This window comes from Lutra lutra, chromosome 1 (assembly GCF_902655055.1).
Source record: "Lutra lutra chromosome 1, mLutLut1.2, whole genome shotgun sequence".
NCBI lineage: Eukaryota > Metazoa > Chordata > Mammalia > Carnivora > Mustelidae > Lutra > Lutra lutra.
In genome coordinates, this window is record NC_062278.1 from 221,447,200 (window position 1) to 221,507,118 (window position 59,919).

General features: G+C 49.1%; 1 protein-coding gene and 1 long non-coding RNA gene across 3 annotated transcripts; one reads left to right on the forward strand and one right to left on the reverse strand.

Annotated features, from left to right (window-relative positions):
* Nucleotides 1-6,920: 6,920 nt before the first annotated feature.
* LOC125086937 (zinc finger protein 77-like) lies at nt 6,921-30,495 on the reverse strand. 2 transcript variants are annotated; one of them, XR_007123315.1, is made up of 5 exons: nt 30,424-30,495; nt 20,254-20,380; nt 14,001-14,181; nt 10,716-13,588; nt 6,921-6,932 (listed from the first exon to the last, which is right to left on the reverse strand). XR_007123315.1 is itself a non-coding variant. In XM_047706640.1 (4 exons), the coding sequence occupies exons 1-4, from the start codon at nt 30,424-30,426 to the stop codon at nt 11,524-11,526; spliced, it is 2,376 nt and encodes a 791-aa protein (XP_047562596.1). In that variant the 5' UTR covers nt 30,427-30,495; the 3' UTR covers nt 10,661-11,523. The 2 variants fall into 2 exon arrangements, 1 of the variants encoding a protein (XP_047562596.1); XM_047706640.1 differs by lacking the exon at nt 6,921-6,932 and having other exon boundaries at nt 10,661-13,588.
* Nucleotides 30,496-30,866: 371 nt separating this feature from the next.
* LOC125087123 (uncharacterized) lies at nt 30,867-35,098 on the forward strand. The gene is made up of 4 exons (XR_007123361.1): nt 30,867-31,048; nt 31,367-31,496; nt 32,191-32,415; nt 32,929-35,098. It is a non-coding gene; the product is annotated as an uncharacterized LOC125087123 (long non-coding RNA).
* Nucleotides 35,099-59,919: the final 24,821 nt, after the last annotated feature.

Below are 59,919 nucleotides of genomic sequence, written 5' to 3' on the forward strand. Positions count from 1 at the left end.
ATCGGCTGCCCCCATTCACATTCCCACCAGCCATGCGCAGGGGGTCCCAATTCCCCACATCCTCGTTGAGACTTGTTTTCTGAATTCTGGATCCTAGCTCTCCCAGTGAGTGGGAAGTGGTATCCCCTCATGGTTTTGACTTGTGTTTCCCTTGATGGGGAGGGCGCTTTCCCGTGTTTATGGGCCAGCGGTACAACGTCTTAAAGGAAATGTGTTGGCAAGTTTTGCTTCAGTGCTTCACTGCATTGAGGTGTTTTTTTTTTTTTTTTAAAGCTTTTATTTATTTATTTATTTGTACAGGCAGAGATCACAAGTAGGCAGAGAGGCAGGCAGAGAGAGGGGGAAGCAGGCTCCCCGCTGAGCAGAGAGCCCGATGTGGGGCTCGATTCCAGGACCCTGGGATCATGACCTGAGCTGAAGGCAGAGGCTTTAACCCACTGAGCCACCCAGGAGCCCCTGCATTGAGGTTCTGTATGTACATAGGAATTCTTTGTGTATTCTCGATACTAAAATCCTACGTATGTGATTTGTGGATCTGTTCTCCCATTATTGGGGTGTCCTTTCAATCTCTTGATAGCGACCTTTGATGCCCCAAATATTTTAATCTTGCAGAAACCTAATTTACTACTTTTCCTTGTGTTGCTTGTGGTTTTCCTTTCCCATTTAAGACCTTACTGAATGCAAATTCATGAAGATTTCTCCCTGTGTTTCTTTCACTCTTGGGTTTCCCAGGACAGCTTCTTTAGGGCTGGGGATACTGTGCAGAGCTGTCTAAGGCCTGGAACTGAGATGCATTTGATAACACATATATCCCTAGATAATTGTTCATCATGAAAGGCCATGAACTTAAAGGTAAAGGACTTTCTATTTTAACTGATGACCTTTGATTTCTATGTGAATATACTTCTACGTTCCCACCCTTTCATCATTATCTTACAACATGGAGAGTGTTTAATGCTTGATCATATTAGGGTAAGTCCCTTCACTTCATTATTCAAAAAGAATGGCTATTTTCTCACATTTGTTCTTATTTATAAAATTATGAAATGGGATTTATGAAGTTCCAGGGGAAAAATTGGTTATAATATTGGTGGAATTCTATTAAAATGATTCAGCCGTCTGGTAATTATACACATCATGGCAACACTGATTAATCATTTCTTAGAATATGCACCAGATTTGGATTAGTTTAGGTCTTTTTCGATGTCAGTGAACATAACTGCACAATGTTGACATTAGGTTCTCTCCCTTCATAAGATTTACTTCGATACGTGAATATTTTAACTTTTATACATGTCATCCTTTAAATACTATCTTTTTGATAGTGATTAGAATTGGAAGGACATCCTGAGCACATCCTGGAAACCTGTTAATTATCTTTTCTCTTTGATGACTGTGAAAGCTTGAGGTTCTATGTACACATTGGCTTTGGCTATGAAACAGGGTAAGGTCCTTTCCTCCACTGTAATTTTATACCCACATGTCCTGGTTTGGCTGGGAGATCTACGATCCTGCTGAAGGGGACCAGAGTGGTGGGTATTCATGATGTACATATAATTCTACTAAGCAAGTGACTCTAAGCACATTTACGTATGCATTCTTGCATAAACTGCATTTTGGAGATGCCCTTCAAGAGGACTGGAGAGTTCTCATGCATTCCTAAATTAGTAAATGTATTTGTCATAGTATGAACACTGAATACTATCAGACACTTTTCTCCTACCTACTAAGATAATTTTAGGTAGATTATTTGAAGTGTGGCATTGGGGAGCACCTGGATGGCTCAGTCAGGTAAGTGTCCAACTCTTGATTTCGGCTCAGGTCACAATCTCAGGTCTCTGAGACTGAGCCCGGTGTTGGGTTCCAAGATCCTTGTGGAGTCTTTTAGAGATTCTCTCTCTTTCTCTCTCATTCTGCCCCTCCCCCCATAATAAATAACTTTTAAACATACATCAAAACTACAAAAGTAATATAAAATGGGGCATGGAGGTAAGTTAGATTCATTCATCCCATAATATGCTCCTATAAACTTGACACACAGGGAAATCCACGAAATGTACATCTGACAGAAATATAACAAAAGAAACATCCATGACATCACAACACGAACAAGAACGAGGCAGCGACACCCCCATCCTACGTGGGCTGATGTCCTGTCAGAAGACATGCCCTGCCCCCTGCAGACTCCAGTAACTCAGCTACAAACACGTCCTTTCCCTTTGGTACCTTATTTTCATCACCTGTGTGCACACTGGTTCTGTTCCCTACTGCATGTAAAAAGGAGTCAAAAGGTTCATATCACTTTCACCATCTGAGCCACCCAGGCACCCTTCCTATCATTTTGTATCAAAACTCCTTTATTCAAATACGCTTGGTCTTCCCGCCCTTACCCTCCACTCATTTGTAGAAGGAATGTTTCTAGTAAGTTACTTCTCGAATTAGTTTTGAATTGGAGTGAAATCAATTAGCGTTGTGAAGAGCTTATCCTCTCCTTTGATGTGCACTATCTCGTTGCCATCTCAGCGGGCTTCAAGGTGCTCTCCTGCTACTCCACCGAAACCTTCTCAATGTGTGAAGACCTCCATCTCAGCTGACGCCTCTCCATCGTGGCAGTTTTTCTCCAACAAAATAATGGGGTCTCCCTTGACTCTCTCTCTCTCTCTCTCTCAGCCCCACCTCCAAGCAAGGAAATTCTGATGGCTCTAACTTCAAATTATACCTGGGGTCCAACCTCCACATCAACGTGACTCCTAACAACCCAGTCTGATCCACCACTGTGGCCAACATCACCATCCTAGTGCTGTTGTCACGGTAACAGAGGGATCCCGTGAGGCTGCCTTCTCAGCTCATCTTGAGGGTCCAGGCCGCCCACCACCAAAGTAAGTCTTCTTGGCCTCTGCTGGTTCCCCTCCCCCTCTCACTGTGCTCCCGCTGTCCTTCGGATATCCAAGGCACCTTCCCTACTTGAGAACCCCATTCATCTCCTGGAGGGTGCCATAACCAAGTGCCACATACTGGGTGGCAGAAATGACAGATGCTTGTTGTTTCGCAACTGAGGAAGCTGCAAGCCGGAGATCAAGTTGTCTGCAAGGCTGGTTCCTGCTGGAGGCTCTGTCCCAGCTTCTAGTGGTTGCCAACAATCCTTTGCACTCTCAGGCAGGTGGACGCATCATGCCCCTCCCTGCTTCTGTCTCACGTGGTCTGACCCTGTCTTCAGTGCAGATCTCTGTGTCTAAATTTCCCACTTTTATAAGGATACCCGGCACTGGCTCTAGACCTACCCTAATCCCATATGGTCTCATCTGCATTACCTGTGTGTTCCCTTTATTTCTAGGTAAGGGTGTATTCTGAGGTTCCACTGGACACGAAATGTGGGGGGTACAATACTGAACCCAGAGCACGTGTACGCCTGTACTTCATATGTCTTATCATCAATTTAGGTATCAAGTGGCAGTGTTAACTGAAATCATTCCTGTTTTGCTCTCCTGATCCTTCCAACCTCATCTGCATGTGTGTCTCTGACATATACACACATATTTTGGACTAAATACACATGTGTATTTCTGAAACAGATATGTTATCTCATAGTACATTTTCCTTTCATCTCTTCATTGGACTCCATATTTTCATGCGACCTTGAAAGGTCAACGATAATTACAGTTCTGCTGAATTGTGCTATTTCATGCTCGGTAAGGCCCGCGGGCGTATTTCCCAGAATTCCCATCTTGATGATTCTAGGTTGACCATTCACCGGTGGCCTAACTTGCATGAGTATTTAAAGTACAGCGACGATGCCCTAGACTCCGGTTGGGGTCGCCATCCAGATGGACTGATCCACGGGAGCTGGCTGGGCAAGAGTGTAGTCCACTGTTCTGATGAACAGCCTGTCAATCAGGCTTGTACCCGAACCAGACGCCAACCTTTTCCCTTCTGTCTTCTTTGCTGTCCTGCCTTCCACTTCCATCTCCAAAATCTCCCCATCGAGGATGGGATTCGAGAGTCTATCATCAGCAATCCACAGTTCTGGGTTCCCAACTGCCGCCCCAATGTGGCCACCAACCAGGCCACCAATTTAGGCTGTCATGCTTGTGGATTTCCTCTGGGAACCCAACTGCCTCAATGTTAATACTCTGCCAAGAACAAGAGGCAAGCTTGGCTTAACATTAGTCCAACCTCCCGGATCCCATAGGTCTGCTTTAACATACAAAAATTCCTCAGGAAACGTCCTTTATCTCTACCCTCCCCCGCCCTAAGATACATGTGAACAATCAACCTCCAAGCGAATGGCCCACAGATACACACCTGAAGTGTCTCTTAACTAAGGTTTAACGAGACGGTAATGAATGACCTTTTCCTAACCACAGCTAGCCCCTCAAGGACCTGGGAAACTTGGTAAACTTGGTAACAAATTCCTTAGACAGATGTGCTATCCCTAAGTTCCTCCCAACTTGAAAGTCTGTCATCAGTCAGTCCTCACAACCCTAGGGCAGCTCTTTCGGCCCACAGGTCCTGTCACCATGCTTTATAAAACCACTCTCTGCACCGAAGACATCTCAAGAATTCTCTCTCGACCACTAGCTTCCAGATCCTAACAGTTCACATCTTTCTGGCACTGAAATATGGGGCTTGATTCTTCTCACCTGGACTCCAAGCCTCAGTGCAAACTTGGTAATTCCTTCCCTTCCTTTACTTCCATTTCGGCGACTTTTCCAGGAGTTGGTCCCCCGGGAAAACAGTCACGTCCATCGCTCAGGCTGCAATCCTGTAGCCCATGGCTACTGCTGGGGCGGGGAAAGCCTGCCTCTTGGCTAGAAGTTAGTGCCAGGGCTGGAATGGTTTGATGCCCTCTCTTTATTCCTGTCCTTACACAAAGTCGCCTGTCTTGGGCACCGGACAGCCAAGTAAGTCACCATGACAGTTGCCGATCTTAAGACTCCCGTGTGAGGTTTCCTCCTCGTTGCTCTAATGTGATCCCTTCACATCCTTGGTCTAGCTGCTTTTGGCCGTGAGACCTTTGCTCAGAACTGGCCAAAACCAGTAACTGATTGAATTAAAACCCAATCAGGAGGTTTCCTAGGGAAGTTTGCTGTAAAGACTACCTGTGTTGAAAGGTCACTTAGAACATCCTGGATTCGTGTCTTTTGTTTTTTGGCAACATTCCCTACTGCTACCCGAGCAACACATGATTGTTTGAACAGCTGGAAATTGGAATGGGTCACCCCAAAAATCGTGTAACTCAAGGAACACCATGACCTATTCTGTGTGGATGAGATGGTAAAATCACTCCTGAAGCCAGGGGGTGCCCCGCTCCACACAGCTGACTGAGGACTGACTGACCTAATGGGTGGCCTCACTACGCTTATGATGGGACTGGCTGATGCACTTGGGGATGCCCTATGTCTGGGACAAGTCTTCTCCCACTTCCCAGTGACTCCTCCTTATTAGGATATTGTTAAGGCTAGACCTCAAACAAAGAGGGTTTCTTGATGGTTTTAACCCTTAGCCATGATTTGCCCCAGGAACTGCCTCTAGTGATAGAAAATGGCAAGTAGAGCCTTTAGCCAAGCTGACAGCAGCCACGTTAAGCAAACCCAGGTACACACTAGATGGAATACACCGATCTGGGATTAATAGCTATGGCTTACCCCACAATGGGACTGTTAAGCCAAAAGGCAATTCTACGGTGGGGAAAAAAGGAAACAGTGACAACACGTGAACCAACAGCAAACAGCAGTTACAGAGGCTACCATCAGAAGTTTGCTCACAAGTCAGTGTTCTCTAGGCCACGGATGGGTTCGCTACTGACCGGACAAGGAGGCCCAGAATTACATGGCTGGCTCCTAAGAGAGCCCAATGGCTGTGTGGCTCTAACCTTAGCCATGGCTTCCCCCAGGCTGGATGGACCATTGCGCTCTGGGTTTTGCGTGGATGGACAGACCCAGTATTAAAACCATTATCAACCCAGACAACCTTCCACGTTGAAAACAATGGTAGACACGTTCTGTGTTTCACTGGTATGACCACCTAGCGTCCACCTTTACTTATCTTTAGGATGAAGGGTTTTGTTTGCACAAGGAAGCTCTTCATAAGCAGTCAAAGCCCTCAATGACACTCAAAAAGCATTTCCCTATTAAATACTGAAGTAACACAACTGTGCAGAGCACGTGTGCAACACAGAAAGCCGGAGATGTTTTAGCTGTTGCACAAGGTGGATCTTGTGCTGTGACAGAAACAGAATGCTGTGTACACATGCCGGCTTGTCACAGTAGTGTTTCTGGGTTCCCCCATGACCCGAATATTCAACTAGGCCCTTGAACGATCCCTCTCTTTCCTTTAGTGATGGCTGAACTTGTGACTATAAGATTTTTGGTCACCGATGAAACCACTCTTATTTGGGCTTCTGCCTCTTCTTCGTTTTGTTACAATAAGTACGCTTTGCTCTTTTCTGCCACGTCGCTCCACCTGGTGCCAAGACCCCTTCAGCGCCGTTAGGTCAAGCCAGCAGATGATCCTCTCCACTACGGCAGATCCGTTCTTGTGGTCTCCCTCCCATGCAGCTGCCACTGCCTTCTTAACTGCTCTCTCTATATGTGACTCTGGCCAACTGAATGGGGTCCACAGGTGGGGACATCTCTACAACCCCACGGAGCGGGAAAAGTGACAGAAGACCTTCCGTCGTCGGCAACTATAAGATTTAAGGGTAACGACTGCTCAGGGGGAAGTGATGTGGAGAATTAATGCAAAAGGAAAATCCAATTTCCTTGCAACCTACAAACAAGTCCTTGAGATGGCCAGAGTGACATTCCTCTAGGAACTCACTGCCTCGATGTTGCTACTTCGCTAAGGGCAAAAGGCAACCTTAGCTCAATGTAGCCCTACTTCCATGATCCTGTTAACCTCCTTGAAGATACAAATATTCCTCAGGAAACTCCCTTCAACTCTACCCCCCAAGACGTATATTAACAATCATCCTCCAAGCGTAAGGCTCACTGATACACAAAGGTCTAAAGACTAAGCTTTTACTACACAGCAATAAATGCCTTTTGCTAATAACAGCCAGTCCCTCAAGGTCCTTAAAACGTTGATACCAAATTTCTTAGAGACTGATGCTATCTGTAAGTGCCCCTCAACTTGAAAATATATAACTGGCCACTCCTCCCAACCCCAGGGCAGATTGCCCCGTCCCTGGCTCCAGTCCCCGTGCTTTGATAAAACTACCCTCTTTGCACCAAAGACGATTCCAAGTTCATTCTTGACCATCAGCCTCCAGACCCCATCTCTCTGGACCTGAGCTGGCCTTCAGACCAACTCCTTTTGAAACTGACCTGTTCCTGTTGAAATTCCTGTTAGGAATTTCTTTTTGTTCTAAAGAAAAAGCTTAGTAATGGGATCCCAGACATCAAAATGCTTTGAGGGTAACCCTCTGTCCCCATCTTGTGGCATCCTCTGGTGTTATATTTAAAAACTACTACTCCTCACATGCGCTTCTAACTAAATGGACTAACTTCACAAGAACTTAGAACATCAATGGTCCTTATGGGGAACTTTTGATCTCCCCCAATTGACCCTTATCAACATTCAATTTAACAGCTATGACTACAGCTGTCAAAACCAGATCCAATGCCTGCTTCAATGGCTATTTTGGAGATTTCCAAATGCTATCAGGACCTAATGGTGCTTCTCTGCAAAACACCATTTCTGAATTCACAGAGACGAGCCACTGAAAGGCATCAAAATGGCTTTTGATCCTCTTGTCCCTCCCCCATCTTCTTTGTCTCCAGAGCTGCCACCACCTGGTGTTCAGTGGCCTCCAGTGGCCTCCTCCTCTTTTCCCTCTACCCAATCCCCATCTCCTGTGAACTCACCCCCCACTTCTTTCCCTGAAGGTCCCTTTTCCTCAGATTCTCTCCCCAAACCCTCCTGTGCTGAACCTGTTAAAACAGGCCCATTTGGGGTTCCAAGTAACCTCAATTCCCTGCATTCGAGACTGAACTATGAGCCACAGTTAGCATTTCCCAATGTGGCTGCGGATCCCCAGAGATGTGGTGAACAGTTATTCAAATTTATTTCCAGGAATTAGTTCACATACTTGTTGGTGAGCACCAGGCCAAACACTGGGTGACTCTGGCCCGACAGGAACATCTTAAGAAGTATTAAGGGAACAGCAAGTTGTCTGCAGGGACACTAGAACACTTGCTAGAAATACTACAGAGCAATTCTACTATCTTCCCTCAAGCCTGCTGAGTGGAACAAAATTCAGACTTGACAACAAACACCTGATGGGCCTTTTTAGGATAATTAAAACTGACTCCAAATTGTTTTTAAAGAAAATTAAAAAAAAAAAAGTATTTGACAGAGAGAGATCACAAGTAGGCAGAAAGGGAGGAGAAAGCAGGCTCCCTGCAGAGCAGAGAGCCCGATGTGGGAGTTGACCCCAGGACCCTGAGATCATGACCTGAGCCAAAGGCAGAGAAAGGCCCAACCCACTGAGCCACCCAGGCGCCCTTTTCTTTTTTTCCCCTCAATTTTCAGGTGCGACATGTGAAACAGTTTTGAAACCAGTACTTTCTGCAATTACTACAGAGAGCCAGGATACTGGAGAAAGCCTGTTACACACATAAGGGCTACAGGCACCTGTAGCCTTCCAGCTGGCCATTCCAACCTTCTCTGCATTCCCAAACCAGGGCTCTGAGGAACTATGGGGGCTGTTCCCAGGGGTCCCTTTTAACCAACTGGTGGAACCATCTGCACATTGGGAATGAGTCTCTGCCCTTGACACCAGAACTACCCTCCTGGGGGCCAACTCCCTCACACAAAAGCCCCGCCTACAAGGACTGAAACAGCTCCAACAGTGGGCCCTCTTAAAAACATCTCCGCAGGTCTCTTCCTGCCTCTCAGCCTCTTCTTTTCTGGGCCCTTGGAGAGATACTCACCTTCTTCCCCGCTGTTGCTTCTCCTCTACTCATGTGTGCACCTGACATTCCTTAGAAAAATAAATGCCAGAATCTGGTTCCCTCAAAATGGGCCCATAATTCCAGAACTGGGCAGCAGTGAGCAGAACATCAACCAGGAGAAGTGAACGACCTCCTGGCCTCTTCTGCACGTTCCGTCTCTGATGGCGCCATGGGGTCTGTTCCTACTGGATCCGCTACCTTGCTCTTTACGGGCAACGCGTTCGGCTGAGATTGGCAGAACCCACAGTATGCCTCATAAAGATAAAACTGTATTTCTCAAAGTCTCTTGGGAGAATGAGACAAGACAATAGTCTATAAAGATGCACTGCAGGGCATCAAGCCCATGATAGAAGATGAAAAGCGTGAGTGTCTCATGATCCCCCAGCTCTACTCAATGTAACACTGTCTTCCTGGTGAGAGAAAACCCAATGGTTGGCAACGGACATCTATCCAGGACCTCTCAGCAATAAGTAACACTTTCGTGCCTCCACACTGTTATTTCTAACCCCAAAGGCCACGGACATCCGTTGCCACCAGAGGAAATTTTTCATCCTAACTCAGCTATGCACTGGATTTGGGATTCCAGCTGGTAAGTGTAGTGAGTTTTTGCCTTCACTTGGATAATACCCACAGACAGTCATGCCGCAGGAACCGCAGAGTCTTCTGTACTTTCCATGGACCCCTAAGGCAGCTCTGGATGGCGGACAATCTTCTGCGTCTCTACTTTGTCACACTATGGAGACAATTTCATTCTCTGCCTTTCAATGGAAGGCATCATCTACTTGTTGAAACTTTTAGTTTTAAAGGGACATAACATCTCAAAAAATTAAGGTTTGCTCAAACTCAAGATAAACACGTATGGTATCTGATCTTGGAACCAGACCACACTGGGATCCAGACAAAACCCCTCATCCTTAATGCAGACACATCATGTTTTGAGTCCTGGTGACATTATATGTCACTTTTCTAAGGAAGAAAGATTGTTTTCATAGTTTACTGGTGGGTATTTTAAAAACCATGAACGTAGTAAACATTATCTTGGGTGGGCTTCTGAGAATCCTTTCTCTTTTTAAGATGTTATTTGATGATTACTTATTTTACATGATCTCTACACAGAATGTGGGGCTCAAACCCACAATGCCAATACTAAGAGTTCCATTATCTACTGACCTAGTCGTCCAAGCACCCTGCAAATTCTTTTGAAGGTCTGAGACAGCAGTGCTATCCCATTTGATGTCCAACCCAACAGGGTGAGTTACACTCTCTCCTTTTGCCAAGGGTAAAACCACAAACACTAGTCCAATTGGTATGCTACTGGGGTACCTCAGGACTGTGGAATATTATGGAAACCATGAAATGTTGTTACATCCAATGTCAGTAAAACTGAAGAGCCTCCCATGCCTAAAATTTATGATATACTGTATTTTGGCAGGAGTTCTGGCTGCTGTTACTGGCACTGGGCACACCAGACTTTGGCTCCTGGGAGCCAGAAGAAAGCAACTCACTGATATTTCCACCACCATCACTGACCGCAAGAAAAGCAAAGCAAAGCAAAACAAAACAAAACAAGCAATCCTGAGCAATGGTCAAAAGCACATTCTTCCAAGTCATATTTGGAACAAAATCATCCAAAGACACCAAAAATAACTCTCAGAAGAGATAAAAACAACATAAAAATTTAACAACTGCTCAATAAAGGAAAGAGGTTATGTGAAAACATGTATTGCAATAATGAAGATAGAAAATATAGAGGCGATTCACAGTCAAGAATTATTAGCAACAGAGAACAGAAAAGAACTTTCAACAATCAAAAAGTCTCATGTGATGATCACAGATTGGGAAATTTTTGGAATATGAACTTCAAGTTTTTTTCTTTTCCTTTTTTCTAAAATTATATAAAGTTGTACACACACACCCCTCCCATACACATGTTCTTATCAACGTGAGTTTAAAAGACACTGTAATGGAAAAGAAACATGTTTTATATAACCAGGTGATTACTTCAAATCTGAGACAACAAAGTGTATGTCCTACAGATGTAGAGGACAAAGGACACTTAGCACCATGAGTGTTCGTATCAGCAACACGAACTAGAAATTAAGACACTTCGCATCTCTACCATGGAAGAGGCACTTGCAAAAACAAAGCCATGTTTGTAACAATAAAATGATTTCTGTCCTGCCACAATTGTCATGAACAAAATACATGAAATTCTATACGGGAAGTGTTCCCCAAATTGTGTCCATTTGGGTTAGTCTCCAGTATATTGGCTCTCATTTACAAAACAATTTTAGGGCGATTATATGCTTTCCCACAGTGTCTGCGCTCCCAGATTGAGGAAATACTGGAAGGCTTTTCCATGGTTCTTAACTTCTCAGGGTTTCACATCACTGTGCTCTCACAAGCATCCCCGAAGATTAGAGGGAACCTGAAGGCTTTCCCACAGTGTGGACATTCACACAATTCTCGTCTAATGAGTGTAATCACAGATACTTGCAGTTCTATGTGATATTAGAAGGTCTTACCAGAGTCTGTAGATTCACAAAAGGTTACCGTCCACTGTGATTCCTCACGTGTTCCTGAAGGGAGTAGTGACCGGTGAAGTTCTCTCCCCACTGTGTTTCTTCATATGCCCTCGAAGGGATGAGGGAAACTTGTATGCTTTCCCACACTCCTTGCATTCATAGGATTTAACTGTGTTGTGCGTTTTCAAATGATCTTGAAAACACTGAGGCTGACTGAAAGCTTTCCCACACTCTGTACACTTAAAAGGTCTCTCCCCAGTGTGTGTCCGTGTGTGTGCTTCCAGGTGCGATGGACTCCTGAAGGCTTTGCCACAGTGGTAACATTCATACGGTCTCTTCCTAGTGTGTATCCTCATATGTACCTGCAAGGACGCAGCACGGGTGAAGGCTTTCCCACACTGCTGGCATTTACAGGGTCTTTCCCCACTGTGTGTCCTCATATGAGCTCGTAGGTTTCCAGGAGAGGTGAAGGCTTTCCCACACTGCTCACATTTACAAGGTCTTTCCCCAGTGTGTGTCCTCATATGTACTTGCAGGCGTCCAGGAGTCGAGAAGATTTTCCCACACTGCTGACACTTGCAGGGCCTTTCACCAGTGTGTGTCCTTGTATGTCCTCGAAGGTTTGCAGGAGACTTAAAGGCTTTTCCACAGAGCTCACATTTGAAGGGTCTTTCCCCAGTGTGTATCCTCGTATGTACCTGTAGGTCTCTGTGGCACCTGAAGGCTCTTCCACACTCCTTACATTCATAGGGTTTCAGGATACCGTGTGTGGCCATGTGACGTTCGAAAGGTCGATGCTTTCTGAAAGTTTCACCACACACCTTACATTCCAAGTGTCCACCCTTGGTGTGCCTTCTCACAGTATGTACTACAAGGGTGTGGTGACGAATGAAGGCTTTTCCACAGTGCTGACACTTATAGGGTCTCTCTCCAGTGTGCTTCCACATGTGTTCTCTCAGGCATGAGTTATACCTGAAGGTCTTCCCACACTGCTGACATTCATACGGTCTCTCCCCCGTGTGAGTTGTCGTATGTTCCCGCAGATTTCCAAGATATCTGAAGGTCTTCCCACACTGCTGACATTCATAGGGTCTTTCCCCAGTATGCGTCCTCATATGAATGCGCAGGTTTGTGTGATCCCGGAATGATCTGCCACACCGGTTACATTCATAGGGTTTCACAGTACTGTGGGTGGTCATGTGACGTTTAAAATGTTCAGACTTCCGGAAAGTTTTCCCACACTCCTTACATCTGTAGGGTCTATCCCCAGTATGTGTCCTCATATGGTCTCCAAGGGCTGTGTGATATCTGAAGAGTCTGCCACACTCCTTACACTCATAGGGTTTCATGACATTGTGAGTGGTCATGTGACGTTCAAAAGGGAGATGCTTCCTGAAACTTTGCCCGCACTCCTTACATTCCAAGGTTCTGTCCTTTTCGTGTCTTATCATGTGTGCTTCAAGGGAGTAGTCACCAGGAAAGGCTTTCCCACATTGCTGACATTTACAGGGTTTTTCCCGAGTGTGTGTCCTCACATGTCTTTGTAGACTTGAAACAGACCCAAAGGCTTCTCCACACTCCACACATTCATAGGGTCTCTCCCCAGTGTGAGTTCTCACGTGACGTGTAAGGTAGGATTGATACATGAAGGCTTTCCCACACACCTCACACGCATGGACTCTCTGTCCACAGTGATCCTTCACGTGACCCTGAAAGGATGACATGCAAGTGAAAGTTTTTCCACATTTCTTGCACTCTAAAGATTTTTTACTACCGTGACTCTTCAAGTCTCTCTTCGAAGCTCCCCCAGTGTCCTGAGGTTCATAAGGTTTCTCTACAAGGCCTGTATCCACGTGAGGGCTGGGGCTCGAGACACAGCTGCAGGCCGGCCCACATTCCTCACAAGGACTAGGTTTGTGTCCAGGGCGGGATCTTTGTGGATTCTCAGGGAAAGAACCATCTGTGAAGGCTTCTCTACTCTTGGCGCACTGACAGGACTTGTCTCCAGTAGGACGATCCGCACGCACGGTAAGACTTGTCATCTGCCTTCTGGTTTCTCCACATCGATTATCTTCTCTGCTTTCACAGACCCGCTCCACCAAACGACTTCTGTTCAAAATGGGAAGACACAGTTACGGAATAACGATTTTAACTGATCTCTTCATTAATTATCTACTGATCCGTATTAGTGGTTACTTGATACATAACGGCCGTCTTCAGTGAACGGCTGTGTTTCTCGCACTGTCTCCATGGAAACAAAGTGAAACAAGCTTAATGTACCGGCTGAAGACGGAAATACTGTCCGAACACTCTAGGTTTCTCAGATGTCGTTTTTCTCACCATTATTTCCAACTGAATTAGTTTTCAGACGTTCAGTATCTAGAATGCATTCATTAAAACTACTTCATGTGAAAGTTTGGATCATACAATTACTGAGGTCTGCTCTCAGCAATCCTTTGATCTCAAGTTAGTCTCACGGTCCGCCCTGAGCCCCTCCTTCTCCTGTATGAGTGTTACTCACCTCAAACGCCTTTCCTGGGTTTGGGTTTGATCTCCACCGTTAGGAAATTTCCAGTTTGCTCCAAAAACAGAGCACGAATCATTTCTTGCAAGTAAGACGGTCTTGCCTTCACTGGGGAGCTCATTCTGCAGAACATTCCGCTGAGTCCTTGATGCACCCCTTTTATCCTGACTTGTATCAACTGCAAAAATTAGGAGCAAAATTCAATTTCTTGGGAATGACCTGATGTTTGAAGGTAAGAAAACAGACCGTATGTCGATTTCTAGTCATATACTGATCCCGAAATGGAAATGAAGTTCATCAGGAAGAACAGACAGGTAACCAAAGAAAAATCCTCAGGACCCTAGTGATTTGGGACTTTGGCAATAAGAGGAAAAGTGTATGTAGGGCAGCCTGTTTACTCAGAAATACTTCAAAATCGATGGCGACTAATGTGGAGGGAAGTATTATCAGAAAAGCAAAGTAGAAAGGAACTGGGCAGGATACATACCTTCACACCCTACTTCCATAAAGGAACACAGAAAGGCTTGCCACGTGGGCTAGGATGGATGAAATGTCTGACAGGAGGCCAGGTGAGTGACAAAATCACCTTCTCAAAACAAGGACGGAGTCACGTTTCTAACGCACATGCGCAAATGCCATTCCCTTCTCCCTTCTCCGACTGAGGGCTGCTGGACCGTTCTGAAGGCACCGAGGCCACCGGGGGAGCCTGCACTGCCGCAGCTGCCACTGGAGGTGGGACGGTGGGTGTGGCTGCCCAGAGCTCCCCGAGAAGAGCCCAGCAGGGGGGAGAATTTGAAGGGCCACAAGCAGTCTGGAAGATGGGCTCTTTATTCTTCGAGTTCATTGATGATGGTTAAGTGTGGACTTTTTCTTCTTCTTCTTGCTGGAAGCATACTGACTGTTCATTTTATGGTCAGGTCCCAACACGGTGTTTCAACAATCATCCGCATTACAAAATGCTTGCCACAGTAACTATAATTAAAATCTGTCACTCTGGAAAACTAATGCAATATTATGACCATATTCCCTCTACTCTACTTTCCATTTCCACATTTAGTTTACTGTGTGTGTGTGTGTGTGTGTTCCAATATTCACTGTTTATACACCACACCCAGTGCCCCATGCAATACGTGTCCTCCTTCATTCACTCCCACGTTCAGTAAGTGCAGCTCTGGACCACTCAATCCCCTTCATCTACTTCTCCGGTCCCTCCGTACCCTCCAGTGGCACAAACACCAATTTCTTCTTGATAGTTTGAAGTTGTTTCTATTTCCTGTTATGTGTTCATTCACTTTGTTATTTAGATTCCACATGTAAGTAAAATATGGTGTTTGTCTTTCTGACTTATTTACTTAGAAGAAAACCCTCTAGTTCCATCCACGTATTCACAAATGGGAAGATGTCACCCTTTTTCCCTGGCTGGGTAATCGTCCTTTAGACGCGTTTTCCACACAGTTCATTATCCAATTCACCCGTCAACGGATGTGTGGGTTCCTTCCGTATCTTGAGTATTGCAAGTAACACTACGATGAACATTAATGTTTTCTCTATGGTTAAATACCCAGAAGCAGAATTATAGACAATATGGTCCTTCTGTGGTGTTCTGTAGAAACTCCGTATCACTTTCCAGGCGGGCTGCACCACTTTACCTTCCCACCAGCAAAGATGAGTTTCCTTTTCTCCACATTCTCACCAGCACTTATTATCCTGTTATCCTTGTCCTTCTGATACAGCCAACTTGGCTGCCTTGAGGTGGTATCTCACTGCTGATTCGATTTTGACTTTCCTGATGATTTCCTTTTGAAGATTTTATTTATCTATTTGACAGAGATCAAAAGCAGGCAGAGAGGCAGGCAAAGAGAAAGGGGGAAGCAGGCTCCCCGCCAAGCAGAGAGCCTGATGTGGGACTCGATCCCAGGACCCTGAGATCATGACCTGAGGTGAAGACAGAGGTTTAACCCACTGATCTCCCCAGGCACCCAGTCCACATCTCTCTTACCAGCTCCTGCTGCTTGGGACAAAGATGTTCCATCTTCCACTCACTGTTCTTTGGCTCCGGGTATTTTGTGATTCCTCCCTGACCTTCTCTGTTGACCCACTGGTGTTAGTAGCATGCTGTTCGGCCTCAACATATTTTTGCATATTTTTATGTATTTTTATTCTTTTGGTAAAGATTTTTTTAATTTATCTGTCAGAGTGAGTAGAGAGGGGGCACAAGTAGGGGAAGCCACAGGCAGAGGGAGAAGCAGGCTCCCCACTGAGCATGGGACCGTGACCCACGTGGGAGGCAGACCTTTGACCAACTGAGCCGACCAAGCATCCCAAGCTGCTTCCTGTTCTTATTACGGACTTGTAATTTCATGCTGCCATTCTTCGAAAGTGTGCCTCCTAAGATCGCAGTCTTCATAAATTTACTGAGACTCATTTCGTGGTCTAATATATGAACTATCCTGGAGAATGTTCTGTGTGCCCTTGAAAAGAACGTGAATTCTGCCATTTGGAATGGAGAGTTCACTATATCCGCCTGGCGCGATGTCACTGAAATCCACTCTTTACTGATTTTCAGTCTGGGCATTCTATGCAGGCACGTTAGTGGAGTGTTAAATCCTCCTATAATTATTTACTATTGTCACTTTCTGCCTCTATTTCTCCTAATATTTGCTTTCTACATTTAAGCGTTCCCATTGGGTACAGAGGTATATTCAATTGTTAAACTGCTCTTGTCAGACTAATCTATCATCATGTCATGGCAGTCTCTGTCTTGTCACAGTCTTCATTGTGACCCCTACTGTATCTCATGTAAGTATTTGAGCTCTACTTTTTACCCCACTTCTACTTGCGTGGACAATCTATTTTAGTCCACTTGACTTTCAGTCCATATTGTGTCTCCCTTTTAGGCAGATGACACGTGGGTTCTTTTTTTTATCATTCGGTCAATGTATGTCTTTTGATTGGCGCGTCTAGTCCGTCTACATTGAAAGTAATTACTGAGAAGCATGTACTTCTTCCTAATTTGTTAAATGCTTGTTTTTAAAATTTAAGATTTACTTATTTGAGAGAGAGTGAGAGAGTGAGAGCATGAGAGAGCAGGAGCTGGGTGAGGGACAGAGGGAAAAGGAGTTGACTACACTCTTAGCAGAGAGCCCGTATGTGGGGCTGGATCCCTGGACCCTGAAATCATGACCTGAACCAAAAGCAGATGCTTACCTGACTAAGCCACCCTGTGTCCCCACAGCCTTTCTTTTTTTTTTCAAAGAAATATGTAAGCCCAATGTGAGGCTCAGAATCATGACCCTGAGACCAAGAGGCCAACACTCTACCAGCTAAGCCAGCCAGGCTCCCCATATTTCACATCTGGTCCTCTGTATCTATGGATAAACCTCAAGATACAAATGATTTCACCACTTGAGTGTTTTAACCATCATAATAGCTTTCTAAGTGACTTGTCTACTAATCTTATGTTTCCAGCTACCAGCAAATTCTTACATCCTTTCATAATTTTCATGCTTTTACTTACTGCCTTTTCTTTTCCACTTAAAAAAAAAAAAGTTTCTTTCCCACTAAAAGCAGCACATCATTTCTTGTAAGGCAAATTTAGTGGGGGGACGTCGGGGTGGATCAGTGACTTGAGCGTGCAACTCTTGATTTTGGTTCAGATCACGATCTCAGGGTCTTGAGATCACGCCGCACATCGGGCCCCACACTTGGTGTAGAGCCCACTTAGATTCTCTCTCTTCCTCTCCCTCCGCCCGCCACCCTCCTTGTGCGTGTGCGCTCTCTCTCCTCATATAAATAAGTAAAAGATTTTTTTTTTTTTAAAGATGATTGCCTGGTGATGAAGTACTTTATTTATTGTTTGTTGGGAAACCCTTTTATCTCTTTCAATTCTGAGTGATGGATTTCCTGAGAATATCCTCGGTTGTCGGTTTTTTCCTTTCAGCACTCTGAATGTATGATGCCACTTCCCACGGGCCTGCCATTTTTCTCCTAAAAAATCAGCTAACAGCCTTATGGAGTTTCCCTTGTAATTTAGAGTTTCTCTAGCTGGTTTCAGATAATCTCTTCCTATTTCCTTTTTTCTCCATTTAATTATAAATGTGGGTGTGGACCTCCTTTTGTTCTCCCCATTTGGTCCTGCTGAACCTCTCAGACCTGAGTATCTGTTCCATGCCCAGATGTGAGAACTCCTCACCCACAGTTTCTTCAAAGAAGTTTCTGCTCTTTTCTCTGTTCTCCTCCGTGGACCCCCATGTTGCAAATGTTCTTATCACTGCTGTGCTCAACAGGTCCCTGAACTTAATACGTCAGTTACTCATCTCTCACCATTACCGTAATTCCGCTGTTCAGCTTTGTTGCTTCCTACGTTCCCGCACCTTCCAGATTACGGGAGCTGCTGGGCATCCTCCAATCACTTAGCTGTGACTAGTTCTTGTTTATATTTCCTATCTCCTTGTTGTACTTCTCACTGTGTCTAGCCACTCTTCTCTCAAGCCTGGGCAGTAGCTACATGACCACTACCTTGAATTCTTTTATCTGGTAGATGACTTACCTCTCTGTGATTTAGGTCATTTTCAGTGCTTTTATCCTGTTATTTTCTTTGCAACAAATTCCTCTGTCTTCTCCCTGTGCTGGCACGTATTAAGTCAGTCAGCTACATCTCCCGGTCCTCAAAGTAGTGGCCTTTCCAGAAGACATGCTACGGTGCCCTCCACCACAGCATACCCCGGCCACCAGGACCAGGTGCTCCAGGAGTGTTCTGCTGTGGGCCGCGTGGGGCCGCCTGTCACGGCTGAGACCCAGCTGCTACATGCACACTGTGTGGGGCTCCCATGGCTGGCTGAGAAGTCCCACTGTAGCCTTGCTGGGGCACTGATGAATGGGGGTCACCCTCAATATGTCTGTGTGCAACAATGCGTGGTGACTGCTGTGGGCGCAGAGGTGGGCAGTAGCGGGCAGCTGAGAGGCCAGCGGACCAAAGGCTTGAATGCGGCCAATGCAGGCTCCCTGGTCGCTGTGGTTAGCTCCTTTGATCATGGGACAGGAAGCATGATGGAGAGGCGGCCATCACACCTGGGGTTGCCTGACAGGGATGGTAGGACAGGAGTCCCAAAGGGGAAGACATCAGTCCCAAGGGAGGCTGCCACCCAGGGTGGCTGGACAGGAGCTACTTTGGACGGGTACCTCCAGGACAGGTGGGTTAGATGGGGTGGGTGAGTGGGAACCAGTGCCGAGTTGGGGTAACCAGTATAAGCAATGCATACGTGACGGGTCAGAACTGGCTCCCAGATGCAGCTGGCTATCCCGGGGGACGGGCTGCAAGATAAATGACACCCGTCAACATGTCAGTCCCTAGACAGCTCTCTGGGCCTCCAGTGTGTGCCCTAAAATTAGGCAATGAATCTTCACACATAACCCAGGGACATTTCAACATGCAGCTATGTGTTCCGTCTTGCGCCAATGGATAAGAGTGTGCTCTCTGTCAGTTGTCTACAGCCTCCATCCTTCCTGGAGTTGCGCCTCACTGATGTTTTAGCTCCCAAACTTAAGACCCACTGATTTTCAAAGGCAGGTGTCCCAGGCCCTGGTCTTTGCACTGTGGTCTCCAGGGCCAGGGTGCCTGGTGTAGGGACTCATTTCCTCACTTCTCTGTACCTGGGAGGTCCCACCCACTCTTCCACGTAGCCGCACTGGGGCTGGGTTTCCAACCACATCTCTGCCCCACCTACCCTCTCCCATGAGGACTTCTCACGGGGACTACTGCAAAAGGTCTGTTCTGGGTGTCTTCAGATCATTTTCCGACTGAGACACAACACAAGCGGCTCTTGTCTCACTGTGTCCAGAGGAGCTGGTGAGCTCGGGATTCCCCTACTCTGGCATCTTCCCTCCTCATTAAGTGAGGGTTTAACTGGAGTGACGTCACCGAGCCCGACAGGTAGCGACCCCCATGTAACTTTCATAGGAGTGAAAAGTACACAGCAGCGCTCCCTGCCCTAACGGGACCCTGGAGACCACATTCCCATCTAGACAAGCAGGGAGTCTCACACTTGGATCAAGACTAACGAAGAATCAATTTAACACATGAAACTGTTTTCACAGAAAAGGTATGTGACCCTCTGTAGTTTCCATGAAGCCTTGGGCCACGTCTGTCTCTTCCCCATAATATTCCCATTCCTCGGCCCCAGGAAGATCAGACACTCGTAAGAAACACTCACTGGCTACAACCTTAGAGACGGGGTGGAGCCACGCTTACCCAGGGAGGCCAGGTTCCTGCAGGTCTCCAGCATCACATCCCTGTAGAGCCGCCTCTGACCACGATCCAGCAAAGCCCACTCTTCTGGGGTGAAGTTCACAGCCACATCCTCAAAGACCACTGGGTCCTGCAACATCCACATGTTCTGTTGCAGCAACGCTCCCTCCTCACCCGTGTGTGTGTTGGGGGGACGGGTTGGGGAGGGCGACACGCAGGGAACTGCATCCCACTCCTAGGACCCGAGTCACACCCGTGTGGGAAGTGACAACACGCAAACACATCCACGGCAGTGCCCTCAATGACGGGAAGGGCTGGGACCCCGAAGCAGAGGTGATGACGACAGCTCATACAGACGTACATACACCCAAATATAGGCTATTTGTACTGAAAATGAGCAGATCTGAGGACACTTGTAAAGAATGAAAAATCAGACAACACATCTCTGACTTGTTCAAAGACAAGTACTGCATCGTCGGCCCCAAGAACTGGAACCAGATGTCAGGATGCCGTGAACACGGATTCCAGTGCTGCTCTCGCTGGAAGGCAACAAGGTCAAGGAGCCTAGCGCAGTCCCCTCTATCCCAGCAGAGGCACACACCACCCTTTCCCTGGGTTAGGTGGACAGTGAGCAGGGACACAGGGCCCAGGGGCATGGCACACGTAGTGCATAAGAGGAGCTCCAGTTCCTGAAGAGTCATGGAAATCAGCAGGGCCTTGACCATATACCCCAGTGCCCAGAATGCAAGCAGAAGGGCGCCAGAAAGAGGAGCCCCTGAGAGACTGATGGTAACAGAGCCCAGGGTGACTTTAACAGAAGGGGGGGGAACATAATGTAGGGGCCGCTTTCCAGCAATAATCTCGGGCAACGGGAAGATAAGCATCAAAGCAAATGGCCACAGTGACCACAGCTGAATGCTAACCAGCTCATGAAGTGACTACCTGGAAACGGCCAGAGGCCCTAAGCAACCAGCAGACTTCTTCCAACCAGGCAGTTACCAAAACAGGGAAGATTCCATAGGATCACATACTCCCTCACAGTCCCCCCTGATTCTAGCCCCTCAGCACCACCTTGTGGCAGACACTCTCCTCCGCTGTCCTGCGTGCTGCTCCCCTGTGGTGTCTTCAATAAACTTCTATCTCCTTGGTCTGTCTCGGGTGAATTCTTTCCCCATCCATGCCACCAGCTCCACGGGATCAGGCCGCCCTATGTTTCCCGTCCTTAATGGGCACCACTTCGCTCTGACACTGTATCCCCAGAGTCTTTAAGAATTTTGTGGGAGTTTCCCTGGGTGACGATCTCCAGCTGGGACTGTTCCTTGAGAACATCCAGAAGTCCAAGGGGAGCCCTACGGACGGCCTTTGCCCAAATGGGTGAGGGATTTCCCCTCTTACTCCTTTCCTCCCTCTTTCTCTTTTTAGTCCTTCGGCTGGTCTAACCCTAGTACTCCACAGACAACAGAACGTCTTGGGCTGTGTGTGCCGGTGTAGGCAAAGGACCCGTTTCCTATTCTCTCCCACTACATCACCTGAGTCCTCCACTCCCAACATGTGGCGCAGTGGGCAACAGCAGCTCCTGCGAAGTCACCCCGCATGGGGAATGTACTCTCCCAGACCCTCTCCTGATACCTGCTGACTCTCAGTAGCCTCGCTTCTTTGAGACCAACCTCTCAATTTCTTTGTTTCCTTATGTTCAGCCGCCATCTTGATCTATAGCCAAACACGTTCCTATGTGTCCCAACGGTGAGTCCTCTCCTTGTATGACCCGGTCTGGCCCCCTGCTGTGTGGCTCTGGCTACTGCCGCAAACGATGCAGCAGGGCTTACCACCGCCATCTGCTGCAACCCCTCCTTGGTGGGACAGGCCTCTGGGAATCTGCAGCAGGTCTATCCCATTATAGGAGATAAAACGGCTGCTTCAGGGAGCACAACTGCAGTCATAAACCGTATGAATAGAATGAAAACCAAAACCCCATGATCACTTCGACGGACACAGGAAAGCCATCTGACGAAACCCACGACCCTGTCTTAACAAGAGAACTCAACCAACCAGGAACAAAGGGCAACGGCCTCACCCTGGTAAGGGGCAGCAGGGAAAAGCCCACACCTAACAACTGAGCAGCCACGGCTCAGAGGAAGATCTGCCAGCGGCCAACAGGTTCAGGAGATGCGGGACGGTAGTCATCAGGGGAATGGACGTGGCCCTGCAAGCAGACACCCCTTCAGACCCACTAGGATAGCCACGAGGTCATGCAGGCACAAGCTGGAGAGGCGAGGCAGGGGGAGCTGTCACGCATCTCTGCTGCTGGGAATGCCCAACAGTGCGGCCACCTGGGAAGAGTCAAAAATGATGAACGTCAAGTCACCGCGCACGACAGCGACATCTGCCCACGACAAGGGAGGGCGCGCGCCAACACCAGCTCGCGCTTGCACGTGCTCAGCAGCCGACCCCACAGCCAGCAGGGAAACCCGCGCCGAAGCCCGTCCACTCTCCGGAAACCAGTAAAGGAGACACGACTAAGATGGAGTCCGGAGTCCGCAGAGAAAGCACCCGAACCCTCCCTCAGGGCCAGGTGCGGAGTAACCGGGAGAGATGCGCGCCGCAAGTCCCTACTGCACAGGAGGAAGGAAGATTGTCTCTCCGTGTGGCAACAGTCCAGCCAATGAGAAAGAGTCACAGGCCAACCAATGAGAGACACTCACAGCTCAGCCAATAAGAGACGCTCACGGCTCAGCCAATAAGACTCAACTCAGCCAATGAGAGATACTCACGGCTCAGCCAATGAGAAGCCACAACACATGGACAGTCCAATGGATGCTCTGTGTTGCTCCAATGGATGCTCTGTGTGGCGGGCCCCTCCCTATGCCCCCGCTCCTCGAAAAAGGAGCCGCTCCCTTTCTTTCCCAGCCTTGCCTGTGCTTTTGCTGGGGGCTTCCTTGTACCCTATTACGATTCTCTGATATTCCCAGATAAACCCATTTTTCTTTAAGACTTTTAAAATTTTTTATTTCATTTGTTTTTATCTGTTACTAATTTATTACTTATTAATATGAATATTCGTATTTATACATTTATCATTATTTCTTACGTATGTATCTATGAGCGCAGAAGAAATCTCAAGCAGACCATGTACTAAGCACAGAACAAGGCTCAATTTCAAGACGTCAGGATCATGACCTGAGCCAAAATCAAGAGTCGGACACTTAAGCCACTGAACCACCTACTTCCCCCCACCCCATAACACAATTTTTCCTGTAAAAAGAAGTGACGGTTTTATTTTTAATGTCAGTGTGACTTGCTGATCACAAATGGACCCCAAGAAGACACCAATCACTGAGAGCACGCAAGTGTGGGTCCCACAGAGCCCACGGTGCTGCTTTCTCTCGGACCCTGGGCGGGAGGCTGGAGGGTCAGTTTTGTCCTGGGATCAGAGCTCCGCGCCCTGTCTGCGCCAGGCAGGGTCTGCTGGGGACCTGTGCCGGGGGCTTGTTCCTTCCCAGAAGACTCATTCGGCTTTGGTTCCAGCTCCTTTTCAGAACTGGGCTCTTCCTCTTGGATCAGTGCCCAATGGAAACGGGCTGGCCTTCCATCTGATTTTTTCTATAACAAGCCTACTCCTACGTAGAAACCATGTTTAGAAATTCCTTAGTCTAGAGAAAACCACGAGGAAATGGATTCCAGCCATCAAAGCGCCTTGACAGGGCACCTAACGGGGACCCTGACCAATTTGTTTTCAAGACCATCATTCCCCCCGGGGCGCCGGGGTGGCTCAATGGGTTGCGCCTCTGCCTCGGCTCAGGTCATTATCTCAGGGTCCTGGGATCGAGCCCCGCATCGGGCTCCCTGCTCAGCAGGCAGCCTGCCTCCCCCTCTCTCTCTGCCTGCCTGTGCCTAATTGTGATCTATGTCTGTGAAATAAAATCTTTAAAACAAACAAGTAAAAACAAAAAAAAGCCCCACAGTCCCTGCACACATGCATTTCTAAGAAAATGAACCAAATGGACCAACTGGACCAAATGTAATTCAGAACTAAAATGGCCTTAGGGTGTTTGGGTGGCCCATTGGTTAAGCGTCCTACTCGGTTTTGGCTCAGGTCACGACCTCAAAGGTCCTGATATCTGATATGCAGCAGCACCCCCCCACCCCCCCTACCCCCCTCACCCCGCGCTCAGCATGTGGCCGGCTTTCAGATTCTCACCTCTGCCCCACCTTGATCCATTGCTCTCTCAAATAATAAATAAATTTTTAAAAAAGTAAAGAAGCAAGAAGAGAAAGGAAAAGAAATGAAGGAAGAAAAAAAGGAAGGAAGGGAGAGAGAAATATTAGGGAGCTGCAAGGGCTTTTATGGGGAACTTCCGATCTCAATCTCCCAAACTTGTCTTACTGGTCATTAAATCTGCAGCTCATAATTGCGAAACACAGAATCTGATACACACGTTAACGGGTCCCTTGAGACTCCCGAATCTTCAGGAAGCCGAGGGACACTCCTTACCGAAGACCTTTTGGAATGAACTGAGGAAAACGACGAAGGAAGACAAACGGCCTCGGACGTGTCTTCTCGGCGGCTTCGGGGGCCACAGACCCGCGCAGCCCCCCTGCACCGTGGCCCGCCCCAACCACCGGCCTGGAAACGCCGCTGACCTTCGCTGCGCTGACCCGGTCCCGGCTCCTGCTGACCTCGGCGCACTGACACCGCCTGGCCAGAGAGGAGGCTTCTCAAGCTCGAACCCCCAACGCCTCCTGTCCCCTGCACTGAGGGACAGCGTCCCGGGGGACGGAGACCCCCACGAGCCTGCCCAAGCACGTGACACAGCTTTTCGACTCGCCCAGCGGGTCCCCAGACTCACACCAACTCTCCCACGGGCGCGTGGGTGCGGGCCGGGCCACATGTGGGGCGACCCCGACCGGGGAGAGGGACAGACGCCTCACGTCTGCAATGACACCGCGACACGCGCCGCAAACCCCTTCCGAGCAGCCACAGCCGCGGCCCTGGCGCTGCGGGACCCAAGGCCGGTCGCCCCCCAGAGCCGGACCCCTGCGGGCCGAGCACAAGGGACCAGGGCGTCGAGTGCGCGGGACTCGGGGTCTTCCTCCCGCGTGGCCCCCAGCCAGGCGGGGCGGACGGCTGAGCGGGGTCGCCGGGGGACTCAGCGCACGGGGAGGGGACGGGACCCCGCGGCCCCCGCCGGCGGTTCCTCAGGCGTCGAGCTCGCTCCGGCCCACGAGGAGGACGGACAGCGGAGGCTCCGCACGGTCACCGGCGCGAACGAAGGCCCGAGATCGCCAGCGGCCGGCGGGTCCGCACGGTCACCGCTGAGAGCCAGGACCGCTGAGAAAGGCTGCGGCCGCCTCGACGCCGAGCCCCGGAGCCCTCCTCCCAGCCGTTCCCATCCCCCCATTCCCACCGGGGCCCCACGGCGGCGGGGCTGTCCCCCAAGTCCCTCCTGACGGGCTTGGAGGAACCGCTCTGCAGATGGGGACGGCCCCTCCGACCTCCCTGACCCCGATCTCTGTCTGTCAAATAAATAAATAAAATCTTAATAAATAAATAAATAAAATACTTTATAAAAAGAAAACGAAAGAAAATGAAGATAAAATAAATGAAAGTTGTAAACGGTACAGATCGTGCTGGGCACGTGACACTTGTCCCTGGAAAGCCCTGAGCAGCAACTTCGGCTTAACCTGTGGCGTCATCTGCACTTACCCCGGGCTCTGTCCCCTCACCGCGTGCAAGAGCACAAGTGTTCCCACCCGGAGTCCGCACACCCGTCAGGGAGCTCATGACCTTGAATACCACAGAGACCTCGAGGTGTTCCTGCCTCCAATGGGATCAACTGAAAATGGCGCCGGTGTCCCCCACTTATCAGATGCCGAACTTTAACTGTCTGCTCTGCCATCAGGACGGGTCCCGTCTCCAGGGGCGCCTGGGGGGCTCAGTCCCTTAAACGTCCCAACTCCTGATTGCAGCTCAGGTCACGATCTGAGCGTCGGGCTCTGTGCTGAGCGTGGAATGGGCTGGAGCTTCTCCCTCCCCCTCCTTCTGCCCCTCCCCACACCCCCACACTCGCACGCACCCACTCGCTCTCCCCCTCTCTGCAACACAACCAAAAACCAACAAAAAATGAAACGCTGCTCTCGGAAACCACAGGCAAACATCCGTTTTCCCCCAACGACGTGTGAAAACATGGGTGAGACACACCCAACGACCGGCTCAGAGAAGGACAAGTAATATGGAAATAGAGTGTCCCTTAGTCCAGGCTAGTTTGGACGTAAAAACCATCTGCCCAAGAGACATGACAAGCAAAAAAAAAAAAAAAACCCATCTGCGCCACCAGGGACTCCACAGTCCCCGAGTCACCACTGGACGTCATGAACCCACTGGCCTGAAACAACACGGTTGCTGCTCCATAACCAATCTTAGTGCCGAATGTTCCCAAAGCCACGGAGAGCGTACCTGCCAGGTCCACCCACGAGCCTCGTCCCCGGATGCCTGTCTGCGCCGACAGGTCAAATGGCTCCCTCTGGCGGTAGACGAGTAGGTTTTAGCCACGGCTTACACGTTTCCTCACTGCACCCAGCCTTCTGGTGCAGACAGGCCAGCGCGTGTCCTGGGCCTGCAGTTCTGAGGAAACACTGTCCCTCCCCGGGGGACAGCTCTCACTGTCACTGGGATTGGGGCGCCCACATGACCACCCAGAGGCCTCACCAGCTCTGCTGAGTTTGGCCGGGTCCACACGGTCACTGTGCAACACCCACAGTCCCAGGGCTTCGTGGAACCCACTCGTGTCACTACGGAGACTCAGCGGACACACTCTGGCCAGATCCCCCCGCCACACCCCAAGTCCACAAGGCCTGCGGTCGGTCCTTCTGAACCTCACGCCCTCCCCCGCAGCCCCTGCACTCCCAGCACCAAGACCTCACAGGATGGCCAGGCCGCTCGGCCCACCTCCTTCCACCCTTGGCTGGAAGGGCCGACAGCTTCTCCTGCCAAGAACCACCAAGATCTGGGAGAGCCGTCTCTGCAGCACCTGCCCAGGGGCAAGACCGCAGGGAGACCCAGGCACCCGGAGATTTTGTCCCCTGATAAGACACCTCCAGGTGCTCTCGGGATCTGCCCCCCACCCTCGAGCGACCACACTACAGGGAAGGGGTCCTGGATGCGGGGGACACATCGGGACCCCCAGCACCCCCGCCCACCCTGCACACCACATGCGGAGGCGCCCTCGGGTCGGGCCCTGCACAGGACCGGGGGCCCAGCAGGAAGCCCAGCACCCTGCACCTCCACACGACTCTCCCTGGGATCCACAGAGGAGACCCGCCTTCATCTCCCAGTGCCCCAGCCGATGAGCCCACCCCCCACACTGGGCTTCCCACTCCCAGTTTCCTCCCAGATCTCTGTGTTTCCACAGCCACCCCTCTCCCCCTCTCCTCCCCCTCTGTCCTCTGCACAGAGCCCTCCTCCCCTCTGTCCTCCAAACGGCCTGTGGTTTCAAGACCTTACATGCTCCCAAGTGCAATTCCCACAACGGCAGAGTAAATCCAGTTTGGGAGTAAAGTAACTGACAGCTTTATTTTTAATGAGTGATCAGACCGTTGGCATTGACAGAGGACAGACACATGGCCTGTTGGAAAACAGCACAACGCACGCACAGGCCCCTGGTTTGGGGAAGGGGTAGCCACGGGGACGCGTGGACACAGGGCATTGAAGACTGTTTATGTGCAGAGGAACAAGGGATGGTTTCCCTTGACACGTGCACGGACCAGAGCCCAGTCCAGCGCATTCCACGTCCCTGAAACAAGGGGACTGCATTGGGGGAAGCGCCCGCAGGGGTGCGTGGGACTGCAGCGACGGAAGGGGTTTCTCACAGCGCAGGAGGGTGGTCTGCGCAGGGGAGGGACGGGGACGTGCAAGTGTACTGAACACGCGAGAAGCACATCCACGCGGACACGGAGAGACACGCAAACCCCTGAGCTGGGCAGAACATGAGCAACACACGGAAATGAGACTGCACGGACGTCCACAGAGCGTGAAGGAAGCAGACGCGCGCGTGACAAGTGACAGAACGCGGGAAACCCAGGGGAACCCCAGGATGACAGTGTCCACCCCAGCACGCATAAGAGCGACTGCCTTGTGGCGCCCAGCAGATCCCCGGTCCGCCCCGAGCTGGACAGAGCCGAGCCGGAGAGCTCCCAGGAGCCAGGTGAAAGGCATCTGCCCAGATGGGTGACCCACACTCTGCAGCCGCATTCACTGGTCAATTTTAACGTCCCGCCACCAACACCGCCAGCCACCCTGCGTGTCCGTGTTTACTCCGGTTTACGCTTAGTCAGACTGACTGCAGCTGCGGTGCCCACACTGGCCTGGGATGAACGTGGGGACTGCCATCCCTCCAAGGTCCCGACTCGCACACAGTCGAGAATGGAAGAGCCCACTGCACACACAGCAGGACAGAAGTCATGTCACCCACGCTGGCCTCACTGGGCAGCAAGAGCCTCCCCAGGATACACGGGAGGAGCAGCACGGGTGAGCGGCTCAGAGCAGGGGCTGCTGCCCCCACGCGGCACCGGAAACCCACCTCAGCCCACCCTCTGCAGAGGAGGACAAGGCTGTCCCCAGGGAAAGATCCATCCACCCTGCCTCCCGGAGCGGACGCTTTGGAAGCCCTTCCCTGAGACATTGCCTCTGCCAATCCATAGTTCTCTTGGGGGGACATCTCAACCTGGTGTCCTTTCTGACTCACCAAAGAGTGACACCAGGTTGGATGGGTTACAGGTCCACCGTGGATCCCCCTGTGAGCTCAGAATGTCGGGGGGCGACCAGAAAGAGGTCCTTTTTAAGGCCCTGGCAACATTCTCCCCTCCAAGCAGGGCCACCTCTAACTACCCTCCCACCACCTCCCTCCCAATCACAAAGAAATGGAAAACAAACAAACAAACCAGAACAATAACAAAAAAAAAAAAAAAAAAACCTCCCTTTGACGAGTAGAAAGGGAACACAGAGACCAATTGTCCCCCAGCCTGAAAAGAGCCAAAGGCTATCGCAGACAGTAAATCTCTCATTGTGGCTTGGAAAGTACTCAAAGGCCCTCGTTCCCTCCCCAGGTCCCAGCGCCAGGTCCCCTGCAGGGCGCACCTGCTCTCAGATTAGGCCCTTCGCCCCCTCCCCGCTCCCAGCAGCGACCTTGGCGGCGTTATCCTGTTCGCGTCTCCACCCCCGGCCCCAGGGAGCCCTGGCTTCGTCACCGTCACCGTCACCGTCACCAAGACGCAGGTTTTCCGGGAACACGTTCGAACTGCTCTGGGCCACCTCCCGCCGCCTCCGCTGGGAGTTGGTGTCCGGAGCCGACAGGCGGTCCGAGCCGGGTCCCCAGCAAGAAGCGAGGGGCGCGGACGGCGAAGCCAAAACCACACTCACACCGCGTGTGCGGCTCCCGGCGGGACACTGGGGCACCGGGTGTCACCGCCTCTGCAGTAGGGATTTCAGCAAAATGTCCCCAAATCACGCAATGAACGGCAGCGCGTCTGTCACTGTATCGGCAAAGCGGAGGTTTAGACACAAGCCCACGGGTGTCAGCCCTTGGAGGCCGTCAGCCCCGAACACGGACCGAACCGTGGCCGGATGCGCGGCCGCGGCCCCACGGGCACCGCTCCGCGCGCCCCGTTCCGACGGACCCGCAGGATCCCCGGGCCCCTAAATGCAGCCAAAGTCCCTAAAAACCCCCTAACGGTACCAGCGCGCAGCACCGCGCTCCGGTCCCCGTCCTCTTGGCGGCTGCACACCCTTCGTCGGGCCTCGTCCGTCCCCGAAGTGACCGGACCGAGAAGCGCAGGCACCGCAGGAAGCGAAACCCACCGCGGCCGTCCGGGGCGGCGCAGCCCCGCGAGCGCTCGTCCCGGCCCGAGTGAGAGACTCCCCACCCCCACCCCGGGGAGCGCACGGAAGTCCCGCCCGGAGGCGTCCTCTGCGCGCTCGCTGCCCTGGTCGGCGTCCACCGTCACCCCGCGGGGCCGCACACCGTCCGGAGCCCCAGGCCTGCCCGCCCCGCGCCGGCCTCGCTCCGGCTCCACCCGCCAAGCACGCAGGTGCGGCCCGACCGGGAGGGGAGCGCCCCGCCGCCGCCGCTCCTGCTTCGCTCTGGCCGGCTGGACCCACCCCGCGGGGCCCGCGCTCACCATCTCGGGGTCCTGCTCCGGACCTCCCGGCGTCCGTCCAGCCGCGCGACCCACACGTGCGCCGCACAGCGCCGGTGAGCACCGCCCGCTGCCCCCCGGAGCCACACCTACCAGGACCCGGGACCTCCCTCGGGCCTGATTGGACGGGCTACAGACCCCGCTCTGCGATTGGGCGATATTTCGGGCCCTGCGACCCGATTGCACGGGGATTCGGAGTTACCTCCCCCCGACGCTGATTGGACATTTCTCCGGGACCCGAGCTCACCGCGCCGTGATAGGACAGCCTGCGATCCTTCACCTTCTGATTGGACAGCACTCCAGGCACCGCCCCTGGGGTTCCAGACCCGGCTGCGCTCTCAGGCCCCGCCTCCCGCACCCTGACTGTCAGGCCGGCGCTCCACGCGTGTCTCACCTGCCTGTGGGGAGTCGGCTCCCAACCCGGCTGACTCCCGCCCGCCTACTCGCCTGCGCCTTCCTTCCGTCCCCGGAATCCGACGCAGTCTCCCCGCGGAGCCTCCCCCGTGCGGCGCCCGATCGGGACGCGGCGGAACGGAGCTGTCCGTGGTTCCCGCCTGGGCGAGGGGACGGAGCACGTCCCGCGTGCTGGAGCGCAGCCCGGGAGCCGGTGCCATCACCGGGGGGGTCAGGCCTCCGGGGTCTCGGCCCGCGCCGGTTCTCGCGTCTGGATTCCAGCCACCCCGGCGGGGAAGGAGCATCTCGTCGTGGCTTTGGCTCGCGTCGCTGTCGTTCGTGACGCCCAGCATCATCGCGTGCCTTAGCGGACAGCTGTAATGTCCGGTGGGGTCGGCGCGCCTTCAGCCGGGCCTTGTCGGGTCTTGCTCTCCGATCCAAGGGCTGTTTGTGGATTCCGGTGAACACAAGCTCACCGTCTGTGTGATTTACAAAATGTTCCCCCCTTCTCTGGGAGTCTTATGCCTCCCAGGTAATGTCCTCGGATGGAAACGGATTCATTCTACTGTCACTCGTGACAGGCAGACGTCAGGCCACCTCCTCTCCGGTCGCCTGGCCACCTCCTTACCAACTCCTGTCCTTGCTGCGCGCTCAGAGACTGGGTAGGTGGCCTTGCTGCCAGTGGGGAGAAGGACCTGGGTTCAGTTAGGATGCCGGAGGGCCAAGGCCCTGAGAGGGCGGGCCTCAGGTCTCTCACCAAGAGGGTTCTTGTCTTTGTGCAAGAAATTCAAGGGCAAGGGCGCCTGGGTGGTTGTTGTTAAGCGTCTGCCTTCAGCTCAGGTCATGATCCCGGGGTCCTGCATTGAGCCCTGCATCGGCCTTGCTCCGCAGCAAGCCTGCTTCTCCCTCTCCAACTCCCCATGTTTGTGTTCCCTCTCTAAGTCTCCGTCAAATAAATAAATAAAATCTTTTTAAAAAATTCAAGGGGAAGCCATTTAGAGAAAGGGACAAGGATTTACTAAGTATACAGGTGAGAAAGGAGGTGGTCTCTTCTCCCAGTGGGGAAAGGGGACCTCCCTTAGCCTCTAACCAAAGGCTTTATAAGTGGTGGTGGGTTTTTGTTTGTTTGTTTTGTTTTGTTTTGTTTTGTTTGACAGACAGAGATCACAAGTAGGCAAAGAGGCAGGCAGAGAGAAAGGAAAGGAAGCAGGCTCCCTGCTGAGCAGAGAGCCCGATTTGGGGCTCGATCCCAGGATACTGGGATCATGACCCGAGCCGAAGGCAGAGGCTTCAACCCACGGAGCCACCCAGACGCCCTGTTTTTTTTTTTTTTTTTTTTTTTTTTCTTTTTTAAAGATATATTTATTTACTGAGGGAAAGAACAGAAGGAGAGGAAGAGAGACTCTCAAGTGGACTCTACGGTGATTGCAGAGGCCCACATGGGGCTCCATCCCAAGACCCTGAGATCATGACCTGAGGCACCCAGGTGCCCCTGTTGTTTTTTGTTTTGCTTTGTTTCAATGAGCTAACCCTACGGGGAGGAGCTTCCCCTTTAACTCTGGGTTCATCATTTACATTGAGGTGAGTTTTTCCTTTGTCTTAGAGTTGGGGACATACCTACAGAGAACGACTTTGAGCATGTGCAGGCTTTCTGGCTTTCACTGCTGTAGAGAGTGGGGTCCAGTCGTTCTCCTTGAGTCCAATTTCGTGACTGTTTTCATGACCTGATGACTTTTATATTAAGGGTTAGCCTAAAACCAAAATGGTTTATGTTGGTCAACTTGTCTTCTGGGTGTCCCTCCCTTACCACTTGCTCAGATACAGCGGGTCTTTCCAAGACCGTCCACCCCCCCAAAACCCTGCAGAGCTGGTGGCCTTCTGGTTCTGAGGATGCAATCTGGCCAACATTATGGTGTGGACCCCTGGGGAAAGTGGGGACCTGTCTGGATACCGGGACCCCAACCCCACAGCCGAGGGTGGGAGCTGGGTTGGGGGCCAGTATACAACCCATTCAGGTGGGAACCAGCCCCTCCCAGGCAACCCCCACCCACACCCCACCCATGCACTCACCATCTCACTGCCTTCCCCCTGGAGGGCCCCAAGGGCAGGTGTACATGAAGGAGAGGACCACCCAAAGCCACAGAGAGGAGCCTGGGAGCGCTCCCTCTTGGATGGTGCCCTGGGACCCTGCACCCTGATGGATCTGCTCTCCCCTGCTAGAACCTGTGACCCGGCAGAGCTCCGGACCGCAACCTCACATCTCCTGATGGGGCGGCCATCGAGCACTGGAGCTGGGTCCCTCCTCCCAGACTGGGACATCCTGACTCAGTTTCCCCACGGAGCTCCCCCTTGTCCAGAGCTGGGACAGAGGGGATAGGTCTGAACGGGACAGGAGGGCCTGGGGGCTTCTGGTGTTGGGAGTCAGTGTGGGAATGAGGTCCTCATGGCTCTGTGTCCTTCCTCTTAAGAACAGAGACACTCAGCGATGACGTCACCGCATGCAAGGCAGGGCCGAGCTGTTTTGACTTGTGACCTTTGATACACTGAGGCCTGGCCCTGCCCCCCTGCACCTCTGGAGCTTGACCAAGTGTGCCCTGCAACCCATTTCTTACCACACTGTTATCAGGCTCTCTCCACACAGGAGTCCTGAAGTTTGGGTCCCCTCCAACACCGAGGAAACAGTGGGACGGGGACCCAGCTCCGGGTCTGTGATGTAGGAAAGATGTTAGGTTTCGAAGCCGACAGCCAAGAAAGAATTCTTGAGATGTCTTTGGTGCAAAAAGGTGGTTTTATCAAAGTACAGGGAACAGGACCCTTGGGCAGAAGGAGCTGCACTGGGGCCATGAGGAGTGGCCCATTACATCCGTGCAAGTTGGTCGGGTGTTAAGGAGAGTGTATATCTGGAAGGAATTCTGGAAGCAAGGCTTCCAGGATCGTGACGGTATAGCTGTTGTTCGGAAAGGTCACTCATTGCCGTTTTGTGAACCGTGAGTCATGAAACCCTTCAAATGTGTATCAGTGGGTGGGTTGGTCGGTCGTATGTTTGTGGGATGATTGCCAACATGTATCTTAGGGAATAGAAAGAAAGGAAGTTTCCAAAGCAATTTTTATAACTTAAAGTAGACTTCCAGGACCCTGGGGGGTCAGGCTAGGATTGCCTTCTGCCCTTAGCATAGTATCAACTTCAAAGCCGTTGAGTCCCTAGAGGAATGTCACTCTGCCTGTGTCAGGGACCTGTCACGGGGCTGTAAGTAGTAAAGAAATGTAATGATTTCTCTTCTGCCTTTGTTTCCCACACCAGTCCGTTTCTCCCGAGAACGAGAACACCTTGACCACAGGAGGCCCTGTCCAGTCCAGCCATGCTGGACCTGTAGTCCTCTGGGCGCCCCCATCAGTCCGACTTCCCCTTCTTACGTGGAAGAGAAAAGCCCCTTCCTGTCTGACTTGAGATGCTTGTACCTCTTGGATCGGTTTATTGTTACTTGAGTCAAGTTTCTCCTTATACCAAATCCAGATCTGTTCGCTATTAGACAGACATGCAATTTACATCAGGAACCCACTGCTTCTGGAGAGCTTGGTGCTCATGGGAGTTGGAACTATTTAAGAAGCAAAATTCAGGGCGCCTGGGTGGCTCAGTTGGTTAAGCATCTGCCTTCAGCTCGGGTCATGATCCCAGGGTCCTGGGATGGAGCCCCACAACAGTCTCCTTGCTCGGCTGGGAGCCTGCTTCTCCTTCTGCCTGCTGCTCCCCCTGCTTGTGCTCTATCACTCTCTCTGACAAATAAAAAGTAAAATCTTTTAAAAAGCCGGGGTCGGGGGGTGAGGTGAATGGGTCGTGGCAGGTCACCTTCCTTTCTGGGATGGCAGGGATCTAGCAGCTGGATAAGACCAGCTCATTCCTGACGGACGGGTTTAAGATTCCATTTCTGGGAGAGGCTGAAATGGCAATGAAGTCGTGGTTTGGGGACAGGGAGCTGACTGAGTGACTCCATTTTGGTCTTGTCTTATTTTTAGCAGCACCCAGGCCCGGGAGCAGGAAGTCTTTGGACAACCGCTGTCATGAGATGTACTTAAAACTTTCAAGTGGACACTTTACACTGGAAAGAAATGTATTTTAGATCGCTTTTTGAACATGTCCCTAAAAGACTTTTAAGTATAAAAGTATGCTATCCCTGTTAGGTGGGCCGCCGCCACGGGTGGCAATTGTCTAGAGAGAAACACTGAAGAGTTGATTCATTCTGCAAGGGAGGAGAGGGGCCAGGCATCTCAAGAAATGTGGGCCCGAGTTCCTGTCACCTGGGCCAGGCCCTTTCTGGGGTGATGGGACTGTAGCTGCGTCCATGGGAGGGGAGGGGCGGGTACGGATGGGGGTCCCAGGGTAGAGCAGGAGGCAGCGGGTTTCCCCGGGGCTCTGTCCAGGGCTCCTCTGGGGAGCAGGTGTGCTCAGGTTAGAGAAGAGTATGTTTTGTAGTTGGGGTCTACTTCCTGAGAATGGCAGGCACCGTGACCTGGGAAAACAGAGTTAGGGACTTGGCCGACCCCTGAGAGTTTGGCCTGTGAGCATGGCTGGGGTGGCAGAGGGGACTTTTAACTGGATTCCTTTCCCAGCGCCTTCACCACATGTGGTGACGTCACTGGTGATGTGTTTCTTCTTAAACAAAGATGTTGGGGGAAATCATCATAAAGACATGACCTTAAAAAAAAAAAAAAAAAGACATGACCTCCAGGGGTGCTTGGGGTCTTGGTGGTTAAGCATCTGCCTTCGGCTCAAGTCATGATCTCGGGGTCCTGGGATCTTGGGGCTCCCTGCTCAGTGGGGAGTACGCTTCTCCCTCTCCCTTTGCCCCTCCCTGCCTCTTTGGCATTCTCTTTCTCACCCTCCCTCTCTCAAGTATAGAAGTAAAATCTTAAAAGAGAAAATGTAAAAACAAAAGACATGACCTCCAGATGGCCCAAGACCTTGACGCAGGCGTCCAGAGCCTCATCCCCCTTCCTCTGTCCCTGTGATGTGGGCTGTGCTTGCCTTCTAGGCTCCCAGAGGCTGCCCCGAGGGCACAGCCTTGAGAGGGTGACGTGGCATCGAGACTGAGCACAGTTAAGGCGTCTCTATAAAGATCTGGTGGGTGGGTGAGGGGACCCACTCACCTTGCTGCCGCCCCACAGATACCTTTCTTGTAAGTTCCCTTTGCTTGGGAAACAGCGGGCTACCAAGCTCGGGGGACTCATCTCTTTCTTGGGGTCTCTCTCTGCCCCCCCCCCCATGTGGTCTGGTTTCAGATTACAGCCAGGAAGCTCCCAACCAGGCTCCAGAACAAGGGCTGTGAACTGGAGGCCTCCCTCAGGGGCTGATCCCTGACCGGCCCCCACCCTGCAGGACACCAGGCCCTCCTGTCTCTGCCCAGCTGGCCCAGTGCCCCTCAGCTCTGGACAAAGGGTCACTCCATGGGGAACCGGATTCTGAAATTCCTGTACCCACAGTAAGTAAGTTTCCAAAGGGCTTTTCATATGTTAGGACTTAAGGATCCTGGAGGTCTGAGTAAAGTCAAGCTAAGATTGCTTTTTGCCTCTAGCAAAGCATCAACATCGGGGCGCCTGGGGGGGCTCAGTGGTTTAAGCCTCTGTCTTCGGCTCAGGTCATGATCTCAGGGTTCTGGTTTGAGCCCCGCACCCAGCTCTCTGCGCAGCGGGTTGTCTGCTTCTCCCTCTGCCCCTCCACTCATGCTCTCACTTTCTCAAATAAATAATTTTTTTTAAAGCATTAAGGTGAAGGCAGTAGTGAGTTCTTTGAGGAACGTCATGCTCCGCCTGCCTCAGGCATTTCCGGGCGGCTGCGGGGGTGCAGGGGGGCGTCATCTTCTCTGCAGCTCTTCGGCCTTCGTGTTCCTCATCATTAACCACGGCTTGTACAGCAAAAGCTCTTTGGGCCCACGGGTCCCGTCCCCGTGCTATAATAAAAACACCATTTTGCACCAAAAATGTCTCAAGAATTCTTTCTTGGCCATTTGCTTAACCCCCCCCCCCCCCGGGGAGTTTCCCACCCTGAGTCCCTGTCCCTCCCGCCCCTCCCGGCGCTCGTGTCCTGCTTGTCACCACCTGAGGACTTGGGTTTAAGGTTGACTCGTGAACTCTCAGGAAAAGAGCCCAATGACACAAGGAAGCCTGTTCCATGGCCCCTCAGCCTGGTCCGTCTGGCTGGTGTCCCAGGCCTTCCCCACATCCCCCACCCCTCCCCCACCCCACCCCCAGTCACCCTCCCCCCCCCAACTCCTCCACCCCAGTTCTCGGAAGCAATGCGGGCTCTTGCTGCGACCGTCATTCTTGGTTTCGCCTCCAAGTGCGAACGATTAAAAGTCTGCCACATCCTGGAGAAAACGTGCCGAGCGGTCAGGGAGCAGGAGGCAGGTAAGGGCCTGAAGCTGACACGCCCCACCCCGACCCCTGACTCCCTCCCGGGGAGAAGTGTGACATTCCTCAGGCATTCCTGCCTGCCCCAAAAGTAAGGGGGGGGGGAACAAATGGTTAACAGAGATCTCAGTCCTGCAAGACGAGTCTGCCATCAGTTTACCAAGGTCTTAGGGGCTTACCAGGAAAGAGCCTTCTTATCCGCAGCTGGGTAACTCCCTGAGCCCCAGAGATTTGGTTTCCTGGAGCCCTAGCCTCACCCTCCCCTCCGCGGTGATGTGGGAAACAAAAGCAGAAGGGAATGCAAATAAAATTAAATTTCTTTATAGCCTGCAGCCCATTGACAAATACTGGAGAGAAGCAGATTATTGTAACCTTCGTCCAGGAAGCTGCCACGTGTCTTCACGTTCACGTCTCACTAGAAGGAAAAGCCACTGCAGCTGGACCGAGCCAGGCTTCCAGAATCCCCCGAGTCTCCTTTAGCATATCAAAGTCCGTTCGGAAATCTCCCCCCACGCCCAAGTGTGTAATCCTTCTCCGTCACGCTTAACAATGCGGTTCTTCCTGCCCTTGGGTCCTGTCCCCGAGCTTTAACAAAACACCGGTTTACCCCGAAGACGTCTCAAAAATTCTTTCAGCTCAGGACCCCAACAACACTCCAAGCCACATCAATAATGTGCACATTTACCAAGAAATGCTGATAGAATCTGTGATTTGACCCTCTACCATTATGTATATGTTTTATTATGTATAGGTTTTATTAGACAGTAATAAATAGCTAGCCCCCTCAGGGTCCTAGAAACCTTGCTTCCAATTTCCTTAGAGACTCACTCTATCCCTAACCCCCTCCCAACTTGAAGTGTATAATGGGCCCCTCCTCATGACCCCAGTGCCCCTCTTTCTGCCCTCGGGTCCTGTCCTAGGGCTTTAATAAAACCACTTTTCTTTTTAAAGATTTTATTTATTGGGCGCCTGGGTGGCTCAGTGGGTTAAGCCGCTGCCTTCGGCTCAGGTCATGATCTCAGGGTCCTGGGATCGAGTCCCGCATCGGGCTCTCTGCTCAGCAGGGAGCCTGCTTCCCTTCCTCTCTCTCCGCCTGCCTCTCTGCCTACTTGTGATCTCTGTCTGTCAAATAAATAAATAAAATCTTTAAAAAAAAAAAAAGATTTTATTTATTTATTTGACAGAGACAGATCACAAGTAGGCAGAGAGGCAGGCGGAGAGAGAGGGGGAAGCAGGGCTCGATCCCAGAACCCTGAGAACATAACCTGAGCCGAAGGCAGAGGCTTAACCCACTGGGCCACCCAGGAACCAAAGACGTCTTTGCAGCAAAGACGTCTCAAGAATTCTTCCTTGGCTGTGGGCTTCGAATCCTAATAGTATCCTTCCAACATCATTATGTTCTTTAGGAACTTCCTGGTATTCCTGGGTACTTGTTCTGCTATGTAAATTTTAGAGAGTTTTTGTAAAGTATCAAAAATCCCTACTGGCATTTTGCTGAAATTTAATGAAAACTGTACATCTATTTGTTTAGAACTGACATCAGGGTGATGAAGTTCTAGAATCCGGGCGAGGTCCGGAGCTGATGGCTAAGAAAGAATTCTTAAGTCTCTGGTGCACAAAGGTGGTTTATTGAAGCCCGGGGACAGGACCCGTGGGCAGGAAGAGCTCTTGCCCTGGGGATGTGAGGAGTGGTCTGGTATATGCTTGTAAGTTGGGGAGGGGATTAGGGATGATTTAAGTCTCTAAGGAGTTTTGGAAGCAAGGTCTCTAGGACCTTGAGGGGCTAGCTGTTGTCTGGGGAAAAGGTTATTCATTACCAGTAATAAAACCTTTCCGTGAGACCCTTTAGATGTCTATCAGTGGGCCATATGCTCGGGAAGGATTGTGGACACTATCTTGGAGGTTTAGAGATAAAGTTTCCAAAGGAATTGTTAATGTAGACTTATAGGATCCTGGTTGGGGGTAGGGGGTCGGTCAGGCTAGGATTGCCCTCTGCCCTTAGCAAAGCCTTAAGGTGAGGGTAGCTGAGTCCCAAGAGGAGACTCACTCTGCCTGTTTTAAGGGCTTGTCGGTAGGTAAGGAAATTTAATAATTTTTCTTCTGCCTCTGTTTCCCACATCAATGGCAGCACCGAGTTCTCTTTTCTAAGAGCATTATTCATGTTTCTCTCTCTCTCGCTCTCGCTCTTTTTTTTTTTCAGTTGGCTTTGATGTCAGGTATGATGATGTGGGAAACAAAGGCAGAAGAGAAATTATCACGTTTCCTTGCAGCCCCTGGACAAGTCCTGGAAACAGGCAGAATGACATTCCTCTAGGGACTCAACAGCCTCGATGTTGACACTTCGCTTAGGGCAAAAGGCAATCTTAGCCCAATCTCCAGGATCCTGTAAGTCTACCTTAATATATAAAATTCCCTTTGGGAACTTCCTTTATTTCTACTCCCCAAGATCCATGTTGGCAATCATCCCCCAAGCATCCGACCCACCACCAATACGCATCTGAAAGGTCTCATGACTCAGGTTTTATGAGTAAGAAACGACCCTTTCCCAGCCACGGCTAGCCCCCTCAAGGTCCTGGAAACCTTGCCTCCAGAATTTCTTCAAGAATTATGCTCTCCCTAACCCCCTCCCTTGAAACTATATAATGGACGCCCCCTCATGGCCCCAGTGCAGCTCCTTCTGCCCGAGGGTCCTGTTCCCTGTGTTTTAATAGAACCACCTTATTGCACCAAAGACATCTCAAGAATTCCTTCCTGGCTGTCGGCTTCAAACCCCACCATCCTTCCCGTATCATCTGGTGACCATGAAGGGATTTTTGAGCCTTTTTATCTGGACTCTGAGCCTTGGTGCAAACTTGGCGAGTACCTTCTCTCCTCGTCCCTACTGTCCCTCCGGGGGATCTTCGAGAAGCTCGTACTTCCTGGAACACACCTGTATGGGCTGCTTAGGCTGCGCTCCTCCAGCCTGTGGCTACCCCACAGGGAGGAGAAAGCCTGCCTTTTGCCTGGAGTTAGTACCTGGCTGGAATGGTAATAAGATCCCGGCACTCTCTTTATTCCTGTCCTTATACAACGCTGCTGGTCTCGGGCACGGGACAGCCACCGAAGTCACCAGGATGGCGGGTAATCTTGACTCCCGTGTGAGGTTTCCTCCTGACTGGTTTAATGTGATCCCCTTCACGGCCCTGGTCTGGCCACATCTGGACATGGGATGCCCCGGGGAGCTGGCCAAAACCAGCACCTGATCGATTGAACACCCAACCAGGATGTTTCCCAGGAAAGTTTACTGTGAAGACTTCCTGTGTTGGAATGTCGCTTAGACCATGACGGGTTTCTGTCTTTACTATTGTCCATCAACATCCTCTGCCAACTACTTACATTAAATCTTAAACTTAAATTAAAATGGGGTCATTTCCCCTTGTAAAACTTTTCTAGTGTTCTCCAAGGGTGAAAAATGGCAAGGCAATAGCACAACGTTCAGGGTATGGGACAGCACGACAGTATTTCAGCCCATTTACCAAGCACCCATCTGTAGCCTAGGATGTGGTGGGAAAATGGAGAGACCCCGGCATCCCGCCTACAGGGTCTTTTATGACAGGAATGCCTTCTTGGTAAGGCAGGATGGTGATCAATAGTGACTTTTCGTTTGAGGGACGCCTCTGGTCGCTATTGACACATGGAACATCCGCCATACCCTGCATGGGTGCCACCAGGGAGACACGGGGGAGTGTTTGGTAATTTTTGGTAAAGGACTTTCTCTACTTTCCCAGGAGCATGGCCTCAGTAGGCTTCTTCTTCAGTCCCCAAGGACTGTCCCTTGGGATGCCTTTTTAACCACTGGAAACAATTCAGACTGCAAAATTTAGGAAAGGATTGGTCTGTAACACTGCTGGCCGCAGCGGGATCTGTCAGATCTCTTCTGCAGGAAACCGGGCAGAATGTGTTTGACTGAATGTGTCTGCAGTAAACTCCCTCCCAACATACGGGATGATAATGACCTAATCAGCTTCCTCCAAACTAACCCAAGTTCCTGGAGGAAACACAGGCCATCCCCAGCCAGCAAAGGGGACACTGACTCACTCTCTCACTGTTCCTCCTCCCAATAGATGTGGGGGCTTCTCCCTCATTCATTTCCTGGGCTAGTGGCTACAACTGGAGCCAGCTGGTTTGCCTACCTCAGAGAGGGGACTTTAAGGACTATTCCCAAGCAGCTGCTGAAACTCCCTTTGTTTCAGGGGAAATTCCTTGTCTTCTCCAGCCCAACGTGGACTGCCTACCTCCCTAACCCCGACTTGTTGGTGGGAAAACATGGCGTCTGCTCTTCTGTTGGGGATGATGAGCTCGAAAACAGGGAACCCTTTCTCTGCCTTCTGGAAGCACTTGGCCTCTTCTGCCTTCCCCTCCCCCTCCTCCAGTTTCTGAACCACTTGGGGTGTGGCCTGCGTAACTGGCTTTGGTACCATCCTTGGTGCCCCAGGCACCATGGCTCCTTCTTCCCTTGCTGTCAAGGGACACCTAACACCACCCACTCCAGATTTCCCCAGCACTGTCTCAGGTAAAAATTAATAATGGGGAGGATCCAGGTGGAACATAATTCAACATTTAAACCAAGTTAAGTTTGTTGGTTTAATTTATGTCTTTAAAGTTATCAGCCACACATGTGAAACTTTCATTCTGTTGAGGTTTGTGGAGGGTCAAATAAGCTCACATTATCTCTGTTTCAACGTATTAGCAAAAAGATGACTAAAATGACGGTTAGTTGTCCATCTCATCCAAGTTTTCATGGGTAATTTTTAAGATAGCTTTCAAAGTCTTTGGGAGCCTGAAGGTTCAAAGTTTTGCTTGGATGATAAGTGGGACTGAATTCGCTGGAGATTGGGGTCTTTTCCAAACAGGATATGGTGCTAAAGGACGGGTTACTCCATGTAGGTTTGTGCTTTTGACTTCTTACTGTAAAGAAACTAAGAATATTTGTGTCTGTTAGTAAACATGCTTTGTGCTCCGCTGGTTCATAAAACACCATCTAAAGAATTCTGGTGGAACAGTTTGCATTTGGTTACTACTTAGCACTGGAGACCAAGGCCTTTCTAAGAATGAAAAATTCTGCTGAATGTAATTAAGATTGATGGAAATAAGAAAAACAACTCTGTATGTGTAAGAAAGAAGGAAGGAGTGGGAATGCATTTTTGTTGAAGGCTAAAGAAGGCAATTTTGTCCTAAAACAGACTGGTTGTTTGGAGGAATGGCTTGGGACAAAATATGAATGCAAATGAGACTTGTAGAAGGTTTGTGATGGGAAAACTTTGGAAAATATTTTCGTGTGTTGTCAGGATGGACCAAGATGGAGATGAATGGAATGTGAGGTACACTGGTATAAGACACAAAAGTCTGCTTTCTCTGAGTTAAAAAGACAAGTTTTCTTAAATTGTTGGTCTGCTCTTGATAAGAATATGTACACAGTTGTTTTCTCTTTGTCTACCCAGAAAACCTAGTTTCTGTGTTTTGCCTTTATCAGGTCCTTGATGATCCATAATCCTATTTAGGTCCAGGCTTTAAAGCTTTCGAAGGTCTTAACAAACTTCCCCAAGATTTAAATTGTAAATGAGTTTCATTGACTAGTTAGGCTTGTTTGTTTGCTATGTTAATTTCTGGTATAAGATCATTACTGATGTGGGAAACAAAGACAGAAGAAAAATTATTAAATTTCCTTACTGCGTTACACTATCCCTAACCCCCTCCCAACTTAAACATGTTACAGGATTTTCTTCTCCATCGGTGGGTGCCCTTGGTTCTCGGTCATGCTGCTCCGAAGAATGAAGAGGTAGACCAGATAGAGCGGTGGGAAGCAAAGCAAGGTGTTTGTTGTTGTTGTTATTGTTTGGGGTTTTATTTATTTGATAGCACAAGCAGGCAGAGTGTCAGGGAGAGGGAGAAGCAAGCTCCCTGCTGAACAGACAGACAGAGGAGGGCCTCAATTCAAGGACCCTGGGAGCACGACCTAAGTGGAAGGCAGACACTTAACCAACTGAGCCACCCAGGCACCAAGCGAGTACGTTTATTAAGTGATAGCACAAAACTCCTGAGGAGGGAGGGGAATCAAGAAGGTTGCCACTAGAGTTTCTAAGTCTAGGGATTTTTATGGGCTTGTTGACAGACTGAATCATTCCAGGGTGGTATAAAATCCTTTTGCAAGGGGGGGGATGGTGGTGGGGGGCTTGTCCCTGCCTGCCTGCCTTTCAACTATCTTTCATCAAAAATATATAATGGGGGGCACCTGGGTGGCTCAGTCGTTCAGCATCTGCCTTTGGCTCAGGTCATGATCCCAGGTTCCTGGGATCAAGCCCCACATCGGGCTCCTTGCTCCGTGGGAAGCCTGTCTCCTTCTCCGACTCCCCCACTCTAACCCCACTTGCGTTCCTTCTCTCTCTGTGTGTCTGTCAAATAAATTTTAAAAAAAATCATTTTTTTAAGTCTCTCTCTCTTTTTTTTTTAAAGATTTTATTTATTTGAGAGACAGAGATCACAAGTAGGCAGAGAAGCAGGCAGAGAGAGAGGAGGAAGCAGGCTCCCTGCTGAGCAGAGAGCCCCATGGGAGGCTCGATCCCAGGACTCTGGGATCATGATCTGAAAAGTGAAGGCAGAGGCTTTAAACCACTGAGCCACCCGGGGGCCCCAATAAATAAAATCTTAAAAAAATATATATATTAAAAAAAAAATATATATATATATATATGTAAATGGACCACCCCTCATGACCTAGGACAGATACTTCTGCCCATGGGTCCTGTCCCCATGCTTTATTAATAAAGCCACCTTTTTGCGCCAAAGACATCACAATAATTCTTTCTTGGCCATTGGCTTTGAACCCTAATGTTCTTCCTACACCAATCATCACTTGATATTCTGATTTTTTTATTAACATATAATGTATTATTACATACATACAATGTATACAATGTATTTCATAGCACTCACCACAGCACATACCCTCCCCAATGTCCATAACCCAGCCACCCTATCCCTACTCCCCAACCCCCAGCAACCTCTGATTATTGAAGTGTTATCTGTCACAGAAATAACGAAATTTCCTTGTCAATCGCATCATAATGAACTCTCATATCAGATCATTAACAATGTCCGTTTCTGAGTTTTTTTTCATTGTTCTTATTGTCTTGCAATATGAGTTTCATCTTCAAGGAGGTTCAAAGGACTTTTAGGACAAATACAGGTGTTCAATATCTTTAAGATCATAACACTGAAACGGTAAGAATTTCCAGAACTAGCTAAAGAAAGGTGCATTCAAATTAAACAAGACTAAGTAACAGGGGACTAACTGAAGTAGAAAGATGATTATAGTTTTGTGACTCTTGTTTGAAACATTTCTGCTTCTCTACTGTTCTCCCTTCCAGACTAAGGGAACTTTCTCTTATGATATCTGTAACTTACAGAAATGGGATAAAGTATTGATTTGTGAACAAATTGAAGCATTCAACTTTTTTCTCTACCTGAAACCTCTGAAATTCAAAAGGTCTCAGCAAGTATATTCTTTCTTCCATGGCATTCATAGTCATTTCCACAAGCTCAATAAGAATCTGTTCTCCTTGTAACAGGACAGCATTGGAAAAATTGGTTATTTTACCAAGGCTTTGACTGGGATGTCATATTTGAGAAACAGGCATGGCCTCAGATATGGTCAAACAGCTTGGAGGAACTAAGGTTGACTTTATGAACCGTGGAGCCATAAAGCCCCTTGGAAATGTTGGCCTGATACCTTGCTTACTGAATTCCCAGAAGCCTCCCCAGGTGAGTAAAGCAGGAGCCTCGGGATAGTTTGGGGACCTCAAGAAGAGGAATTTGCCCACATCTACAGGAATTACAGGCATGTCTGATGGCAAGTACCTGGGTTGGCTTCTGGCCTGGAAAGTCTACCAAAAACTCAATCTAGATTCCTTATAAAAAGTTCCAGCAAAGCAGAATCCAAAAGATGATCATTCTTGCTGATCGTATATAAATAATTAAGCCAAGTCTGTTAAAACTGGACTTGTTTAGTAAAACTAAATAGTCTTGATTTGGCTATCTCTGGAAATAAGGCTTATTTTAGAGAGAAAAGTTATGTTTCAATAACACATCTTTATGGATGTTAAATTCTAGTTCTGATTGTCTTTATTTTGTTTTTTAATGATTTTATTTATTTATTTGAGAGAGAGAGAGAGTGAGAGAGCATAAGAGGGGAGAAGGTCAGAGGGAGAAGCAGACTCCCCTCGGAGCTGGGAGCCCGATGCAGGACTCGATCCCGGACTCCCGGATCATGACCTGAGCTGAAGGCAGTTGTCTAACCAGCTGAGCTGCCCAGGCGCCCTTCTGATTGTCTTTAGATGTTTGTTGTTCATCTAAGCTAGACAACTTCAGGTAAACTTCAGAGAAATTGCCACAATAGCTCATAAAGGCAGTCTTTGTGCTTTTTGTTCTGTGGGGACAGGAACAGGACCCCATGGGCACAGGACTGTTTAAACAACTGGGAAATGGGATTGATTCCCCCAACAACTGTTTAAGTCAGCTTTCATCCTGACCAATTCTGTGTGGCTGGGATGACAAAATCGTTCTCTAACAGCCAGACCATACTCCACTCCATACGGTTCACTGTGGACTTGTGGAGATAATGGATGACCCCACTTTTCTGATGACTGGAGTCGATGTACTTGGGGAAGCCATTATCTCTTGAGACAAATCTCCCATTTGTCAGTGATTCCTTATGATGAGGATATTGTTGAGGCTGGACCTCAAGCAAAAAGGCTTCCTGGTGGTTTCATCCCGCATAGTCATATTTATCCTAGAAGCAACCCCTATGGACGTACAATTACAAACGCAGGATTTAGCCAAGCGCACAGCAGCCCTGCTGGTTCAAGGAGCCTCCAAGCTCACGACGGGACAGTCAGGTTCAGAGTGTCTGACCAAAAGCCACCAACAGATGAGGGCAGGCTGACTTATTAAGTACCAGACTATGCTTACAGTTATGACTGAAATAGACTTGACACCTGTCAAACTTTAAACCCAGCTACCCTATACCTAGACCCGACCATCGTACTTCTGTAGAACGTGACCACTCAGACGTTATTGATCTTTTTTTTTTTTTTAAGATTTTATTTATTCACCTGACAGAAAGAGAGATCACAAGTAGGCAGAGAGGCAGGCAGAGAGAGAGGGGAGGAAGCAGGCTCCCTGCTGAGCAGAGAGCCCGACTCGGGGCTTGATCCCAGGACCCTGGGACCATGACCTGAGCCGAAGGCAGAGGCTTAACCCACTGAGCCACCCAGGTACCCCAGATGTTATTGATCTTGTTTATTCTAGTCAACCAGATTTAAAAGAATTCCCTTTTGAGAGATGCCTGGGTGGCTCAGTCGGTTGAGCATCTGCCTTCAACTCAGGTCATGATCCCATGGTCGTGGGATCGAGCCCCACATTGGGCTCCTTGCTCAGCAGGAAGCCTGCTTCTCCCTCTCTCTGCTTGTGCTCTCTCTGTGTGTGTCAAATAAATAAATAAAATCTTAAAAAAAAAAAGAACCCCCTATTGAAAATACAGATGACAGTTGGTTTACTGATGACAATAGTTTCATGGAAAAAGGAATAATAAAAACTGGGTGTGCTACAGTGTGCACTTGTGTTTGGCAATTGCCAAAGCCTTAAAAACTAGTATTTGTACTGACCCCAAACATGCTTTCCTAGTCTCACATGACCACAGAGCAATTTGAGAGAAAAGAGGATTATTATCAAGCTGTAACTCCCCCATCAAATATGGGCCTGAAATTAAGGAGATAGCTATAATTCATGTCAAAGGACATCGAAGGATATGACCTTAGAATCTAAAGGAAACAATTTGGTAGACCAGGCAGCCAAGCAGGCAGCACAAAATAAACTAGTATTAAATATTTTACCAGTCTTAACTCTAATAAAGTCCATCAGTCCAGTAAACTCAGACCAAGAAATGGACAAGACTGGCTTGTTAATGATGAGGGAAAAAACTTTATATCCAAAATAACCAATGAAAGGTAATACAGGGTTTACACCAGGTTACTGATCCGGGTAACAAGGCCAGGGAGGCGACAGAAAAACAAAAAACACTTTGCTAAGAGAAATCGTCCCTAGATTTGGATTCCCTTGGTCCCTACAAAGTGACAACAGACCGTCTTTCATTATGGATATTCGAAAGATGCCCCTCCGAAACGGAACCGCCCTGGACATCTTTTATTATTATTATTTTTTAAGATCTTATTTATTTACTTGACAGAAAGATCACAAGCAGGCAGAGAGGCAGGCAGAGAGAGAGGGGGAAGCAGGGTCCCCGCTGAACAGAGAGCCCGATGCGGGGCTTGATCCCAGGACTCTAGGATCATCACTTGAGCCGAAGGCAGAGGTTTCAACCCACTGAGCCACCCAGGCGCCCCCCTGGACATCTTGAATGTAGTTAAAGGGGACCCAGAATTAAATGACTGTCTCCTCAATGGCCCAGGGGCTATGTGGCTCTAACTTGTGTCCATGGTTTCCCCCAGGCTCGAGGCGCCATTGTACTCTGGGTTTTGCCTGGCTGCATGGATGCATTATTAAAACCAGAACCAATCCAGCCAACCTGCAAAATTAAAACTGTAGAGTTATTCTTAGAAAATGCATTGTAGGGGCGCTTTGGGTGGCTCAGTGGGTTGAGCCTACACATTTGACTCAGGTCATGATCTCAGGGTTCTGGGATCGAGCCCCGCATTGGGTTCTCTGCTCGGCGGGGAGCCTACCCCCCCCCCACCCCCGCCGCTGCCTGCCTCTCTGCCTACTTGTGATCTTTCTCTCTGTCAAATAAGTAAATGAAATCTTTTTAAGGAAAATGCATTGTAAACCTACCGTTCCTGTTTCAGGCTGTTAAACTCAATAGCCCAGCAGGAGCAGGATCCTGTGATTCCCAGGGTGTGGGCATGGGTTTAGAGCTATGAAAGAATGTAGCCCTCAGTTGTCCTCCCTGCACCTGGTGATCGCCAGCACAAACTTCCCAGTCCTCCCGTATCCCATGACTGCCTCCCTGTGGGGCAAAGTAAGCTGGGGAGGGTGCAGTCCCACTATGCATCAAGGTAGTTGCCGTCCCTTTGTAGTCCTTTCCTATGCTTCAGTGCCTCTATCCTTGCTTTCCTGATAAAAAATAAAACAAAACCTATGTGCAGAATTCAGCGGCTGCTACTCTCCCTTGCAGAGGCAGCCCTGCATGGCTGCTCAGATCCGTGTCTGAAAACTTTATTTCAGTGCATGACAGCAAAATTCATGGTGGATATGTTCTGTGTCTCATCAGCATGACCACTGAACATCCATTCTTTTTTTTTTTTTAAAGATTTATTTATTTATTTGACAGACAGGAATCACAAGGAGGCAGAGAGGCAGGCAGAGAGAGAGGAGGAAGCAGGCTCCCCGCTGAGCAGAGAGCCCGATGCGGGGCTCGATCCCAGGACCCTGGGATCATGACCCGAGCTGAAGGCAGAGGCTTTAAACCACTGAGCCACCCAGGCGCCCCCTGAACATCCATTCTTGTTCCCTCTCTGGGACTGGAAGATGTTGTTTGGCACATGGAAGGTCTTAATAATTACGTGGTCAATGCCCTAAGCGATACTCTACAACAGAGAATGGCATTAGATGCTGTACCGGCTGCACAAGGGAGAGCTTACGCCAGCACAGAAACAGAAGGCTGTATAGACATGCCAGATGACCACAAAATATTTCTGGTTAAACTCCTGGACTGGGAGACTTTCTTCAGCTACCAAAGGACTCTTGTTTAGGCTTCTTTTTCTTTTTGTTACACTAGTCATGTTTTGCTCTTTTCTCCCTTGTCTCTCCACTTGGTACCGAGCCTCCCTCGCTGCCCCGACTTCAAGCCAACAGACGATCCTGTCCGCTCCGGCAGAGCCACACGCGCAGTCTCCCGTAGATTCATCTGCCTCTGCCTTTCGTAACTCCTCTATCTGTATAAGCCCCAAATGACAATGTTCACCCACAGGTAGGGACACCTCTATCCCCCTATTCTGCAGGAAGACATTACGGAAGATAAAACCTTCCACCCCGAACCACCTTAAAGATTTAAGGGTCAAAACTGTTCAAGGGGGAGTGACGTGGGAAACGAAGCCAGAAGGGAAATCATTACGTGTCCTTACTACTTACAGCCCCTTGACAAGTCCCTGAAGCAGGCGGAGTGACATTCCTCAAGGGACTCAGCCACCTTGATGTTGACACTTTGCTAAGAGCAAAAGGCAATCTTAGCCCAACCTCCAGGATCCTATAAGTCTATTTTAACATACAAAAATTCCTTTGGAAGCTTCCTTTACCTCTGTTCCCTAAATACACGTTGGCAATCATCCCCCAAGCATATGGCCCACCCATCTACATCTGAAGGGTCTCGTGACTAAGGTTTTAATAGACAGTAATAAATGACCCTTTCCCAGCAACAGCTAGCTCCCTCAAGGTCCTGGAAACCTTGCCTCCAAAATTTCTTAGTGACTCACGCTATCCCCAGCCCCCTCCCAAGCGGAAACTATGTAACCAGCCCCTCCTCGTGGCCCCAGTGCAGCTCTTTCTGCCCAAGGGTCCTGTCCCGGAGCTTCAACAGAACCACCGTGTTGCACCAATGACATCTCAACATTCTTTCTCGGCTGTTGGCTTCGAACCCTAACATCTCTCCTACATCAAAGAAAATCTTTATTATCCCATTATGCTTTTTTATATGCCTTATTAGAATATGTTATGGATTTAATTGTGTTCACCCCCAAAATTTGAAGCTCTGTCCCCCAGACCCTTGGAATGTGTGTGTATTTGGAGAGAGGGCCTTGAATGCGGGGATTACATTAAAACAGGCCATTAGGGTGGGCCCTAATCCAATGTGACTTGTGTACTTATAAAAAGAGGAGATAAGGACAGACCCACACAGAAAGATGACCATGTAATAGCCATCTCCAAGCCAAGGACAGGCCTCAGAAGAAACTAGCCCTATGGATACCTTGATCCCAGACTTCCAGACCCCAGGACTTTGAAGAGATACATTTCTGCTCTTATACCACCGATGACTGTGTTATTTTGTTACTGAAGGAGCGCTGACAAGCTGGGACAGAGTACGTTTAGCATGTCATTATACACAGGCATACTTCATCGCATTTTCCTTTGCTTTATTGCACTTTACGGATACTATATTTTTACAAATGCAAGTTTTGTGGCAACCCTGCGTCCAGCACGTCTGCTGGTGCCATTTTTCTAACAGCATTTGGTCACTTCATGTCTCTGTGTCACATTTTGGCAATTCTCACTATTTCAAACCTTTCCATTACTCTTAAGTTGGAATTGTGTGATCCCATGATACAAATGGAATGGATGAGGAGTTGCTTCTTACGGATGAGCAAAGAAGGTTCTTGAGATGGGAACTGCTCCCGGGAAGATGCTACAAAGGCTGAAGGGACAACAGAGGACTTAGAACATTACATAAACTTGGTGGCTAAAGCAGTATGGTTGAGAGTTGAGAGGATTGACTCCAATTTCGGAGGTTCTACTGTGGGTAAAAGGCTACCAAACTGCATTGTATGCTACACAGAATCATTCATGAGAGGAAGAGTCCATCGATGTGGCCAACGTCATTGTCTTATTATACTAAACTGCCACACCCACACCTATCTTCAGCAGTCACCACTCCAACCAGTCAGCAGCCATCCACACCAAGAAAAGACGCTCTGGGGCGCCTGGGTGGCTCAGTGGGTTAAGCCGCTGCCTTCGGCTCAGGTCATGATCTCAGGGTCCTGGGATCAAGTCCTGCATCGGGTTCTCTGCTCGGCAGAGATCCTGCTTCCCTCTCTCTCTCTCTCTGCCTGCCTCTCCATCTACTTGTGATCTCTCTCTGTCAAATAAATAAATAAAATCTTAAAAAAAAAAAAAAAGCCCCTGCCTTCGGCTCAGGTCATGATCTCAGGGTCCTGGGATCGAGCCCCACATGGGGCTCTCTGCTCAGTGGGGAGCCTGCTTCCCCCCATCTCTCTGCCTGCCTCTCTGCCTACTTGTGATCTCTGTCAAATAAATAAATAAAATCTTTAAAGAAAATGTGTTTAAAAAAAAGAAAAGACCCTCTGGGGATGCCGGTGGGGGTCGGGGGGGTGCTCAGTCAGTTAAGCAGCTGCCTTCGGCTCAGGTCATGACCCCAGGGCTCTGGAATTGAGTCCCACATCAGGCTCCTTGCTCAGCGGGGAGCCTGATTCTCTCTCTGCCTCTGCCTACTGCTCTGTCTCCTTGTGCTTTCTTTCTCTCTCTGCCAAATAAATAAATAAATAAACAAACAAACAAACCTTTAAAAAAAAAAAAAGAAGAAAGCCCCTCTGGCAGCAAAAAGATAATGACTTGCTGAATGCTCAGATTATGGTTAACATTTTTAGTATTAAGGTATTTTGAATTAACATATCTATTGTTTTAGACATAATACTATTGCACACTTAACAGTACAGTCTAGTGTAACTGCTATATGTACTGGGAAACCAAAAAATTAACTCACTTTATTGCAATATTTGCTTTATTGGGGTGGTCTGGAACTGAACCTGAAATATGTTTGAGGTGCGCCTGAACAGTTATTGCCTAACGACTTCTGCTAATGATAAGACATTAATTTTTTTTAATAAAGCCTATGCCCAGTGTAGGGCTTGAATTCACAACCCCAAGATCAAGAGGCACATGCTCTACCAACTGAGCCAGCCATGTACCCCAGATATAAAAACTATTTTGAAAGGGTTCCCACTGGGAAGATTTGCAAAATTTTGAGTATCAAAACCAACAATGAAAGCCTATTGAGTAATATAAGAAACCAGGAGCCAAACACCAATGGGAATAAATAAATAGGTGAAAAGGGAAAATTTGTTTTCTACACACTAGAAAGCAAATTAAAGAATGGAAAAAAATAATGGTGTTAGAAAAACCCCTTCACACACGTCATACTCATACTCATAATGGATTCAGGTAAGTGCCATCAACAAATATTGAAAAGTTTGAAGAGAGGCACCCGACAGGCTCAGTCCATGGAGCGTGGGACTCTTGATCTCAGAATGTTATGCTGAAGCTCCATGTTGGGTGTAGAGACAACTTAAAAATAAAATCTTAAAAAAAAAAAGTTTGAGGGGCGCCTGGGTGGCTCAGTGGGTTAAAGCCTCTGCCTTCAGCTTAGGTCATGATGCCAGGGTCCTGGGATCGAGCCCCACATCGGGCTCTCTGCTCCACGGGGAGCCTGCTTCCCCCCCTCCCCCGCCTCTGCCTGCCTCTTTGCCTACCTGTGATCTCCTTCTGTCAAATAAATAAATAAGTAAAATCTCAGATTATTAAAATCTTTAAAAAAAAAAAAAAGGAAAGGAAAAATGTCGTGAGCTTATGGTCTGGGAATTGTATCTTCCTTTTTCAAACAAACTTGATGCCAGAACAGCCAGGAAACCATGCCTCGTGGCCGCCGCCGAGCAACTTTGTTTCTACAGATTAGACTCCTCTGTATCTTCACGGAAACGGACTCTCACCCCAGCCGGCCGTCTCTGGTGTTTCCGCAGCGTCCTATACTTCTGGGATGTCCTCGCAGCGCATCACGTGACCCTGCTTCGTTCCCTTTTGCGGGTGACAATCCTTGGTCTGTGTCCCCGCGGCACTCTGTTCGTCCGTCCGCGCCGGCGGGCCTGGAGCGGTTCCCCACGTCCGCGGGCGTTGAACAGCTTCTCACCTCGCATTCATGCACACGTGTCTGCTTCCATTTAGGTAGGACGGGGATACTTGGGTCACGTTTAATTTCCCAGGACAGCTTCTGTAGGGCTGAGGATACTCCTCAGAGTTGTCTAAGGCCTGGAACTGAGATGCATTTGATAACGCACATGTCCCTAGATAATCGTTCATTGTGAAAGGCCATGAACTTAAAGGCAAAGGAGTTTCTGTTTTAAATGATGACCTTTGATTTCTATGTGAATATACTTCTACGCTCCCACCCTTTCATCATTATCTTACAACATGGTGAGTATTTAATGCTTGATCATATTAGGGTAAGTCCCTTCACTTCATTATTCAAAAAGAATGGCTATTTTCTCACATTTGTTCTTATTTATAAAATTATGACATGGATTATGAAGTTCCATGGGAAAACTGGTTATAATATTGGTGGAATTCTATTAAAATGACTCAGCTCTCTGGTAATTATATACATCATGGCAACATTGATTAATCGTTTCTTAGAATATGCAGCAGATTTGCATTTGTTTTGGTCTCTTTCGATGTCGGTGAATATAACCGCACAACTTTCACATTAGGTTCTTTCCCTTCATAAGATTTACTTCGATACCTGAATAACTTCTTTTAACTTTTATACATGTCATCCTTTAAATACTATCTTTTTGATAGTGATTAGAAATGGAAGGACATCCTGAGCACATCCTCGAAACCTGTTAATTATCTTTTCTCTTTGATGACTGTGAAAGCTTGAGGTTCTATGTACACATTGGCTTTGGCTATGAAACAGGGTAAGGTCCTTTCCTCCACTGTAATTTTACACCCACATATACTAGTTTTGGCTGGGAGATCTACGATCCTGCTGAAGGGGACCAGAGTGGTGGGTATTCATGATGTACATATAATTCTACTAAGCAAGTGACTCTAAGGACATTTACGTATGCATTCTTGTATAAACTGCATTTTGGAGATGCCCTTCAAGAGGACTGGAGAGTTCTCATGCATTCCTAAATTAGTAAATGTATTTGTCATTGTATGAACACTGAATACTATCAGACACTTTTCTTCTACCTACTAAGATAATTTTAGGTAGATTATTTGATGTGTGGCATTGGGGAGCACCTGGATGGCTCAGTCAGGTAAGTGTCCAACTCTTGATTTCGGCTCAGGTCACAATCTCAGGTCTCTGAGACTGAGCCCGGTGTTGGGTTCCAAGCTCCTGGTGGAGTCTTTTAGAGATTCTCTCTCTTTCTCTCTCATTCTGCCCCTCCCCCCTCATAATAAATAACTTTTAAACATACATCAAAACTACAAAAGTAATATAAAATGGGGCATGGAGGTAAGTTAGATTCATTCATCCCATAACATGCTCCTTTAAATTAGAAAAACAGGGAAATCCACGAAATGTACATCTGACAGAAATACACAAAAGAAACATCCATGACATCACAACACGAACAAGAACGAGGCAGCGACACCCCCATCCTACGTGGGCTGATGTCCTGTCAGAAGACATGCCCTGCCCCCTGCAGACTCCAGTAACTCAGCTACAAACACGTCCTTTCCCTTTGGTACCTTATTTTCATCACCTGTGTGCACACTGGTTCTGTTCCCTACTGCATGTAAAAAGGAGTCAAAAGGTTCATATCACTTTCACCATCTGAGCCACCCAGGCACCCTTCCTATCATTTTGTATCAAAACTCCTTTGTTCAAATACTCTTGGTCTTCCCGCCCTTACCCTCCACTCATTTGTAGAAGGAATGTTTCTAGTAAGTTACTTCTCGAATTAGTTTTGAATTGGAGTGAAATCAATTAGCGTTGTGAAGAGCTTATCCTCTCCTTTGATGTGCACTATCTCGTTGCCATCTCAGCGGGCTTCAAGGTGCTCTCCTGCTACTCCACCGAAACCTTCTCAATGTGTGAAGACCTCCATCTCAGCTGACGCCTCTCCATCGTGGCAGTTTTTCTCCAACAAAATAATGGGGTCTCCCTTGACTCTCTATCTCTCTCTCAGCCCCACCTCCAAGCAAGGAAATTCTGATGGCTCTAACTTCAAATTGTACCTGGGGTCCAACCTCCACATCAACGTGACTCCTAACAACCCAGTCTGATCCACCACTGTGGCCAACATCACCATCCTAGTGCTGTTGTCATGGTAACAGAGGGATCCCGTGAGGCTGCCTTCTCAGCTCATCTTGAGGGTCCAGGCCGCCCACCACCAAAGTAAGTCTTCTTGGCCTCTGCTGGTCCTCCTCCCCCTCTCACGGTGCTCCCGCTGTCCTACGGATATCCAAGGCACCTTCCCTCCTTGAGAACCCCATTCATCTCCCGGAGGGTGCCATAACCAAGTGCCACATACTGGGTGGCAGAAATGACAGATGCTTGTTGTTTCGCAATTGAGGAAGCTGCAAGCCGGAAATCAAGTTGTCTGCAAGGCTGGTTCCTGCTGGAGGCTCTGTCCCAGCTTCTAGTGGTTGCCAACAATCCTTTGCACTCTCAGGCAGGTGGACGCATCATGCCCCTCCCTGCTTCTGTCTCACGTGGTCTGACCCTGTCTTCAGTGCAGATCTCTGTGTCTAAATTTCCCACTTTTATAAGGATACCCGGCACTGGCTCTAGACCTACCCTAATCCCATATGGTCTCATCTGCATTACCTGTGTGTTCCCTTTATTTCTAGGTAAGGGTGTATTCTGAGATTCCACTGGACACGAAATGTAGGGGGTACAATACTGAACCCAGAGCACGTGTACGCCTGTACTTCATATGTCTTATCATCAATTTAGGTATCAAGTGGCAGTGTTAACTGAAATCATTCCTGTTTTGCTCTCCTGATCCTTCCAACCTCATCTGCATGTGTGTCTCTGACATATACACACATATTTTGGACTAAATACACATGTGTATTTCTGAAACAGATATGTTATCTCATAGTACATTTTCCTTTCATCTCTTCATTGGACTCCATATTTTCATGCGACCTTGAAAGGTCAACGATAATTACAGTTCTGCTGAATTGTGCTATTTCATGCTCGGTAAGGCCCGCGGGCGTATTTCCCAGAATTCCCATCTTGATGATTCTAGGTTGACCATTCACCGGTGGCCTAACTTGCATGAGTATTTAAAGTACAGCGACGATGCCCTAGACTCCGGTTGGGGTCGCCATCCAGATGGACTGATCCACGGGAGCTGGCTGGGCAAGAGTGTAGTCCACTGTTCTGATGAACAGCCTGTCAATCAGGCTTGTACCCGAACCAGACGCCAACCTTTTCCCTTCTGTCTTCTTTGCTGTCCTGCCTTCCACTTCCATCTCCAAAATCTCCCCATCGAGGATGGGATTCGAGAGTCTATCATCAGCAATCCACAGTTCTGGGTTCCCAACTGCCGCCCCAATGTGGCCACCAACCAGGCCACCAATTTAGGCTGTCATGCTTGTGGATTTCCTCTGGGAACCCAACTGCCTCAATGTTAATACTCTGCCAAGAACAAGAGGCAAGCTTGGCTTAACATTAGTCCAACCTCCCGGATCCCATAGGTCTGCTTTAACATACAAAAATTCCTCAGGAAACGTCCTTTATCTCTACCCTCCCCCGCCCTAAGATACATGTGAACAATCAACCTCCAAGCGAATGGCCCACAGATACACACCTGAAGTGTCTCTTAACTAAGGTTTAACGAGACGGTAATGAATGACCTTTTCCTAACCACAGCTAGCCCCTCAAGGACCTGGGAAACTTGGTAAACTTGGTAACAAATTCCTTAGACAGATGTGCTATCCCTAAGTTCCTCCCAACTTGAAAGTCTGTCATCAGTCAGTCCTCACAACCCTAGGGCAGCTCTTTCGGCCCACAGGTCCTGTCACCATGCTTTATAAAACCACTCTCTGCACCGAAGACATCTCAAGAATTCTCTCTCGACCACTAGCTTCCAGATCCTAACAGTTCACATCTTTCTGGCACTGAAATATGGGGCTTGATTCTTCTCACCTGGACTCCAAGCCTCAGTGCAAACTTGGTAATTCCTTCCCTTCCTTTACTTCCATTTCGGCGACTTTTCCAGGAGTTGGTCCCCCGGGAAAACAGTCACGTCCATCGCTCAGGCTGCAATCCTGTAGCCCATGGCTACTGCTGGGGCGGGGAAAGCCTGCCTCTTGGCTAGAAGTTAGTGCCAGGGCTGGAATGGTTTGATGCCCTCTCTTTATTCCTGTCCTTACACAAAGTCGCCTGTCTTGGGCACCGGACAGCCAAGTAAGTCACCATGACAGTTGCTGATCTTAAGACTCCCGTGTGAGGTTTCCTCCTCGTTGCTCTAATGTGATCCCTTCACATCCTTGGTCTAGCTGCTTTTGGCCGTGAGACCTTTGCTCAGAACTGGCCAAAACCAGTAACTGATTGAATTAAAACCCAATCAGGAGGTTTCCTAGGGAAGTTTGCTGTAAAGACTACCTGTGTTGAAAGGTCACTTAGAACATCCTGGATTCGTGTCTTTTGTTTTTTGGCAACATTCCCTACTGCTACCCGAGCAACACATGATTGTTTGAACAGCTGGAAATTGGAATGGGTCGCCCCAAAAATCGTGTAACTCAAGGAACACCATGACCTATTCTGTGTGGATGAGATGGTAAAATCACTCCTGAAGCCAGGGGGTGCCCCGCTCCACACAGCTGACTGAGGACTGACTGACCTAATGGGTGGCCTCACTACGCTTATGATGGGACTGGCTGATGCACTTGGGGATGCCCTATGTCTGGGACAAGTCTTCTCCCACTTCCCAGTGACTCCTCATTCTTAGGATATTGTTAAGGCTAGACCTCAAACAAAGAGGGTTTCTTGATGGTTTTAACCCTTAGCCATGATTTGCCCCAGGAACTGCCTCTAGTGATAGAAAATGGCAAGTAGAGCCTTTAGCCAAGCTGACAGCAGCCACGTTAAGCAAACCCAGGTACACACTAGATGGAATACACCGATCTGGGATTAATAGCTATGGCTTACCCCACAATGGGACTGTTAAGCCAAAAGGCAATTCTACGGTGGGGAAAAAAGGAAACAGTGACAACACGTGAACCAACAGCAAACAGCAGTTACAGAGGCTACCATCAGAAGTTTGCTCACAAGTCAGTGTTCTCTAGGCCACGGATGGGTTCGCTACTGACCGGACAAGGAGGCCCAGAATTACATGGCTGGCTCCTAAGAGAGCCCAATGGCTATGTGGCTCTAACCTTAGCCATGGCTTCCCCCAGGCTGGTTGGACCATTGCGCTCTGGGTTTTGCGTGGATGGACAGACCCAGTATTAAAACCATTATCAACCCAGACAACCTTCCACGTTGAAAACAATGGTAGACACGTTCTGTGTTTCACTGGTATGACCACCTAGCGTCCACCTTTACTTATCTTTAGGATGAAGGGTTTTGTTTGCACAAGGAAGCTCTTCATAAGCAGTCAAAGCCCTCAATGACACTCAAAAAGCATTTCCCTATTAAATACTGAAGTAACACAACTGTGCAGAGCACGTGTGCAACACAGAAAGCCGGAGATGTTTTAGCTGTTGCACAAGGTGGATCTTGTGCTGTGACAGAAACAGAATGCTGTGTACACATGCCGGCTTGTCACAGTAGTGTTTCTGGGTTCCCCCCTGACCCGAATATTCAACTAGGCCCTTGAACGATCCCTCTCTTTCCTTTAGTGATGGCTGAACTTGTGACTATAAGATTTTTGGTCACCGATGAAACCACTCTTATTTGGGCTTCTGCCTCTTCTTCGTTTTGTTACAATAAGTACGCTTTGCTCTTTTCTGCCACGTCTCTCCACCTGGTGCCAAGACCCCTTCAGTGCCGTTAGGTCAAGCCAGCAGATGATCCTCTCCACTACGGCAGATCCGTTCTTGTGGTCTCCCTCCCATGCAGCTGCCACTGCCTTCTTAACTGCTCTCTCTATATGTGACTCTGGCCAACTGAATGGGGTCCACAGGTGGGGACATCTCTACAACCCCACGGAGCGGGAAAAGTCACAGAAGACCTTCCGTCGTCGGCAACTATAAGATTTAAGGGTAACGACTGCTCAGGGGGAAGTGATGTGGAGAATTAATGCAAAAGGAAAATCCAATTTCCTTGCAACCTACAAACAAGTCCTTGAGACGGCCAGAGTGACATTCCTCTAGGAACTCACTGCCTCGATGTTGCTACTTCGCTAAGGGCAAAAGGCAACCTTAGCTCAATGTAGCCCTACTTCCATGATCCTGTTAACCTCCTTGAAGATACAAATATTCCTCAGGAAACTCCCTTCAACTCTACCCCCCAAGACGTATATTAACAATCATCCTCCAAGCGTAAGGCTCACTGATACACACTTAAAGGTCTAAAGACTAAGCTTTTACTACACAGCAATAAATGCCTTTTGCTAATAACAGCCAGTCCCTCAAGGTCCTTAAAACGTTGATACCAAATTTCTTAGAGACTGATGCTATCTGTAAGTGCCCCTCAACTTGAAAATATATAACTGGCCACTCCTCCCAACCCCAGGGCAGATTGCCCCGTCCCTGGCTCCAGTCCCCGTGCTTTGATAAAACTACCCTCTTTGCACCAAAGACGATTCCAAGTTCATTCTTGACCATCAGCCTCCAGACCCCATCTCTCTGGACCTGAGCTGGCCTTCAGACCAACTCCTTTTGAAACTGACCTATTCCTGTTGAAATTCCTGTTAGGAATTTCTTTTTGTTCTAAAGAAAAAGCTTAGTAATGGGATCCCAGACATCAAAATGCTTTGAGGGTAACCCTCTGTCCCCATCTTGTGGCATCCTCTGGTGTTATATTTAAAAACTACTACTCCTCACATGTGCTTCTAACTAAATGGACTAACTTCACAAGAACTTAGAACATCAATGGTCCTTATGGGGAACTTTTGATCTCCCCCAATTGACCCTTATCAACATTCAATTTTAACA

Bases quoted from the DNA above. Each gene is read 5' to 3' on its own strand.
- LOC125086937 (XM_047706640.1), bottom strand. The intron at 14,182-20,253 runs GTAAGCGTGGCT...TAATTTTTGCAG, and splicing joins CAGGAACCTGGCCTCCCTGG to TTGATACAAGTCAGGATAAA. The intron at 13,589-14,000 runs GTGAGTAACACT...CATTTTGAACAG, and splicing joins ACCCAGGAAAGGCGTTTGAG to AAGTCGTTTGGTGGAGCGGG.